The sequence below is a fragment of the Diprion similis genome, chromosome 12 (genome assembly GCF_021155765.1).
Source record: "Diprion similis isolate iyDipSimi1 chromosome 12, iyDipSimi1.1, whole genome shotgun sequence".
Classification (NCBI taxonomy): Eukaryota; Metazoa; Arthropoda; class Insecta; order Hymenoptera; family Diprionidae; genus Diprion; species Diprion similis.
This window is the reverse complement of record NC_060116.1, coordinates 1,865,380-1,937,468: the sequence shown is the minus strand read 5'-3', so window position 1 is coordinate 1,937,468 and position 72,089 is coordinate 1,865,380. Positions and strand designations below refer to the sequence as shown.

The window sequence follows — 72,089 nt, the reverse complement described above, 5'->3', positions numbered from 1 at the left end:
TTTGAAAATATAGTGGATCATTTTGCGCACCGTGCTCCATTCTAGTTTGTCGAGTCCGCAGCCTATTAACGGGATTGAGACAGATGTTACACCATCTTCTTCCAAGGTTTTCCTAAAGTTGACCAAGGTATCAAAAAAAACGTGTGGTAAGGGTTTGTCATTGTACTTTGGCTTTGTCACTAGGTTATAAATTTTTCGGTGTCCGTGAGTGGTAGAAATAACGTCAGTCACAGTCGGATTGAATTCTCTAAGTTGTTCGCGATTTATGAATTTACGTTCTCTTAGCTGTGACGCGATTCCTTTTGACATTTGGCAATCAGCCGATATGCAGTGAGCCAAATTATCTTTTTGCTGTAGTAGGTCGGCTTTTATTTCTTTAATATATTTATTACGCATAAGAGGGAACGTGTCGCATTCTATAAGGAAATCGCTATAGGAGGGGTTGTGAATGTGAGGGGAGCTAGGTAAATCGGTAGACGAATTAATGTCATCAACTTCTGAGTTCGTCTCTGGGGTTTGTAGGTCATCTGAGCTAGTTGAAGTGTCCGAAAAGTAGCTCAGGTGTGGTCTCTTACGTGGTCCAGGGTTTGTAGAGGAATTCGTTTCTCGATGGCGTTTCGGGTAGGGATGAACCGGGTGCGGAGGTGGGATGGAGGGGGGAGGTTTAAAAGGCATTGCGGTTTCTTTGTCACTGGATTCGTCATCTGAGAGATCAGAAGAATCAGAGGGGTATATCATTTGGTAGGTGGGTTGTGAGATTTTTGGGCATTTTAGCGGGGCCGGGTTCGTAGATTCGTCTGTGGTCTGTCGAGGGCGTCGGGGGTACTGATGGGTCTCTTTGGTGCGTTTTTTCGGTTTGCTGTCAGAGGATTCGGTCGTGGGACGAGGGCGTTTTGCATCTATAGGAAGGATTTGTGCGACGTCAGGCGGCGTGTTTCTTGATAGAGCATCGGCGTTGACATTCGCTTTTCCCGATTTATGTTTGGTATCAAAATCGTATTCTGCTAGTTCTAGACTCCATCGTAATAAACGAGAATTAGGCTTCTTAACGCTTTTTACCCACTTGAGGGGCTCGTGGTCTGTAACTAAAGTAAATTTCTGACCGTAGATGTAGGGGCGAAAGTGGTTGATGCTCCAGTAGGCGGCTAAAAATTCTTTATCGGGCACCGAGTAATTTAATTCAGCGGATTTGAGTGCTCGGGATGCGTACGCTACTGGTAAGTCGGCACCGTTCTTATCTTGACTCAGAACCGCACCGATGGCGAATTTTGACGCGTCGGTAGTGAGCGTAAACGGCTTACTGAAGTCCGGGTATTGGAGAATTGGTTCTTTGCATAAACAATCACGTAAGGTTTCGAAGGCAGATTGGTGTTCGGAAGTCCAAATGAAAGGGGTATCCTTCTTGGTTAGGTTAGTGAGGCATTTTGCAATTTTTCCGAAATTTGGGACAAACCTGCGATAATAACCCAAAAGACCGAGGAACTGTTCAACATTTTTGGGATTTTTCGGGACGGGATATTCTTTCACGGCTACTAACTTCCCGGGGTCAGGTCTAACTCCTGACTCAGTGATAAGGTGACCAAGGTAAACGACTTCTTTGCGCAGGAATTGGCATTTGTCTGGCTGCAGAGTCAAGCCGGCTTCAGTTAGTCTTTTCATCAATTTTCTGAATTTAATTTCATGTTCTTGTAAATTTCGAGCGTAAATAACTATGTCATCCAAATATACGAACATCTCGTTGCCTTGTAAGCCTAGCAGGACTTGATCCATGAGCCTTTGGAACGTGGCAGGGGCGTTTTTTAGTCCGAAGGGCATTCGGGAGAATTCATAGTGACCCCGGGGCGTCGAAAACGCAGTTTTTGCACTGTGATCGGGGTGCATGGGAATTTGATGAAAGCCGGAAGCAAGGTCGAATGTAGAGAAATATTTAGCTGAGCCAAGTTGATCAAGAATTTCGGTGATGTCGGGCATTGGATAGGCGTCGCCGATTGTTTTTTCGTTGAGCTTTCGGTAGTCGATCACCATGCGCCATCGTTTATTACCGTCAATATCGGGTTTTTTGGGGACGATCCAAACCGGAGAATTATAAGGAGATGCGGAATGTTTAATAAGGTCTTGCCGAAGGAGTTTATTGACCTGGGATTCGATTTCATCTTTGTGGATTTTTGGAAAACGATATTGTTTGGTGTGAATTGGTGTGTCGTCTGTCGTGGGGATAGTGTGATGGGTTAGATTGGTATGGCCTAATTTATCTCCCGGGAGATAGAAAAGATGGTTAAATTCTGTTAGCAGGTCGAGTGTTGATTGTTTTTCGGTCTCATTTAGATGATCGAGGCACACACTATTCTTTAGGGTGTCCAATCTCTCTGACCTACTGTCAGTTAAGAGTACTGTTGCGGCGCCACGACGAGGTGCACTGTTATCAGGTATGCGGGGCTCAGGTTGCCGATGTGCGAGGTCAGTGAGCTGGCGGGGGTTGGAGGGGGGGTAATGGGGCGGACGGGATATGTGATTATTAGTGGAAAGAATTAATGAATTATTATGAGAAGTGGTTTGGGTAGGAAGGGGGGATTTTTGTCCATTATTTTTGTCAGAATTATTCGGCGGGGTAGACTTAATTTCGGGCATGGCTGTGCTCAGTGGTTCGTCGAATTCTTCCAGGGTTGCCGTTGGAGATGCTATCTCTACGACAGATTCGTTGCAATTGAACACGTAGGAATAAGCGATGCCGTTCTGATTTCGAACTATTGCTTCACCACAAAGAACATTGTTGCCTAAATTAATGTGTTTAAGGTAGCCTACTTTGATATCTGGGTTTGCAACTATTATCGGGATGACCTTCGCGGTGCGGGCCTGTATTGTGATAACACGTGCGGTTTCAGGAGGAGGTTGTTCGATTTTGTTGAAGTGGATTGGCAATGAGGATCCAAGCATTACCGAGTTTGAGTTGAATGAGATAGTTGCTTTCTCTTTTCGTAAAAAGGGTTGGCCTAAAATACCATCATGTGGGACTGGGAATGAATCAGGGACCAAGTGAAAGGTATGGGAGTTGTTATTAAAGCGTATTTCCGTTTTTGCGATGGTTTCCGTCTTTTCGTCCGTTATACCAGTCAATGTCAAACGTTCGTCTGTGGTGCGACGTACGAAGGGCTTAACACAACTTTCTTTGATTAAGTTTACGTCTGCACCGGTGTCGATAATAAATTTAGAGATCTTTGTCAATTCAGGGGTATCGATTGAAATTAAAGGGGGATCAGCTGAAGCTGTTATTAAGATGTGTCTTGTGGATCGGAACGCTAGTTGTTTGCATAGCTCGCGGGCGCGTTCTCCCCGCGGGCAGTGTTGCCGTTTAAATCTTGATTCGAACTTACATGGTTTTGGTTATCACGCGGGGGAGATCTACATTGGTCTGATGTGTGGCCTCTGCGCTTACAGTTATCGCAGTACAGTTTGTCGCTTCTGCTGGGTTGGTTGCACTCATTGTAAAAGTGGCCCATTCTGCGACATTTGGTACAGTATCTTGTATTTTGCAGGCGATGGCATTCCGTGATCAGGTGACCTCGGTGGTTGCAGAATTGGCAAATAGTCGGCGAGGTCCTCGTTCGATCTGCGGGAGGTGCGAGGGTGCTTGCACCGAGCGCTTGGGCGTAGGACATGGGTTCGATACCGGGCGCTTGCTGATGCGCGTAACCAGGTGTGGGCAATGACATTAGAGGGGGGATGAGGGAGGGGGTTATGGACACCTGAGGTGGAGGGGTATCGTTTTGGCAGGCAGAGACGGAAATTGGGGGATACATAGGTGTAAGAGGAGTACAATATTGTGCAAAGCGTTGCATTTGACGGTTATTTAACTCGGTCTCCTCGCTTTCGGCGACGCTGACGGCGATATCAAAGGTAGGGAGTGGTCTGATGGTAGCTATTCTCCACTCTAATTCTGGTCTAAGCCCTCTAATGAATGTTCTAGCAGTGTCTTTTCTTAAGTCATTTAGCAAAGCGCTTGCTATGTCTGGCGGGTATTTTTTTTCGATAGCTTTGCTTATTTCGTTTGATATTACTCTTATTCTGCATGAGTAATCGATGACACGCTCACGCGGTTGTTGGGTAATTCTATCTAATTGAATTGATAATTGACGTACGGGGATGTCTGGACGGTATGCTCGGCTGAGGGCCGTTATAAGGTCTTCGACGTCGTTGCAATTAATGCCTACTAAATATTGGGAAGCGGGGCCGGTAATTTTTGATTGTGCAAATTTAGCAAGGGTCATTTTGTCTGAAGCTCTAATGAGGGTTTACACGTGGCGCAATTGTTCCACAAATTGGTCAAAAGGCATGTTGTTGCCATCGAATGCAGGGATCGTCGGTAAGACGTCTTTTACTGACCAAAAAGATGGACCGGTCTCATTAGTTGGTGCCATATCGATTTTCGTAGATGGGCAATGGGTACGGGGATGAAATATCAACTTATTACTAAGGATTACAACAAACTTACAGAGCAAAGATGAACACAAACGCAAGGTACAGCATGGTTGTAGGCGGCTGAAGGCAGGTGAGACTTGAAGATGTGATGCACGTCGTCCGTCGGCAAGAGGAGGGTGTAGGCGGGGAAGTCCGTTGCGTGTTGAAGAGTCTCGGTTTGGTGTTCCAGGTATCTGAGTGATGCCAATCTTGGGTCCAAATTCTTGTTCCAGCGTCGCAGGCGTCCAGAAACGGGTGGGGGCTAATCACAATTTTGGGTTCCAAAAGGTGATGTGTGGTATAGATCGGCTTTCGTCCGTATATTTAGTTCGTTGCGGGTTCTGAATTTGTCAGGTTCACACTTGATTTGCCGGCGAACACTCTTGACGTGGCTATCACTTATTGATATGATATCGGGAGTTTTGCGTATTAACACTTTTCTTGCGTCGTATATTTCCACTCGTTGCACAGTTCGTTGCGGGTCCTGAATTTGTCAGGTACGCACTTGATTTGCCGGCGAACACTGTCTACGTGGCTATCACTTATTGATATGATATCGGAAGTTTTGCGTATTAATACTTTTCTTGCGTAGATTTTCCGAAGCACTGAACAAAGGGTAGGTCGACGGCAAAACCGCTGCCACCAGAATGTTACGGTACAGGGGGACGGCAGTCCATGTACCCACCCGATGATGTTGGTTCGGGTGATATTTTTGTAGGTTCTTAGTCGTCGCCGTTTTCGTTCAGGGAACGGAAAGGAAGGAACAGTAATTACAGAATGATTATAACTTTTATTTTAATGAAGTCGATGAGGAGTAGTTGAGACAATGGTTTTGGGGAACGGGAGTTGGAGTTGAATGCAAGAGGTAAGAGCGTTGGAATCAGAGTGAGTCTTTTGCATGAGAAAATGAGCGAGGATACAGGGTAGAGGGGGATCGAAATAGCAAGGTAAGGGCGATAGCGAGTGGTGTAAGCCAAGATGGAAATAGGATGACAAGATATGGAGTGTGGGAATGGTAGGTAAAGACAAGCGTCGAGGAAGGTGGGAGAAACGTGAGGCGGGACGTCGGACGTAACAGCCATTTAAAATTTCCCATTCAAATGACACGAAAAAAAAATTTTTTCATCACAAAAATTATAACTTTTGAACCGTTTGAGATAAAAAAGGCAACTTTCACAGCCCGTAAATATGCAAATTTTTCAGTCTAAAATATGAATTAGGGGGTCTTTTGTTGGAGAATTTAACGCCCTACAAGAATATGCCTCGAAAATTGTTTTCTCTCAAAGGGTTCAAAAGTTTTAATTTTTTGAAGGGAAAAATTTTTTTTGCGTGTTATTCGAATGGGAAATTTCGAATGGTCACTGACACGTTTTAAAATTCAACTAGAAGTTTTTCCAAATGGGAGAAATTTTTTCTCAGTAAATAGATCCTTTTAAGATTATGGATTCTATAGGTTAGTTTTTTTGGCTCACCCTAATATTTATACATGTATAATCAATAAATTTTATATATTTATTCGAAATTTAAAGTCAATTTTCATCATCAAAGTAAATTGTTATTAGTTTTCTTTTATATTTTTGTGCTAAGTAGGTCGATTGTATAAATTTGTATGAATAAAATTATATGTATTAACGATTAATCATTTATTCGCAACAAGATAAAATACGCCTTTTTTGTAAATATGTAATGTTCCCTTATATTTTTAATTTGGGAATTAGTTTGTCTGTCTATCTTTCATTTCAATGATATCAGTTTTACTTAGCTTTTACTATTTTTCGTAGTTGTTCAACAGGTTCCGTAACTTATTTATGACAGGAAATTTGATCTTTAAGGGGGTGCCCTGGTCGATTTTGGCCTGACGTATATATTTCCAAATATCGAATTGTCAACGACTACAAAGGTCAAGCTTTTACCTCTAGTTTACTAGCTCAGTCAAAGTATGCTATTTAAGGCCCCGCTGACCTGGCATGTCATATATATATTTCGTGACGTCAGAAGCGGGGAAATTGGGTGAAAAAGCCTTTACGAATCCTGCGATAACGAGAGTATGAATCTTACTTGGAAATATTTTAAATCGTAGCTTGAATAATAGTGTACGTGTGAATCTCAGTCACTGCTCAGGCAAATCGCTGATAATGTTTATAATAAAGAATGATGAAGTGAATAAAATCACGAGACAACAAACATGGCCGATCGGAGCTACCGCATGTAGAATATTCACTGATTGCACTGTTCCACAATTTCTTTCACCCTCGCCATGGAGATTCACACGTACAAAAGCACACGCGTTATCCGGGAAAACTTATACTATCAGTTATTTTTTTGTGAACATGGCTCGATTCGTATACGCGTTTTTCATGTGACAGCAGCCCGTTTATGGTCCACAAGAAGTATGTTTCGATCTGTAACTGACATCATTGGTTGGATCTAACAGAACAAGCCAATGAAATCAGCGGCCTTAGTTCACCGTTCAACGTTCAGAGGCGCTGCGCGTATTTATGACGTCACGATTTGATATTTTCAAGTCAGGTCAGCGGCACCTTAAGTTAGGCGGGCTTATTCAAACTGTTACATATTGCATAAGAACAAACGGTGGATTTTTTCATCCAAGTTAGCATGGGGAAAATGCAATTTACAACTAAACTAGAATTTCAGTGATCTCGTACAAATGGAGCATTTTTGAGCTTTTTTCCGAATCGCTCCCACGGCTAAACTATAATAGAAAGAATGGTGGCCTTGCTGACTATTTTATAGGAAATTTTGTGCTCTACAATATTGGTTGTATACATTTTTGCTCTAACTGCTACCATTTGGGCAGCGTAAGGCCACGAAAGTGTCCAAAAGGCGGAAAGTTGTGTGTTTTGATTGTTTTATTTGTTAAATTTTTTTTTGCAAAAACGTGCGGTGCTACAATCTGCAGTTCCGAACATAATCCGTATTCTTGAACTTTTGCCTATGTACTTGGTTTTCAAGCCTATTTTTGCTCTTATTCGACTGGACTATAACGAAGCTCGCCGAATCTTTGCTAATGCAACTATGTTGCTAGCTTGTGTACGGCTGGCGCATGGCGGTGCCTTTTAAATTGCCGAAGCTTCTTGGAATACAGTATAGTTGCATGTATTGGGTCATTCGATTCCTTTGACTCAATCATAACTACCTCCGTAACGTCAGTCTTGAATTGAATTTCTACGGAGCTGGTTAGTTTACTTGTTCCTGAAATGGGGCCTATACGTGGAAGACCGCGCAAGATAAATCAAGACGATATTGTAGCTGTCGTAGTTAATCACAAAGAAGAGGTACTTGTGGCCGATCATGCAATAGTGACAAAAACACACGAAGTTTGGAGGACAATCGCCAAAGAATGAAACAATGTGATTTTACCAAATTCTTTGTACACCTTCGTCACTTGTAATAAGTACGGAATCAGAGACAAACTTGGCGGCAACAGCACGCTCATTGACCGTAACGAATCATACCAGACGATTGGTGAAGGCGATAAGGGTGGTACATCAAACAATTCTACGATAGCCGATGAGGACAGTTTTTTGATATTTTTAACGAGATCGGAATACGAAGGTTTGCTTACAAACCAAAGCTACAAGCGGACCGAACCAGATAGGCGCAAACCATACACGCGCGAATGTAATGTACTGCAGCCTGGCAAATGGCAAAGCTCATGACCCAAAAAATTTGGGATAGCGAACGGCGAAAATGTGGGTAGAATTTTAAAAATCATAAAATCACAGCGGATGCAAGGTCAGGATACATGAATGGCAAATGTAAATGTGGTTCCGTGATCAAATGAAAAATCGACGATTCTGACGTTGAAAATGATTTCATAAATGTGACATGCACAGTTACGGCAGGGAGCGGCCGCGGTGTGTGTGGTAAGACTTACTTGAGAGCTCCGGACCGACAAGAAATCGCCAAAAAACTTGACGGAAAGTCAGCTTCCGTTTATCGTGCGGAAATGGCGAACGAGCTTATGCTACCAGGTGAGCCTGAACCGCCGCACTTATATAAAACATCGGTTTTAAATACGACCAAAAATGAATACCTCAGCTCTCAACATCTTGACCGAGACCCCCTGAAAGCTCTAGCCATCATGCAATTAGGCTCGATGAAGAACATGATCCATAGCCTAGGAACGAACCCATTTTTTGCCCATTACTGGACGAACCACCAATTGCATGTTTATCGGACGTACTCTAGCCGTGAACCATCATGTATATGCATCAACGCCACTGGCAGCATAGTCAAGAAAATCATACAACCTGATAAATCTCAATCGCAACACATATTTTTATACGAATGTGTGGTCAATTGCAGTGTAGGGGGTCAATTTTCTGTTGCCCAGATGATAACAAAAAGTCACCATACAAATTCAATTCATTTCTGGCTGATGGAATGGATTCGCACAGGTATGTACATACATTGGAGTATCATTCCCTGGGTCATTTCAGAGTAACATTTCTGTCTCCGTACTCCTACCACTCAAATAGTAACGTTTTTTGAAAACATTCTTCTCGCGGAGAGGGTATGTAGCTCAAGTCCACGAGTGGCATAGACTAGTGTTCAATTTCCCATTTAATTACTAAGATGTAATGTTTTTTTACTTATACGTGTACTATTTGGACGCAAACTTTCTCACGGGATGTCGGATCGTGCACAAAATTCGATATTCGAGATATTGATACAATGAGACTATTTTTGGATTGAAGTTCGTACGACTCGTTTCAAAAAATTGTATGTGCAACGCATGCGAAGTAGGTGATTTTTGTAATATTTCCCCCAGTTTTGTAACCGAAAAAACGTGGTCTAAATTTTAGCCGGGTATTGTTTTAAATATTATGTGCAAGCTAAAAAGTAAAGAAAAAACGGGTTGTCTGTAAAGTCGGTTTACGGACGATAATTTTACGTGATAACGTCATAAGAAAACATTGATGAAAAATTGCATACTTTTATGAATTGAATTGAATTATTATCACTGAATTATCATTATTTTGTATAATACAAAGAAGGAGTTGATTGAAAATTACAATTTTTCCTATAAATTAACATTTATTTGCACTTTTTTTCGTGCCTCGCTCTCGCTTGCACGCTCGGCTCAGGCGGAACGTTACTATGAGTCATGCTTTTTCGTGAGTGCAGCCGGCGTTCATCGATTTATAAGACGTTATCACGTCAAAAGTACTTCAAGAAGTTCACATTCTTGTATCCATCCGCGAAACCGTTATTTTACGCGCATTCGGTTTTAAGTTCGAAGCCCGCGTATATTAAATCCACAAAAAAGCTTAAGGAGGTTCGACCGTTACTAATGTTAAATAAATTTTCCAAGTTTAAGTTTTGAAACTTGGTATACATATAAATGAGTACTTATTGATGTATCGTCCAAATTTAAAAACGATCCACCGTTCAGTTTCTTAGCAAAAAAGTTTAAAAAATGACAATTTTCAGTTTTATCAGTTTTTAAGTCTTATAAACGGGCTCTTATGGCTGACATGCTTTTATTACGTCTTTTTTCATTTATTTTTATATTATCCTCCCAACATTAAGAAATAACAAACCATATGCAATAAGCTTGAATAAATTGAAAACATGATAACATTCAAACAATATACCGTTATCGATTTAATTATCAAAATAATTGAAGTTGAATTTTAGTTTTTTATCCTGTTCATCGATAGCAATTCACGTTGCCCAAGATTCTATAACGTCACAAGAACAGCTGGGAAAAAAGACAGAGATAGAAACTTAGTTCCAAAGAAAGTGAAGGCACAACAACGCGCTGTAGCCAAATTTTTTTACTTGACCGGAAGAGTCAACAATAGCAAAGTCATTGTACTACTTTGTTTTATTAAATGAAGGAGAATTATCGATTATTAAGCTTGGTATATGGTTATAAATTGAAATGATGATTTTTAATGAGTATCAAAAGAATTGAAAATGAAGAAAAATTCATATACTATTTTGACTTATTGGTAACGGACGAACCTTCATAACAGCCACGTATTTCAAAAATAAAGAAAGGCTTAATAGCACCATTCCATACGCAATTCTGAACAAAAGGACTCCAACACATTTTTAGTTGATGCAGAAATAAAGATATGGCACGAAAACCACGAAATCGTAATAGTAAATTCCTATTTTTCGTGCCATTTCTTGATTTATGCATCAAATAAAAATCCGTCGGAGTCTTTTCGTCTAGAATTGCGAGATTTTTGTACTTTTTCACTAGAAAATAGCTAACGCGAAAAGATTGGGTTGAAAAAAAAATGTTATTACTGCCTAAACGAGGTTGAAGTTTACAAATATGCTATTTCCGGCAATTTCGAAATTGAGGTATCAAAAGACCCTTGAGTGGGTATCTTGTGGATGATGACTCAAACGTTCAATGCGAACCATTCGATTCATGTCTGTTTCGTAATTTTAGTATCGTAAATGTGTTTTTAACCAGCCTCCAAAGTCAAAAACAAAAGTTGTTACGAACCGTGGGCTTACACGAGGGGGAAATAACTCAAGATCCGAGTGACACATTAATTCCGAAGGTTGAAATAATTCAGAATAATTCATTTAATTCAATATAATTCTTTTAAATCAGATGAATTCTTTAAATTCAGATTAATTCCTTTAATTCAGATTAATACTTTCAATTCCGAGTTTAATCCACATCAATTCAATAGTGTTGCCATCAATTCTTGATAATTCACTTCAATTCAACATAATTCTTTTAATTCAGATTAATTTTTTTAATTCAGAATAATTCCTTCAATTCAGATTAATTCATTTAATTCAGATTAATTTTTTAAATTTCGAGTCTAATTCACATTAATTCAATAGTTTTGCGATCAATTCTCGATAATTCACTTTAATTCAATATAATTCTGGTACAAATTGAAATCATTTGAAATTAATTCTCTGTTAATCCTCATTAATTCTCCGTTAATTCGCTTAGTTCTCATTAATTTAAGTAATTCACTGTTAATTCAGTTAATTCTCATGAATACACTTAATTCCCTTTAATTCAGGTAATTCGATATTGACGAATTTTTTTTCATAGTACATTTATGCACATTCTTCAGCTTTTGTGCAAAAAAATAAAAGTCGGAAATATTTACAAATGGCGGAGATATATTATAATGAAGAAATGTCTTTTTCTTGCGCGCGCGTTCGTGGAGCAGGTTTTCGGTATCGATGTGGGTGTCTAAAAAAAAAAACGAACATATTTGTAATTGCATAATGAATGTATTTCTCGTGTGAACAAAAAATATTACTAAAAAAAAATTATTGTAATAAAAATTCGAAACTTCAAATTTTTTTACTCAATTTCCCGTCGGTATTTTATTGTTTATATTTTTTTGTGTGATTGAAATTTTTGCTCCTGTGGTTTACACGGTAGATACTAAGAATATGTGATGAAAATTTCAAAGCAATCTGAACCTCCGTTCGAGAGTTAGAACCTGCACTAGGTTCAAAAAAGTGAATCGTGGAAAAACGGCTTCGAAGTTGGCGGTCGGGCGCGCCGCGCGGTATCTATTATAAATGCAATCTTAGCCTATTTAGGGATTTTTTGGAATCTTACGATTCTGCGAAGCTTAAGATATTCCTAAAAGTTCAGGCTAATAGAATTAAATATTTCTACATCAAGAGCAACCGACAAGATAGGTCATTTCGCTAATCACAAAATTAAAGCGTGATCAGCTTAGAAAATTGTAGTACTCATAATTTTCAACCCTTTCCGCTCACTGTTAATTCAAAAAACCTTTTAGTCCAGAGTTTTTGTACACTTCAAAAAATATGTCAATTCAAATATCGTAAGCATTTCTTCATCCACGTTATTCAAGCCGTATTAGTACAAAGTAATAATGGCAAACGGAACCGAGTCTGCGCCATTTATAGATAAGCTACAATACGTTGATCCAACAATAAGTTGATCTATCAATCGATTTCTATCAATCTGAAATAATTATTTATGTGACTACTCATTACGCTTATTGACGGATCGTTTTACACAATATGTTTAATGAACTTAATAAACACAGGTGCCCCTGCTCCAAAAGAGGTAGTCTGTGACTCGTCTAAAGCATTATTAACTGCTGTGGTAAGGGCATTCACAAAATATTCTACGATTGACGATTACGCTGCTGGATGCAAACATGTAGCACTACCAAAATGCTATATACGGATTGATGTGGCACATTTTATAAAGATGTACGCACGATTTATGAAGGACGTTAATGCCAGAGTTAAGAGGTTTTTTTTCACCGCTCTTGGACAATTAATTTTGACTTGTAATCTCGATACCGCAACTGAGATTCTCACATCTATTCTTATCATAGCGCGTTGCGAAACGGAAGGCGAGACAGAATATGGAGAAAAAACACACTGTGAAATTCACAAACTGAAATTACGCGATATATTCACTGGCACGAAAGATATAGAGGATCTGATCGAAGAAGCGAATAGCGAGCCATTGGAAGGCAATGAATCCCCGGAAGTTGATGATTCTCATGTATCAAACTCATGGGCCACATAGGCAATGAACATCGACAATCGCGTTGAATCTATGGTGCAAATGACAGAAGGTGATCGTGACAACGCTCACTATTTCCCTCAATTGGCGGACAGACTTCTAAAAGATGTGAAATGGCTGCCTCTATGGTCGTGTGTATCTCGAAACCAATTTGGATACGGCCGCGTTCCTGCGTCTAGTGCCCCAGTAGAGGGAGATTTCAACAACATAAAAAATCGGGTATTACAAAATGTCCGTTTACCAATGCGGGCTGATGATTTTATTGAAAAGCACGCTGACTTCATCAATGGTAGAACAAAAATTGTTGATGCACAATCTGAGGTAATCATTCCGCCATCCTCACCAATTGTTGAAATTAAGTACGAGCACAGACCAATTGTGCAAATCGAGTCCCAACCACCCATAAATGTAGTTCAATCACGGACTTATGGACGGAGCATTCCGTTGCGGGGGTATCCCAAAAGACGGAAGGGGAATCGGCTCGATCAGCCATCTTAATAGGAGCCAATTGCGCGCCACGTTCAAACCGATCACCCCACATAATAATTACTATCGATGGAGTTTGCTGATAAATATAAGCTTAAATTCAGTGTCTTATTTTCTTGAATAATAATTTATATTGTTTTATTCAGAAGTAGTAATTTTTTTAATGATTATATGAATATTGACTAAAGTTAAATGTTTAACTATACATAGTAATGGCTTGTTGAAGTATTTTTTCGGGGTATAGAAATTAGGATTTTGGTGGGGTAAATTTACATTATTTAAGATACATTCTGTGATTGAATTTGCTGAAAACAGCGCCAAACTCATTTCTCTTTTCAAAATAAAAGTGAGGTACGATATTTATATAGAAATTGGTTTCGGCTCAGGGGTACGACACCTTATCTTGTCCACAGTAAATATTACCTTGGATCTAAATGAAGTCTCCTAGTCACAGGTAACGCCAAATCAACTCCGGTGTAAAATATCTGCAAAAAAACGTGGCTGTAGGTAATCTTCGCAATATGAAATGATGAAATAGACGTATGTACGGAATTTTAATTTTTTGTTGCAAAGACTAACAATATAACACCACCACATTATGCGGTTAAAAAAAACATATAACAGAATTAGGAAAGATGTGAAAAACATCTTGTAGTCTATCCCAGTAGAAACGAATGTAGTACGTATCAAAAAAATAAGTAGAAGATGACTGAATGTTGATATCAAATAACATGCGGTTACGTTCGATCCATATTTTTCTCCTGTCACTACTTGTTTTTTGCTAGATTAGATTAGGTGAGGATGGGAGTAAAATACGAATCACAGTTTTTCTTAACAAGAAACCAAAATTAACAATTCATTCAATAGGATAGAAATTGCTTGACGAGGTTCGAAGTTTACATCCTCGCTCAAGCTCTACAAGAGTGTAACTGAGGTAAACAAGGCATTTGCTGCCTTGAGAGTGTACGTAGTGAATGTGTTTGTGTGGTTGTGTGTGTGAGTCTGTTTTGATAATCTTAGGAAACAGTTCACGTGTGATTTCGAGCTTTCTCTCATGAATTCGGTGAGAATGCTGAACATTCCGCCCGCCTCGTCGGAAGACGAAATTGAGTGTCGAGTGCTCAGCGTACTATGAAATGGTTTTTTTTTGTTTATTGGGCTTCGTCACTTTTGAGTAAAGGGCAAAGCTTCACAACTGGGCGAGTTAACGATGATGTTGCTGTCTTAACAGTAGCAACGCGGATTTTTTTTTCTTCTCCCGAATGAACGTTAGTGACACTAGCTAAAGGCCACTTAGTCGGTGGTAATTGTTCGTTTTTTATAAGAACGAGGTCACCGATTTGCAGAGAAGGCTGAGGTTGTTGCCACTTGTGCCGGGACTGCAGAGTATGCAGATACTCAGATGACCATCGATTCCAGAAGTGACGTTGCATTTGCTGAATGAGCTGAAATCTTGATAGGCGTGAGTGAGGTAAGTTGACGAGAGACGGTTCCGGGACGGCAGTGAGGGGTTCACCTATTAAAAAATGAGCTGGCGTGAGCGCTGACAGATCGTCAGGATCGTCTGTGAGAGCTTGGAGTGGACGAGAGTTGAGACAAGCTTCCACTTGTGTCAGTAGTGTAGTCATTTCCTCGAAAGTCAAGGTGTTCTCGCCTAGCACTCGTCGAAGATGATGTTTTGTCGATTTCACCGCTGCTTCCCAGAGTCCGCCGAAGTGCGGAGCCGCTGGGGGGTTAAACTTCCACAACGTTCCATCGTTGGCGAGAATATTCGCGATTTTCTCGGATTCAGCAGAAGTTGTGACGGGAGGTGAATCCCGCACTTATTTGGGGGGGGGGGGGGGGGGGGGGGGAAGGAGGGAGACGAGAGACGGGGAAGAGTAACTTTACGAGCCGGCGTCGTGGAAAATCAAGGGTATCTTATATTTGACAGTTAACGAATCTTAAGAGCTAATTTGACAAAATGGGTCGGTCCCGCGTGGCGGCTGGTCACGCCCCAGCCGGTTAGCGTGTTTCTTAAATCTAAATTCTTAAAACTAGTGAATTAGTGCTAATGAACGTGTGAGTGAAAGGGGGTGGATGTGTGTGTGAGCGTGTGGATGTGTAGGGGGAATGGGGGGGCGTGTGGGTGTGGATCGGAGGGGTATGCAGTGTGTGGATGCAGTGATTGGCAGTGGCGGTGCGGAGCGTGGTTGGTGCACGGTAGAAGGGATGTATTTCAGCTGACCTTTTCGTTCGTAACTGGAGCTTCTGGGCATCCGGCGTCGTACGTCGTTGGCACAAGAGTGCCTTCTCCGGCCGGCCCGGCGCGTCTTCGGGTGCGCCCGGGCCGGTTCGGCATTGTTCGGCCCCGCTCCGCGGGTTTGGGGCTTATTGTGACGTGCACGCGGGGTGCAACGTCACAAAGTAGTAGCAAGGAGAGCTCGTAGTTCAGCGTCTGCTCCTACAAAATTTGTTCCGCAATCACTTGTAAGTGTAGCGCACTTTCCTCTGCGCGAAACAAATCGCCGGAATGCCGCCAAGAAGCTATCAGTGGTGTAGTCGGATACGGCTTCAAGGTGTACCGCTCTTGTCGAAAAGCAAACGAACACGGCAATGTAAGCCTTGTACGATTTGTGTCCCCTTCCTTTCGCAGTTCGAAGGTAGATTGGACCAGCGTAATCTACTCCAGAGTGGAGGAAGGGTCGAGCTCGGGTGACTCGAGCCTTCGGAAGATTTCCCATGATTTGAGTCGCTGTCGTAGCTCGGTGTCGCACGCAAATAAGACATCTGTGTATGACCGCTTTCACTGCAGTGCGACCACCAATCACCCAGTATCGTTGTCGGAGGGTGGCGAGAGTGAGCTGCACTCCGCCGTGAAGAGTTTCCTTATGATAATGTTCGATGAGTAACTTAGTCAATGGAGATCGGCTTGGTAGAATGTAAGGGTGTTTCTCATCAGGATCGAGAAGTGAGTTTTTTAGCCGTCCGCCCACGCGGAGATGACCTTTGTCGTCGAGAAGGGGGCTCAGTTTGAGAAGTTGCCCTTTCGAAGGCGTTTGTCCGGATTCGAGAAGACGAATTTCAGTTTTAAAATTGCGGTTTTGTTCAACTCGAATGAGACGCAGGAGGGCGGCAGCGATTTCAGATGGCGTGAGTGCTGGAGTTAGATTGCGTTTACCATTTTTTGTGAGATTGACACGACAACACCAAGCAGTGATTCTTGATAACCTTGTCAAGTTCGAGTACTTGGTGAGGAGATGGTATGGCTCGTCAATTTGTTCGGCGACGGCGTGAGACGTCAAACGAGTTTCTGGAAGATCATTCGGAGGTTTACGAGGACTGGACGGCCAGTTGTTAGCATCTTCGTGCAACCATTCAGGGCCTCTCCACCAGAGAGAGTGGTCTTGAAGGTCCGATGCGAGAACTCCTCGAGATGCGCAATCTGCCGGATTGCTTGCTGATTCAACGTGGTGCCAAATAGCATTCGGGAGAGAAAGTTGAATGTCAGCTACACGATTAGCTACGTAGGTTGTCCACTTGGTCGGGTGTGCACGTATCCACGCAAGTGTTATCGTCGAGTCTGACCAAAGGTGAACCGGACGATCGAGTTTGAGCATAGCAAGGATAGTTTTAGCTAGTCGCGTGACGAGGTTAGCAGCACAAAGTTCTAATCGCGGCAGGGAAACTTGTTTGACCGGAGCGACTTTCGTTTTGGACGATACGAGAGTAACCGAAGATTGTCCATCACGAATGATGCGCAAATACACTACAGCAGCATAAGCAAGCTGTGACGCGTCCCCGAAACCATGAAGCTCGACAGTCTGTTGCGATGAGTTTAATCCGAGCCATCGAGGAATGCGGAAATTCGAGATTGCTGGTAGATCTGAATGAATTTCGATCCAACGGTTGACTTGTTCGTCAGGTAAGGCGTCATCCCATTCGAGTTTAAGCAGCCACAGGGATTGCATGAATATTTTTGCGAGTATAACAACTGGTGCTAGCCATCCAAGCGGGTCGAAGAGTTGAGCAATACGCGACAACACATTTCTTTTTGTTAGAGGATGCTGAAGCTTGGTAGTGTTTAACTGGAAAAGAAAAGAGTCACTGCTCGATTGCCATGATAGCCCCAGCATGTGGAAGGTTTCCGGTTGCCAGACGATCGACGTTGTCGTGGCTCTGACTTCAGGCGTTAGATGTTCAAGAAGTTCTGGAGTATTTGAGGTCCATTTCCGTAGAGTGAAACCGCCCGCCTTGAGCAACTCGATTAATTCGTTTTGCTTGATCAAGGCACTGGTGATGTCGTCAGCACCAGATAAAACGTCATCGACGTAGACGTCGCTCGAAAGTGCTGAGGCTCCAATTGGGAAGCGATCCCTTTCATCATGAGCGAGTTGACGGAGCACTCTTATTGCGAGGAAGGGAGCACACGTGAGGCCGTACGTTACCGTGCGAAGACGGTAAGTATTAATTTCCAATGAGGAGTCCTTTCTCCAGCAAATTCGTTGAAGATCACGATCCTCTTCATGCACCAATACTTGTCTATACATTTTTTCCATATCGGCGGAGAACACGACTGCGTGCGCTCTCCATCGAAGTAAGATGCTGACGAGTTCAGGCAAAATCTTTGGGCCCACGTGAAGATGATCATTTAGAGAATGTCCGGCGTTAGTTTTCTGCGATCCGTTGAAAACGACTCGAAGCTTTGTAGTAGTACTTGACTCTCGCATTACACCGTGATGCGGTAGATAGTAGGACGTTTTTGGTATTCAGCTCGTTGACGAAATGACTTCCATGTGGTTTAGAGTTTCATACTCTGTCATGAAGGCAGAGTAGGCTTCGAAGAATTTGGTGTCCTGTGAGAAGCGATGTTCCATTCGGTGTAGCATTTTCGTTGCCGGAATGTAGGAGTCACCGAGAGAGTCAAGAGGTTTCTTTAGAGGTACGTACCGAGAGACGTACGACGACGAGAGACGAAACAGAGACGTACTGTGTATCTACCATCTTGCTCACGAGAGTGTGTTTGATACGTGAGATTTGACTCCCTGATGAGGCGACGAGCTGGATGGTTTTTTCGAGTTACGAACAGCGCTTGAGGGTGCGGTTTTCGTAGATGCTGAGCTTTCGCGAGGTTTTGTCGCTCCTTCGAGGGCCTCGATGGAGCAAATGCGATTCTCGAGAAAGGATTGCAGTTCCTTGAAAGTAGATGGTTCCTTTTTTGCTCCGACAGAGGCTTCCCACTCGCGCCGAGATTGCTTATCTAACTTTTGCACTGTCATATACACGATAAAATCGTCGCAATTGTCAACGGGGCGTCCTAATGCCCTCAATGCACCGAGTGCATTGGAGGTTCCGTTGTAGAGGACCTTCAGATCCGAGGAGGACTCCGAGGTCATAGCTGGGAGTGAGAAAAGGCTAGCAATTTGAGCATTGGTTAATAAGCGAGTTTTGTCATATCTAGAGGAAAGAAGCTGCCACGCGACTTCAAAATTGTCAGCAAGGGAAGGCACTGAAGCAATTAGGGAAGAGGCTTCCTTTGTTAGATTAGTTTTTAGATAGTGCATTCGCTCTATTGGCGACAACGGTGCGTCAATCACCATAGACTTGAAGAGATCGCGAAAGTTTAGCCATTCGGTAAAGTCTCCCGAGAATTTTGGGATATTGATTTTTGGCAGTGATTGTCGTACTATTGGAATGGGGTCATCTCTTGCAACTTCGGGAGGTCTGTCAACAAATACACGAAGATAGTCCAATAACTTTCCTTTTTGCGTGAGATAAATTTCTTCCGTTGTTGAGAAAAAATCTTCTGTAAAGTACCTCATTTTCATGTCGTCGCTTGATGCTCCATTTTCAATTTTATCGTGATCATTTTGGAATTGTCTCCATTTTTCTTCGAGTGCCTGAAGTCGGGCTTCAAGTACTCCTTGAGTTATATTTGCTTGACCGAGCTTTTTGATATTGTCGTGAGTACGAGAAATTTGCCCAGAGAGTCTGGCTTGCTTCTCCATGCGTGACTGCATAATTTGAGAGAAGGAAAGAAACTGCGACCGGAATTCTAATCGTGATAACAGTCTGAGATCGCGAAATGTGAAAAAAAACCGAGATAGCTGCGACGTCAGCAGAGCGCGCGAGTAAGAGAAGGAGACGGGTAATAGTAGTAGTGGGAGCGATGGCACACCGCGTGGCGAGGGTCTATAGTCTCTTGCCACACAAGGCCACAGCGACACGAGCACGAAGAGCGCTTCACTTGTATTAGTTTCGTAGCGACGCGCACACACGTAACCGATACACTTCGTTGGAACAACGATACAGGACCCCAATACCAGCGATACTGGGGGGAGCACGCACTACACGCGGACACTGATAGATACGATAGCGATGAGACACGAGACACGAACACACTCGCACAACTATATCACCACGCACCAACACTACCGCGACCCGTATGTGTGAGAGCGACCGAGAGTGTCGATGAGGTTGACGAGATTTTCGTTTCGAAATAATCGACACTTTTCCGAGTTTCTGTTCGTGTATTCACTCCAATCCGGCTCGAAGGACCAAATGTTTTTTGCTAGATTAGATTAGGTGAGGATGGGAGTAAAATACGAATCACAGTTTTTCTTAACAAGAAACCAAAATTAACAATTTATTCAATAGGATAGAAATTGCTTGACGAGGTTCGAAGTTTACATCCTCGCTCAAGCTCTACAAGAGTGTAACTGAGGTAAACAAGGCATTTGCTGCCTTGAGAGTGTACGTAGTGAATGTGTTTGTGTGGTTGTGTGTGTGGGTCTGTTTTGATAATCTTAGGAAACAGTTCACGTGTGATTTCGAGCTTTCTCTCATGAATTCGGTGAGAATGCTGAACACTACTTTTTGGAAAACTAAAATACATATAGAAATGAAATATAATACTGAGCCCTTCACTACGATATTTGTAATTTTCACACGTATCTTACGCATGAAATGTGATTTTGTTGTCTTTTTCAAGCTCCAACTGAGCCCTGCTTTTTCTGTTGGATCGATGAGTACAACCTTTTGCCAGACAGTGAGGCATGTTGTCCAGAGCTCAAAACTAAATTAATAAGCATACGAATCGACCATGTATTATTTATAGTTTACAAATAATGCTACCACGCAAATGAAATTAAATTTGGATGCGGTTACACACGCGGTTACATATAAATATATCTGATATTCTAATAAGTAAATTTCTACATAGATGCACATACTTACCAAGTACATAAATTTATATTATTTCACCAATATACTTCACTGTCACGGCCTTCCGATTTCTTTTTGGACTGTTGTAAAACGAACAAGCGGCATGAATTTATAACACGGATTCAGAATCAATTTTCAACTGGTATGAGAACCGCGTTGAATTTTGCGCGCAAATGGCTCCTGACAATATGGCTGCCGTTCTGATTCCCCTTCCGTCTTGTGGGATAGCCCCCCGTGTCTATAATGTCACTTTGCGCTCCGTCCATAAGTCCGTGAGTTCAATCTTGTCCTGCCTGCAATAATGGTGATCACCCATCTGGAGCACACGTGTGTGCCGTCTGTTCTCAACCTGTACATGCTTTAGATCTATGTTCCACAGCGATGGAAGATGAATCTGAAGGCTATGGTCAACGTAGGATTTGCTTGGCCTGTAAAAGTTTTAGCAACGTTCCAGTTATACTTGCAAGCAGGGAAGTCGAAGATTGGCGCGGGTTAGCAGCACCTGTAGAAAAGAAAAAGGGTCGATACCTACAGCAAAGCTACACAGCAAACGAATTTATCCTTCATGAGAAGTTGAAAAAAATGCCCATAATGAAGAATGGTAGCACTCTTACCCTACAGTCAGTGAAATTCGGTAAAGAGAGAATTTCACTACGAAATACTTGTGCGTTCGACAGCTTGCTACAAATTTTTTTAACCGCCGTGCAAGATCGGTCGTTACTGAAAGAAGCTGCGTTGATTATAAAGAAAATAAATTCTTTCAATTAATCTTGGATATTTTGTCTAAGGGGTTGACCAATGGTTCTTATCGTCAACGAACCCAGATCCTACGAGAAATTTTTCCGACCATTCCACGACCTAGCAACTCCACCCTCGTCGAGTGTGACGTTACCATAGCTGATTTGGCTAGGGAACTATTTCAATCAACACCTGCTCTGTCAGAGATATCCGTGTGTGATAAAGGGTGTGCACCAAGATCCAAATTTTTGCCCATTTTCCAAGCGCTGCCTTCTTCATTGACAGAGGGAAATTTTCATAAAATCATTGCGGGAAAGCTGATCATCCAAGGACCTAAGGCTTGCTGTACACGAGGTTGCACGGGTGTAGAATCAACGACTGTCACTGAAACGGGTAACAACTGTTTCCATAATCGTACAGTATCAAGCTGAAGCTAGCAGACAGAGTTAGCAGCCAAACGTTTCCAAGTTTTTCGGAAATAGAATAATGCAGTTCGGTTTGATCCTCATAATTCTATAAAAGTATTGTTGGATCAAGATATTTCCCAAAATTTTCACTCTCGGATTTTACTACCTTATTCGAATGAACATTCAAACGTTTGGCTGCTAATTTTAGTTGCTAGCTTCAGCCTCGTTCGTACAGATATTCTCATTTAATAAGTACTTCAATTCGGAGTTAGAGTTACACCTACGAGTGGATTTATTTCAGGGACAGATTTACTTCCCTTTTAGATCACCCAGTCACTTATGTGCATCACATCTCAGATCTCGTCCAATTTTGGATGTTTTCAACAGTTCCTGTAGGTTTGCATTCATGCAGCCATATGTTGCACTGATTGTTATCTCCAAGGCCTTCAAATTAAACTTTCAAGTTCAATAACCGGTGCAATACCTCGATGAAAATGATGAATTTTTCAAATTTTAGGGTCGTTATTTTGCAGCTATCAAATGTTTTTTCCCAAAAATATGGCCATTTTTCAGTTTGCGTCTTTTTCACCCTAACTCGAGGATGAATACATTATTTGAAATAGTTCATTGATTGTTGTTGAAAATGCTGAAACATTTCAGTTGATTGGCTTGGAGAGAACCAACGGCACGGACGTGGCGAGATTTTAGTCTCCCCCTTTTTTTAAATTTTTTTTCTCAAATAAGTTTATTTATTTTCCCCACTTCTTTCGGGAATATACTCTAGTTTTAGAGAAAATGAAATACAGCATAAGCTAGCACGAACAACTTAACACAACTTGATAGCTCAAACTACAAAATATAAAACCATATTAAATTGAACGAATTGGATCAACTCAGGATTGTAAATAATGCATTGAATTTGTGATGCATGAGCATTTATTTTCATCATTAATTTAAATTTTCTCATGCAATAGCATTTCCATTAATCATTAATTTCAATTTTTTAATCGAAAGAATTTCCATTCCCCATTGAATGTAGAGTTTCAATGGAAAAGATTTTCGTTTACCATTACATTTAGTCTTCTAATAGCAATAGTATTTATTGACCAATAAATTTGATTTCTTAAAATGGCAAATTTCCATTAATCATAAATAAATAGTTCTGAATGATAATTTCCCATTTCTTAAAGTGAAGTTAAAAAACTATTATGTGTGATACAATGGTACGCGCTATGTATGCCACATACTGCAGCAACTAAGAACTCACTTAATGACTGATTTTGCGTTGAAACAATTACAGAGTTCTGAATAATTTCCGTTAATCATTGATTTTATTTTTTCAATGAAAAGAATTGCCATCAACCATTAAATTGATTATTTAATTAAACAAAGTTGTATTAGCCATTAGATTCATTTGTTTCATGTAAAATGATTCCATTAGCCGTTGAATTTATTTTTTTAATGGTAAATATTTCCATTGAAAAATAAATTGAATGGTTAAAAATATTTCCATTGAAAAAATAAAAATGGTGAACGTAATATTTTTTTATTAATAATTTTACAACTCTGATTCAACTTACCTTATTGCACTTCGTAAAAGCCGGCTTTTCAAGTACAAAGATTCTTGTAGAGCACAAATAAAATTTAGCGAATAAAATTTGTACCTGTTACCCCACATCTTTATCTATTTTTGATTCGCCCATTTTTGTATTACCCATTGTTCTATACTTATTCCCGTATGTTCGGCACCTGCTCGTCATCTAGGCATTATTGCGTTTTGCAGGTCACTTTGTCGCATTTGACGTTTTCCCTATTATCGGGGATCCTGACCGAACAGAGATTCAACTATCCGCCATTCCGACTGAAATTGAAATACCAGATACACAAAACTACCACCTCGTTGGTGTTGTAAACTTCAAACCACCCACTACAAAAGTGAAAACGAGATCAATTGATGAACTCGGCCATTACACGGCAATCTGCCGCAGACCTGGAAACACCTTGATTGAATATGATGATACAAGAGAAAAAGAACGACCAATGTCTTAAACAGAGATGGTTAACGTCCATATGATTATTTATGCAACCTGAGTTGTACTTTGATAGCACAAACTTATCATAGTACAAACTTTTTATAGTACAAACTTTTTATAGTACGAAGCATCATGTATTATTACTATTATTATATTATAATCATTATTACTGTAATCATTATTATTTAAATTTTTAATCTTATAAATGTTATTGACGGTATTTCAACATTGTACCCCCTGCATGACTTGGACCACGAATTACCTGTCTGACTGCCGTGCACTTTGCTCATGATCTACCCACCATGAATGAATTCATATCAGTATATAGAATATTGAAGATCAAATCGGACCATGAAGAGCTTTTCATATTTTTTACGTAATACATACGCAAGAAGAGCCAACAGGTCTTTTCTTGTTCAGTCAAGATATTTATTTGGTTGAAGTTCAAACACATTCAGTTTCATGCAGAGATATCTTCAGTTCTACCGGGACCATCTCTAGAAACTAAACAGGAACTGCGCATGCGCGAATTTAAATCCGCCGTCCGTGCAGTCTGGCCACCCCGAGACCCTGCTGTCAAACTCTGTTTCTGTCGGCGATGTAGTTCACATGCATTTTTGAGGTTAGAATCTCAAGTCATTCACATAGTCACTCGGAAAGGCTTGGGAAGCATTTGTTATTGAAAATTGATTGTTCAAAGAAAGGTCGGAATTTAATGCTGATGCTCTTTGAAAATTCGTCCTATGCGATTGAAACAAGAAATCTGTTCAAATGTTGGGTGCTTGGAAGAACCGAAGCAGGTAGGTGGGGACAATTTATTCAATCATTTTCATTACTTCATACATTAAGAATAACAATGAAATTTTTTTCTTTCAACAGAAAATACAGCCAAAATAATAGCATCTCTGCTGTTCGCTGATGTCTTCTCTTCCCATTCAATTCATGACACATGCAGAGATCATCGGCCACTTTTGTTGGTTGAAAAAGGAAGTTGTAGATCTTAGGGTTTCTTTCAATTTCAAATCTAATCTGAAAAAATCTAATCCGAAGAGTAAAACTCAGAAACATTCTGTGACACAAGTTAAAAATCAACATTTTCAAAATGTGCCTCAGTGTCACAATTAACTTTATGGATAATCATGTTTTAGAGTAATGTTCAGAACATTCATATGAAAATATTGACTTATCGGGTTCAACATTGTACCCCTTGTTCCTTTGAAACAAATGAATATCTAATTTTCACTGAAGTTCATGAAAATATTTACTTAAACCTAAATCCAATACAATATCTTGTTCATAGTGCTCCGAACATCATCCAGTAACATGAATATCCGGAAGGAATCCCTCTGTCGCAGAAACCGTTATAAGGTTCTTTGTTTTTAACTTGTGCTACTAGATAACTTTTGCATTGCAGATTCCATTTCCAATCTTAGGATGAGATTTTTTGTTTCGAACAGTGTTAACATGGGATGCAGAATTATTTGTAATAAATGGAGATTCACAAACTCTCAGTTTCAATGAAGGACCATTGTAAGAGTATAAAATTGAATCTGGTTTCAAGCTTTCAATAAGTTACCGGATGACTCCCTGATAAAGATTCATCATAAAAAAGTTAGCCAGCAAGTAAGTCCTATTGTAGACAAAGTGATCATTTGTAACGTGTACTAGTAAGTGAATGCATTCCTTAAACCTTGCCGGGGTTGAACGAGGCTCAAGCACGGATGATAGCTGCAACTAGCTAGTCAGATGATACTGTCGATTAATATTGACTTTAGAGACATTTTCAACTGAAGTTATCCAACATTTTTAGATTGAGATTGGTACAGTTTACACATCAAAATTCATCCTTGGAATCTGATTTAACACTTGAAACACCATTCATCTGAATTGAATACCAAGAGAGTGAAAAATAAAATATCAAAACTGCCGAAAATAAAATTTGAAAAATAATGCGGGCCAATAATACTGCTTGGATTACAATGGTGCACGGAATGATTGCTCTGTAAAATTAGTTAGCAGCAATTGTTGAATAACAAACTTATTACTATTGGCTCGATAGATCTAAAATAATGGAATATTCAAACACCATGATCTGTAGCGTGTCGTGCTCTTCAATTTTGCCACGACTGATGTTCAGAAGATGGCGATGACCAGAAGAAATTCCTTCGGATACCTGTTGTCTAATGGAACAACGGAACAACCAGGTTCGATGGTTGGAACGGTGGCACCAATCGAGAAACTAGGGTCCTAGCCACCAAAACGTTTTGACCATCAGGTAAGGTATGATTTTCATCCTATTATCCGACTTGAAACTTCAAGTCTGTCAGAACGAACGAATTTTATCATTGAATACATGTGAAAATATTGTAATATGCAAATATCATAGTATCAGAAATTTACTTACACGCTTCAACGCCTGACAACTTTAGTCTCGCTTCGATGATGTTTGTTTTCCACCTGAAAATATTAAAAGATATTATCATCAGACAAGAGCTTCTAATTGTTTTGAATACCACTAATTTTCAATAAATTGCGACAGAAAAACGAATTGCTACTTTTTGTACTCCTAAGCTTTGTGTTTCAAGATACACTATTTCTTTTATTCCTTGTTACTGATTTTATTTTAATATTTCATGTTCATTGGCACTGATTACTGGCTTCCGGAGCACTGCACTGTAACAAATCTACTCTGGAGCAACCTTCTACTGGGTTTCAACAATCCATTTATTTGTAATTTTATGTAAATAAAGAATCTGTTTGAAATAAACAATATTTTTACTTACCTGCCTCAGTTTGTCTAGACTCCCACTCGTTGATGACGTTCCACATTTAATTTCAGATTTCTTCTTTCAATAAATAACTGATCCAATTTCTGTGGCTTTTGATATTTGTTTCTCCATTGACGCCTTTATTGTGTCGATTAAATATCTTCTAATATCAACTACGGTATTGCTGAATGCCACTTTTCGTAGAAAATTCACGATAAGTAGGAATAAATATCAACATAACCTCAATACGCTACTTTACGCGCGAGATATTCAGAGCCTTGTCACATTTCGTGTACGTTGGTCGCCTTGGTTAGCTGACGAAAATTACTCCGCGGGGCAATTTCGCTGACCAATGAAATTGAATCATTTGGCGCATGCGCAGTTCCTGTTTAGTTTCTAGAGATGGTCCCGGTATAAGAAACATGTACCATATAGCGTAGGTTATTATTTTAAATGTAGTCACGATGAGTCGCTATCATACTACAATTCCTATCGAGGTGTCGATTGTCAGAAATGGTTAGCCCATCAATTACACGGAATCGCAGTCAGGGTAGCTGAATACTTCAATCAAAAGAAACCTATGTATCAATTGTCTGGTCAACAACAGACTGAGTTCGAAAACGCTGAAGTATGTCACATTTGCGAGCTAAAATTTGTGCATCTAAATGATCGCGTGAAGGATCATTGTCATGTTACAGGACTATATCGCGGGCCTGCACATTCAAATTGTAATCTGAATTACAAACTCAATCGCACCGTACCCGTTGTATTCCACAACTTGAGTGGTTACGATGCGCACTTCATAATCGGTGAATTGGCTGATAATAAATCATCCTCGCTCAGTGTTCTACCAATTACCAAAGAAAAGTACATAGCATTCACCCAGACGTTTCACAGCCTCGCCGTAAGACTTCAATTCATCGATTCCTATTGGCATATGAATTCAAGTTTAGGCGAACTAAGTTCTTACCTGCGGCACAATGATTTAACGAATTTGAAATGTCAATTCCCCAACGCCACAGATTCGCAATTCAATCTTCTAACCTGCAAAGGGATATTTCCGTATGATTACGTGACCGAAGCTGACCGACTGAACGAACGCTCATTACCCTCGAAAGAATCATTTTACAACGTATTCAACGACCAAAATATTGAGGACGAAGACTATGCTCATGCACAGAACGTTTGGCGCAGTTTTAATATCACAACACTGGGCGAGTATAGTGATTTGTATCTGAAAATTGACGTAATGCTCCTCGCAGACGTCTTTCAAAATTTCCGCGATAATTGCCTCCGAATATATAAGCTAGATCCAGCAAACTACTGTACCTTACCCGGTTTCACTTGGGATTGCATGCTTTTCAACACCGAAATTCAGCTTGAATTGCTCACGGACGTTGATATGCTGCTGTTCATTGAAGGAGGCTTGCGTGGAGGATTGAGTCAATGCTCGAATCGATACAGTAATGGCAAATAATAAATATATGATAGATTACAATCCGCAGTTGGAAACCAAATCATTGCTCTACTTAGACGTAAATAATTTATATGGTTGGGCGATGTCTCAGTACCTGCCTTGTAGAAATTTTGAATGGGTGCATCGAGTACATGATTTTGATTTCATGCACGTTGGCGAAGAGTCTGATGATGTATACTGTGACGTGGCGGGTCTACCAGCCCGTCACCGACCCGCACCTCTACTCCCAGGCGGCCGCGTCAAGCGCTCTTAAAGAGCAAGGGAGAGTCCTGCCGTGCCGCCAATGAACAACCAGAGTTAGCTTCAAGATTCATGTATTGTTGCTAATGCTCTTTGATACTCCCCCAACCCATTCTCTGAGATGACCGCCACTGCCGCGACCACTGCCGCCGCCAATGCCGACGCCATCCAACGACCACCCTGCGCTGCCTCGCGGGAAACGCAGAGGGACCACAGGACGACCGGCGCGGAGTTCGAAGCCCCGGACCCAGTAGTCGCGCTGTGGCTTGCTCGGACCTCGATGTCGCCAAGGACATGCTGCCGCTGCCGCCCAGGGGTCGAGTTGCCTCCACCTGAGCCTCCGATAAGACCATTGAATAAAGAAACTCAGGAAGGAGCATGCCAGTGGAAGGGGCGATGCGGGAATGGCCTAGTTTTATGACGTCACGTATGACGTCACCGGAAGTTGCGCGTGGCGGTAGATTTAAACTACATTAAAAAAGCCATACGATACACGTAGTTCAGTAAAGTAAAATGGTATTATAAATAATGATTTACGTCCCTTCAGCGTTAGAAAAATATTGTTAGTCAACAATATTTAAAACCACATAGTTATGATAATAATACTCAGAATGAACATCAGTTTATTACAATTTTTATTATTCTCTGGTGGCGAAAAATCGTTTCAGATTACCCAGGAGTACAAAAAAATTGGCAATTCAATATATTTACAATTTAAATTCATTGTGAAGCATCTGAAAAATCTAGAATTCAAAAAGAGGTCCTAAATTTTGTATAATTAATACTGTTACCCTTTCTCCACTGCTGTTTTGATGTCGTCCTTAGACTTTGAGAAGTTGTTGTGATGAGCCTCAAAAGATTTTTGTAATCAATGAGATGACGTAAGCGGCTTGGGGAAATGCTAAAAATAATTAAAACATTAATTGTTTATTGTTTTAATCAATTGGGGGTAGAGGTTATGATCCAGAAATATAGAGAGAGTGGAAAAAAAGATGAAGGAATATGTAAATACTTCAGAGAAATAGAGAAAATAGTCAAAAAAAAGGGTTGTGAAAAGGAAGAGGTGTGAAGAGCATAGAAGAAGAGAGAAATATGAGAAAGAGCTAAATGTACAGAGTAGAGAAAGTTTGTTATTGTCTTATAAATAAACGCAAATGCATCGTGCAAATGAAACTGATATGATTATTATTATTATTGGCCTTTGAACAATATTAATTTGGTATAAGACCTCCGAATGTATTCTTTCTTTTCATTATTCATAGCCTCCCTACAAATATGATACATCCTTAACTTATAATATTTTTCCACAATTGACTTAATTAAAGAAACGACATGTTCTTCAACAGTTGTTTGATCATGCGTAACAAACTCGGCAAATACTTTTCCTTCTACATATTTGTCTAATATTTGATTTTCAATCTTTTCTCTCAAATCGACACTCGGTAATTCCCCGTCAAAGATTGAACGTATTGTTATTTCTGCTTCCATACATATATTTATCAGAGTATCGCTAGGATAAACAAGATGTCCCTGATCTTTAAACGCTACGAACGTATTTTCGAGATTTTCTTTGGCAGCGACTAGAGAATTAGTACAGTTTTGACAGTTAATCCGTTCCAATAACTGCTTAGCAACAAACCCTGAGATATAAATAACAATTTCTCTAACAAAACGAGATAAATAACAATTAGGAAAGTAATCGTGATCCGGTATTTCGACTTGAAATGATTTTTCTTTAATATTATCGCTTAACGATGGAGTAGCAACAGTAGTAGCGCACGTATTCTCGTTCTTTTTTTTATAAGAGCTACATTTCAATATATTTATTTCATCCAATGGAACACAGTTGCCTGCGCCATGATCACGAATTTCTGCATGAATCAAAATTCTTTTATAGGCCGCTGTGAATTGAGAGCAAGTAGGATTGTTGTTATAACCCCCACGTGATCTAATTGATCCGAAAAATAATTCCAAATGGTCTTGGCAGAGTTTATAGCTTGGAATATACTTTAAACTGTTTGACTCCCTTACGAATTTATCGTAGATATTTATCAAGCTTTTCATTGCTATTAAAAGACATACAAATCCAGTTTTACTGTTAGATTTTACCACCAATGTTCCATCTTGGAATTTTAATTTTTTTAATAAAAGAAAATAAACAAAAATGAATTATATTACAATTAATATTAAATCTGTCGTGTAATGAATTGTCATCCTACCTGAAGAATTGATATCATCAATTATGATAGAATTTTCTTCAGTGATATCTTTGCCGGCAAACGATGTGCAAGCTTGATTATTTTCGTTCAAACTTGGCATGTAATCGGAACTATGTGCAACCTGTAAGTAATACAAACATAATTATTTAGACCGGTTTTATTATTATTTTATTGCTAAATATCATGAACAATTAGTTTACTCTATATACCATAGATGTATATTTCGAAAAATCTGTTTGGGGTACTGGAATTTGAACTTCCACTGGCATATTGCGAACATATTTGAATCGCTCAATTCGTATAGTCGGAATAGCAGCATCGACCAAGCGAACGATTTTTCCAGATCGATCGAAACAATTTTCAGCAAAATGTTTAGAACACAGTCTAGTGTTATCATTTGGTTCCCAATTCGGAATATCGACAAACTTGATCCATGCCTGCCTTGACAATAAGTTTTTAGGAAATCTGAAACAATTTTTTTTAATACGGGAAAATGACAAAATAAAATTAGCAACAAAAAATTAAAAAACAACTGATGTACATTAAACTATAATCATTCTTCGAGAATCAATTGTAAATAGAATGTCATACCTAACCTCTTATTTGAAATATCGAATTTACTGCATTCTTCTAGTTATCTGTATACCGGGACCATCTCTAGAAACTAAACAGCAACTGCGCATGCGCGAGTTTGAATCCGCCGTCCGTGCAGTCTGGCCACCCCGAATTTCAGCTGTCAACCTTTGTTTTTGTCGGCCATGTAGTTCATACGCTATTTTGAGGTTAGAGTGTCAAATAATCGAGGTAGTGACTCGCAAAGGCTTGGGAAGTATTTGTCATTGCGCCAGAAAGTTGATTCTTGAAAGAACGGTCGGAATTTAATGCTAATGCTCTTTTACAATTCGTCTTAATCGAGTGAAACAAGAAATCTGTTTAAATGTTTGGTGCTTGGAAGAAACAAAGCAGGTAAGTAGGGACAATTTATTCAATCATTTTCATTACTTCATACATTAAGAATAAAAATGACATTTTTTTCTATCAACAGACAATACAGTAAAAATAATTGCATCTCTGCTATTCGCTGATATCTGCTCCCCCTATTCAATTCATGACACATGCAAACATTATCACTTCTTTTGTTGGTTGTTGGAAGAAGTTGTGGGTCTTACAGTTTCTTTTAATTTCATATCGCGTGCAACATATCTTTTAATCAACTTTGTCACTCTCTGGTAATTTCAGAAGGTAACATTAGATTTGATGATTCTTGATTGTTCAAGAAATTGGAATATCTTACCGTTAATAACACAACTGTGAATCTCTTTTTCTAGAATTTAGTTCAACAAAATTGTTGTTACGACTACAGAAAATTACCCAATAATTATTCGAGTTCATTTTGTGAATTTTCAGCAATGTTCGATGAAATAAATGAAAGGAACCTAATACTAAAATCAAAATATTTCATTTACTGGAATAATTTCTGAATTTCATGTTGGTGCAGTTCGAAACAAAGAAAATCTATTCCGAAGAGTAAAACTGAGGAACATTCTGTGACCAATTTGAAAATAGACATTTTCAAAATGTACCTCAGTATCACAATTACCTTTCAGGATAACCATGTTTTAGAGAAATGTTCAGATCAATAATATGAAGATATTAACTTATCAAATTCAAGATTCTAGCCCTTGTTCCTTTGAAACAAATGAATACCTAATTTTGAACGAAGTTCATGAAAACATTTTCTCAAATAATCTCCTACTTGCTGTTATTTAAGAACAATAGACTCAAACCTAAATCCAATAAAGTATCTTCTTCATAGTGCTCGGAACATCATCCGGTAACATGAATATGCGGAAGGAATTCCTATGTCGCTGAAACCGTTATAAAATTCCTTGTTTTCAACTTGTGCCACTAGATAACTTTTGCGTTGCGAGTTCCATTTCCAATCTCAGGATGAGATTTTTTTGTTTCGGACAGTGTTAATATGGGATGCAGAAGTAATTGTAATAAATGTAGATTCACAAACTTTCAGTCTAAGTGAAGGACCATGGTAAGAGTGTAAAATTGAATCTGGTTTCAAGCTATCGAGAAGTTACCGGATAACTCCCTGATAGAGATTCATAATAAAAAAGTTAGCCAGCAAGTAAATCCTACTGTAGACCAAGTGATCATTTGTAACGTGTACTAGTAAGTGAATGCATTCTGTAGACGTTGCTGGAGTTGAACGAGACTGAAGCATGGATGATAGCTGCAACTAGCTAGTCAGATGATACCGTCAATTAATATTGGCTTCAAAGATATTTTCTACTGAAGTTATCCAACATTGTTAGATTGAGATTGGTTCAATTTACCTATCAAAACTCATTCGTAGAATCTGATTCAAGACTTGAAACACTATTCATCTGAATTGAATACCAAGAGAGTAAGAAATAAAATATCAAAACTAAAAAGAATAAAATTTGAAAAGAAATGCGAGCTAATAATACCGCTTGGATTACAATGGTGCACGGAATGATTCCTCGGCAAAATTAATTAGTAGCAACTGTTGAAAAACAAACTTATTACTATTGGCTCGATCAATCTAAAATGATCGAATATTTAGAAATCATGATCTGTGGCGTGTCGTGCTCTTTAGTTTTGTCTCAACTGATGTTCAGAAGGTGGCGACGACCTGAAGAAATTCCCTTGGGTATCTGTTGCCTGATGAAACAACGGAACAATCAGGGTCGATGGTTGGAATGGTGGCACCAATCGAGAAATCAGGGTCCTTGCCATCAACGTTTGGACCATTAGGTAAGGTATGATTTTCCTCCCATTAACCACACTTGAAACTTTGAGCCTACCAAAAAAGACGAATTTTATCATTAAATACACGTGAAAATATTGTCATATGCAAAGATCACAGAATCAGAAATTTACTTACACGCTTCGATGCCTGACAACTTTAGTCCCACTTCGATGATGGATTGTTTCCTATCTGAAAATATTAGAAGGTATCATGATCAGTTAGGAGCTTCTAATATTTTTGGACACAACTGATTTGTAAAAAATTGCATGAAAAATGAACGTTATTGTAACTCATTGCCATGTGACATCAACTGACTCCACGTTCGAAAATTACAATCACGAGTTACCGATCGTTGGATATCGTTTCAGGTGATGCGTTTGTAAGTTCCATTTATTGACTTTGAATTGTTAATTTTTCTTATAGTCCATATTTTCCCGAAATCAACAAAATTCATCGAATCGCGAATGTCACATCATGCTCGCGAGGTTATCAAAATTTGTTTACCCGAACCGCTGAACACGCGGTAATTAAACGTCGCCGTTCTCATCGCGGAACCATTTCCATGTTTTCCCACGTAATGATAAGGAAGGATATCGATTTCTTAAACTGAAAGTCAGAAACAGATCACCACGTGGTATTTAGCCAGACAATAGTACGTATCATAATTCTGTGCATACTGAAAAACACCCGCGAGGGCGCGAAAATCACGCAGCTACCACAATCTGATTGGATGAGACCAACGTCGCGACCGATATCAGCCAATCAAATCATCTATCTGTAAAGTTTCCCAACTTCTCCACCCGCGAATATAAACTCTCCCGCGCGCGTAAACTGGCCACTTGGCAAAAAGATTGCACGTGGTGAACCTCGTGTTTGATAAGTATCGTAATCCTTTTGTGAAGTTTTTTTACAGGTTGAAAATGCCTAATTACAAGTTTTCTGTTCAAGAAAAAGTGGAGCTGGTGAAGCATCACCATCAAGGACTGACGTACCGGGAAAACAGAGATCATTTCGCGGCTGCCCACCCGGATCGACCGATACCGTCCATCACGACAATCAGGAACATGGTCCTGAAGTTTGAGCAAACTGGGAGTGTCGACGAGAGGACGAAGAAAGTGGTCCAGCCAAACCGGCAACTAAGTTGGGATACCAAGCTGGACATCTGCTTGACCATCGAAGAGGATCCCTTCAAGCCAACCAGCCATGTTGCACAGGAGCTTGAGATTTCCAAGGCGTCGGTCAGAAGAGTGCTGCGTGAAGCTAAGTACAAATCGTACAAGTTTCAAGTACATCACGAACTCTTGGTTGGTGATGGCGATAATCGTCTTCGCTTCAGCCAAGAGATGATGGAACGTCTGAATGCAGATGAGGGCTTGTTGAGTCGCATTTGTTTCTCCGATGAAAGTACGGTGATACTTCTCGGAAAACCCAACAGGCAGAACACCAGAGCCTGGTGCCGAAGCAACCCTCGTCTGTTCATTCAGGCCGGCACGCAGTACCCGTTGAAGCTCAACGTCTGGCTCGGCGCCATTGGTAATCGGCTGATCGGGCCATTTTTCATCGATGGGAACCTCAACGGTGAAAAGTATCTTCGGTTACTTAGGGACCACATCGTACCAGCTCTTAGGCTGATTGAAGAAGAAATCGTGAGTGTACCTTATCGTGTGAGGGGGGCCTTTTTATTAGCAGACTCCCTGTGATTTTGAAATAAATACTTGTTATGCTTACTAAAAGTAACGTGTCTTTTTCTGTATTTTAGGGCAAACCTGTTTGGTTTCAGCAGGATGGAGCCCCGGCTCACTTTACACGAGCCGTCCGGGATTACCTCGACCAAGAGTTCCCTGGACGTTGGATCGGTAGAGGAAGCCCGGAGGTGGCATGGCCAGCTCGTTCCCCTGATCTCGCCCCTCTGGACTATGGCTTGTGGGGCCATTTGAAAAATGTTCTCTATGCACAAGGTAGAATTGAAGGCCTTGCAGCACTGCAAGCCAGAATTTTGGACATTCTGCAGAACCTGTCGCCAGATGTTATATCGAACACGACAAATGCATTTTACGATCGGCTCGGTTACTGCGCTGCAGCTGCTGGAGGGCATTTTGAGCATTTATTGAAAGGGAACCAGTGGCCAGATGATCATGTGTGATCAGTAGGGAAGTTGAGATTGGTCTCCTTGAGTTGTAGGACGATTGTCCGGTAAGTTATCGTTTTGTTTACTTTTTCCTTCAATAATACGAGTTAGACTGTAAAATTGACTGCTGTTCTTTTTCTGTTTTTGGATGTCTGGTCAACCCTTCTTTGTTAACTGAACATCGACTGTGGTACATTGGAGTTGCGTAAACTTTGTCAACTATTCAACGGAGTCAGCGAGGGTTTTTTTAGGGTATTGCATCAGGTACGTCTACTGTGACTTGCTACTTTTTGTACTCCTAAGCTTTGTGTTCAAGATACCCAATTTTTTTTTATTTCTCGTTACTGATTTTATTTATTTATTTCATGTTTATCGGTACGGATTACTGGCTTCGGGACCACTGCACTGTAACAAATCTACTCCGGAGGCACCTTCTACTGAGATTCAACGATCCATTTATTTTTATCACGGAAGTGAAGATTGGTCTCCTTGAGCTATGGGATGATTGTCCTGTACGTTATTGCGTTGTTTCCTAATTTTTCTTTAGTAACATGAGTTACACTGTGAAATTAACTGTTGTCCTTTTTATCTTCTCGTACTTGGATGTCTGGTGAACTCTTCTTTGTTAACGGAACATCGACTGTTGTACAATGGACTTGCATAAACTTTGTCAACTATTCAACGGAGTCTTTGAGGGTTTTTGAGGGTATTAGGACATTTGTCAAGTACGTTTGCTGTGATCGCTAACTTTTTGTGCTCCTAAACTTTGTGTTTACAATCAATAATTAATTTTTATTCCTTGTTACTGATTTAATTACTCATTTCATGTTCATCGGCACTGATAACTGGTTTCTGGAGTACTGCACTGTAAGAAATCTACTCCGGAGCTACCTTCTACTGGGTTTCAACAATGTACTTATTATTAATTTTATGTGAATAAAGAATCTTTTTGAGATAAACAATATTTTCACTTACCTGCCTCAGTTTGTCTAGACTCCCACTCGTTGATGACGTTTCACATTTTATTTCAGATTTCTTCAATAAATAACTAACCCAATTTCTGCAGCTTTTGATATTTGTTTCTCCATTCGAGCCTTTATTATGTCGATTGAATATCTTCGAATATCGACGACGGTATTGTTGAATGACACTATTCTTAGACAATTCTCGCGAAATAGGAATAAATATTAACATAACCTCAATCCGCTACTTTAGGCGCGAGAGATTCACAGCCTTGTCATATTTTTTGTATGTTGGTCCCCTTGGTTTGCTGACGAAAATTACGCCGTGGGGCAATTTCGCTGACCAATGAGATTGAATTATTTGGCGCATGCGCAGTTGCTGTTTACTTTCTAGAGATGGTCCCGGTATAATAAAGTTTGTCATAAATATGATTGTACTTACGCATGATATGATACTGCGTCATTTTTATGGCCTTTTGTTCGTGAATAACCACAAGAACAACAACTAACCATGATTATTTACATATGCAGCACGATCTTATGCGTAACCGCTATTGAGGTTATGTTTTGACTGTGATGCCGGAGTTCAGGTGAGTACATTGAATAAAGAAACTCGGTGAGTATGGGCACTTTCATAATAGCCCGCCAAAAGGAGAATGGTTCAGTTTTATGACGTCACTACCGCTTTACCCCCACCATTGAAATTTAGACTCTATGCTTCTTCCTGAGTTTCTTTATTCAATGGATAAGACCGGCCTTGCCACCCGGCACCCACAAACAACCGGACTCAGCCCCCCTGTTACGTTCTGAGAGGAACGCCACGAGTTGATTATGATTCACTGCGTGATTTTGGTTAATCTCTTGACTTACGTAGTTGATGTTCGAAAATCTGCTGATCAGCTCCTCAACTCTTCTCGTTCAGCTCAATTAATTCTGAGAGTTTGTAAGGTAATTAGGCTCGTGCCAACCATCACTATGCGTGATTGAAATAATTCTCTTTACACAACACTTTAATTTAGAATAAACATTTATTAATAATCAACAATGTTCTTTACATTCTCAATTGTCGAATTTACAATTGTTTATAAACTGCTGTTTTGCTTATTACAATCGCAACTGTTATTAAATCTTCGAGGTTCTGAGTTTGACTTTATTCACTGAGTCTAAACTTTTCTATGATTTGTGGATTAAACTCTGTTCTAAAGTTGTTCTGCTTTCTATGGCGTCTAAAACTGTTCTCTCTGATGTCTGGATTTATTCTGCTCTGATCTCTCTGATATCTAAGACTGTTCTCGCTGATGTCTGGATTTATTCTGCTCTGATCTCTCTGATATCTAAGACTGTTCTCGCTGATGTCTGGATTTATTCTGCTCTGATCTCTCTGATATCTAAGACTGTTCTCGCTGATGTCTGGATTTATTCTGCTCTGATCTCTCTGATGTCTAAAACTGTTCTCCCTGATTTGAATTAAGGTTGAGAAAAGAGGTGGAAAAAATAGGAGGAGTTCGAAAGGGTTACAGTTTCTCGCGGGTCTAGGATGATTGGATGAGGATATTAATTAGTATGGGGGTAAGGTTTCTGATTAGTGCGTAGGATCTTGGCGGGGAATTAGCGTGAGGTGGTTGGTTTAGAAAGCAAGCGGCGATACGCTAATTGGCCGCGTGATCATTAAATAAGGGCGCTATTCCTAATTCTGAGAATAAGGCTTCTTTATCTGAGAGCTATTCATGACTTCTCTTCCCACGTTTCCTCTGTTTAGTCTACTCGACTATCTTTATTGAGTGATAATTGCAAGTGATTATTGACTTGAATTATCGCAGGTGTTTATTACTCTGAGTTATTGCAAGTGTTTATTGCCCTGAATTATTGCAAGTGTTTATTACTTTGAAGCACTGCAGCTGCGATCGTAAATTAAGGGATTTATTTAAAAGCTAGTGTTGAAAAATATAACGGTCAAATGTGAGAAAAATATAAGTACCATATATGTATATAAGTTTAGCTGATGAAATAACGGTTAATGTAGCGTAGAGAACTGTCGATATAAGAATATTGCACGTTATGATTATAATTGTGCATGTCGGTATTAGTTTAAGAACTACGGGTAAGAGCTCCTAAAGTTCTCCTATGGTAACTGCACATCGGTAATGTAGGATACAGAGAGGGTGCCCCCGTGGATACCGGCTGGCACGTAACACCCCCCTGGGATCGCCGATGCCGACAGGACATTTCCGCCTTCGCCAGACCACCCTCGCAACACGCAGCACAGCGCGGCGAACAGACCGGCTGCCTAGGCTCCCGCCGGTCTCTCGCCAATCTACCTATCATCCCCTCCCGTAGCGCCACCGCGGGATCGCGATCGCCGAGGGCCGGCGGCCACCTCACTCTCCCTTGTGCTGCGCTATTGAACGTATTGTAGCTCATCGTAGTGCCTAATCGTGTTCAATAATTATATTGAGAAATCGAAGTCGAGTTCTGTTGTGGCCCTTGCTCTGTATCTCTGCCGAGGAGGAACCGTTGCCGCTGTTTTTCTTTGGGAAGAACCGGGAGCTGTTTGCCGTAACAAGGTAGGCTGTCGCTATCCCGAATCTCGCTGGCTATAGATTCTCAACGGCCTGAGGCCATTTTTCCCTCTGTAACAGGTTGCCGGCCGGCTTTGGTCGGCCATTTTGTGTGAAAGCCCGCGAGCCTCGTGGTAGCTGAGCTTTTCTACTCGATTGTATTTCTGATTTTAATTGCTACCTTGATTTGTTATAATTACGATAAGATATTCTGATTGTTCATCCGGTAATCTTTTGCCGCTTTATTGTATCGTATACTTGATAATAGATCATGTACCGTGCCGCTTCCCGGCCGCGTACCGAGTACGTGAGTGTGAGAGAGAGAGAGAATCTGTGAGTGAGTGTGTGCGCCCGTGCCGTCGTTGCCGAGCGTAACTACCACCGTCAAGCAGCGACAGGCGACCGTGCCGAGAATATAGAAAAAGCGAAGAAGGATTATCTCGTGTTTGTGAAACTGTTAGATTGTTAGCAAGCTTGTTTTTTTTAGAATTGTTCTGCCCTGTTTCGAGTTTTGAAATTGTTAACGAACTTGCCTTACCACGAGTCTGTAGCCGCATGAGTTATTGAACTGTTACTGATTTTATGCCGTTTATTATTCGCTTATCCTGGTCGCTTGCCGCTAGTCGCTTCTAGCTTATACTGCTTGATTTTGCCGTGTTCTACTGACTTGTTTAATTTTGTTGCTGTGTTATATTTTATGCTATTTTGTTTTATTTTCATTTATTTTTGAATTGTATCGAAGCGTACCGCCACCGATAAGACCGCTTGCCCTGTAAATAGTTTATTGCCTGTTGCCTTCTGCCTTGCCGCACAGTAGGAGAAAAGCCCAAAAACCTGGCCAAAACCTCAAATGACCTTTGACGGGAATGAAAATTGGCTTACAGGGGTTTTCAAGGTCGCTGATTACGAATCTGAAAGCCAAATTATCGTAAACAAAATGGCCGATCCAATATGGCTGACATGAATGTTAAAAAGTTGCCAGATGTCGACAAAAATTGGTATTTACGGGTTTTCAAGGTCGCTGATTACGAATCCGCAAGCCAAATTATCGTAAAAAAAATGGCCGATCCAATATGGCCGACATGAACGTTAAAAAGTTACCAGATGTTGACAAAAATTGGTATATACGGGTTTTCAAGGTCGCTGATTACCAATCCGATATCTATTGTCTATAACTTGCAACAAAGAGCTTACAGCAAATTGTTATAAACAAAATGGCCGAGTATCCTGCTAAATAGATAAATTAATATATTGAAAAAAATCATCATGATAAAATAAACGTGAACAGTGTATTCTACGCAATTATTATTTTTATTTCCAAAATACATACGGAACGTTTCAAAAATAGAAAATTTTATTCCTAATCAAAATCGTAATCGGAGTCGGAGTCGGAGTCAGAATCATTATCCGAGTTTGTATCTATTACAACTCCCGGCACGGCTTCAATCTCTGCACAAAATTCGTCTGCTGCAGCAGTCACTTTAGGAGCGATCAACATCGCTACAGCTTCCGGCGACAAACTCTTCAGCTTCTTCTGTGGTAGTCTTCTGACACTTCCTTGTCAGCACCAATTCTTTGTAACCGGATCCTGTAATAAAGACATAAAATTGTAGAAAATTGGTGTTAAAGGAAAAGATAAAATTTTCAATTAATACAAAAACTTGAACAATGTACATTATTTTACCAAATAAATAACCGCAATAATTGAAATAATTTTAAAAAAATTAGACAGAAAATATTGACATGGATTTGGTTAAAAGAAAGCTTTGCTTACTATATAATATATGTATATTCAAATATTTTATTTGAATGTTATAACATTTCATTCATATTTAAGAAATTTTTATGTGGTTGATTTTAATATGTATATATATATATATGCATACGTATATATCACAATTAAATCACAGAAAATTTATATATATATATATACACATACATATATATTAAAATAATTTATTTCAAGCGTATAACAGCCGACTTGTCCGTTATGATGCTACTTCACCCATTCTCAGGTAGAGGCGCAGAGGCTGCTCAATAGTGCCGCGTGCACGCTCGGCTACCGCACGATGCGAAAAAAATCATAACGGACAAGACGCACGTTTTCCGCAGGTAACTCTTGTAAATTTCGAAAGCTTATACATTAAACTAAAGGCCGAGACTAGGAGCTTTGCAAAATGTGACAAAATATATAACTTTTCGGACCGTTGAAAATATAAGTTTTCAAAATTATTCAATTTTATTTATGCCGAAGGCTATACTACATTTCAATCATTTATACATAAACTTTAGATTCAACCGATGTAAAAACATGTTCTACATACCTCCAGAAGTCATATCCATGTTGCAGAATTGAAATTAAACCCGTCACTTTAAAGTTATGGGTTTTTGAAGTCAGCGTTATTTTCGTCTGTTCAGCGCGTGACACGTACACTCTTCACGAACACTAGCTGCCAATTGACGCTGCGGCGCAGGTATACACTTAGAGGGCTTCCCCTTCCACAATAGAATTCAGTTACTAGTCCTCTACCTGAATGACTACTCAACTGACCCTATTTCGAAAATTTATTTTTTGGGGTTTTGGCCAGGTTTTTGGGCTTTTCTCCTACTGTGTGCCGTAACGGCACTGATTGTTAATAAACGCTGGTAATTACATCTATAATCATTCGATTATCATCTATACTATTTCACCTTCGCGCCCACGGTCCCCTCACCGCTAGCTAGTCGGCTGTTTTTGTGTGTGCTTGCCCCTGCTATAGTTTCGGTTTGAGATTTGGTGGTGTGAGTTTGGTTCGCCGTTCGAGTCGGCGAACGAATGCTATTGGACGGTAAATTTCGAATCTGGTAAGAGTGTATTCTCTCACGGCTCTCTCGAGCCTGGCGCCCAACACCTGTTCTGCAGTGCCGTCAATCTTTATTTTTTTCATCTTTCTATTGCCGTGTTGGTCAACGCCATTCTTGTAAACGAGCCTCTGTGCCGACCCCGCTTTCCCCCGGGTGAAGTAAAAAGCCCGTTACAATACATATTGGAGGTAGATTTAGAATACTCCACCAATGTTCGTATTACATCAAGACTTACCCTTTTGTCCAAATCATCAAAAACCCCCCGGTGGGAAAACTCCGAAACTTTTAGCTACGTTGCAGAACAAGACACGTTATGTTATACATTATTGTAATTTACAACAGTAGGTAAAAACGGTTTGATATCGCGTAAAATTCATAGAATATTGAAATTCAAACAATCAGCATGGTTGAAGAGTTATATTGATTTGAACACGGCGTTAAGAGCCAAAAGTGCCAACGAATTCGCCCAGAATCTATACACACTGATGAACAACGTGGTATTTGGTAAAACGATGGAAAATGTTCGAAAATATTCAGACGTCAAGTTAGCGCAAAAATGGCATGGACGTTGCGGTGCCAAAGCACTGATATCGCGACCAAATTTCCACAGTCGAAGTATACTCGATGAAAATTTCGTTGCGATACAGCTGAACAGGCTCGAAGTGATATTTAACAAGCCAATTTACACCGGAATGGCCATTCTAGATTTATCCAAAATTTGCGTCCACGACTTTCATTATTCTTTTATGTTACCAAAGATGAAATCAAATTGTAAGTTAATGTATACCGATACGGACAGTCTTATTTATGGAATAAAATCTTGCGACGTTTATGAATTCATTCGCAACAATATTGACAGATTCGACACCAGCGATTATCCTGCGGATAATATTTATAAAATCCCTCAGGTTAACAAAAAAGTTGTAGGACTAATGAAGGATGAGAGAAATGGCGAAATAATGACTGAATTTGTCGGATTGCGATCCAAAATGTATGCGACGCGAATGGATGACAATAAGATCGTGAAGAAAGCAAAAGGTGTGAAAAATAATGTATTGAACAATCAAATAACTTTCGAAAATTATCTCGACTGCCTTGACCAACACGAGAGTATTTCAGAAACGCAGCGAACCATTCGTTCGAATCTGCATAAAGTGTATTCAATTCGACAATTGAAGCTTGCTTTGAGCCATCACGATGATAAGCGGTATTTACTACCCGATAGTACAGACACGTTACCCTGGGGACATGTAAAAATTACACCATCTGAATAGAAATAATATTTATTTAACAAAAAATATAAACACGATGTGAATAAAACGACTACAATGCATTGTCTTTATTTATCCAAGAATTGTGTGATTTATCCAGACCCAACCACTTCACAAACACCTTATCACCTTTCCTCTGCAAAACTCTCTCCACTAAATATTGTTACGTGACCGGTGACTGGTCACATCACAATGATGGTCACCGGGTGAGAACCCCTGAGTAGGAGCCACGGACTGACCACCTTCAACGACAGAGACAGATTATGTGACAACAAAGACCGCCGACAGTACCGACCAGACGCCGACAGATGGACGACGCGACAATCGGGGCTCGAAGCAACGGTAACACTGGCTACTAAATATCTGACCGGCAAACCACGGACCAAGCAGCAGACCTGAGGCAACCAAGCCGGCTGGCTCACTGCATTCTTGGAAATTATTAATATCAGACCAGCATCAGAGCCGGCTGATATCGTAGAAAATCAAGCACAAGTTATTAGAGAAAACTTTGTACCGGGACCATCTCTAGAAACTCAACAGGAACTGCGCATGCGCGAATTTAAATCCGCCGTCCGTGCAGTCTGGCCACCCCGAGACCCTGCTGTCAAACTCTGTTTTTGTCGGCGATGTAGTTCACATGCATTTTTGAGGTTAGAATCCCAAGTCATTCAGATAGTCACTCGAAAAGGCTTGGAAAGCATTCGTTATTGAAAATTGATTGTTCAAAGAACGGTCGGAATTTGATGCTGATGCTCTTTGGAAATTCGTCCTATGCGATTGAAACAAGAAATCTGTTTAAATGTTGGGTGCTTGGAAGAACCGAAGCAGGTAGGTGGGGACAATTTATTCAATCATTTTCATTACTTCATACATTAAGAATAACAATGAAATTTTTTTCTTTCAACAGAAAATACAGCCAAAATAATAGCGTCTCTGCTGTTCGCTGATGGCTTCTCTTCCCATTCAATTCATGACACATGCAGAGATCATCGGCCACTTTTGTTGGTTGGAAAAGGAAGTTGTAGATCTTACGGTTTCTTTCAATTTCAAATCTAATCTAAAAAAATCTAATCCGAAGAGTAAAACTCAGAAACATTCTGTGACACAAGTTAAAAATCAACATTTTCAAAATGTGCCTCAGTGTCACAATTAACTTTATGGATAATCATGTTTTAGAGTAATGTTCAGAACATTCATATGAAAATATTGACTTATCCGGTTCAACATTGTACCCCTTGTTCCTTTGAAACAAATAAATATCTAATTTTCACTGAAGTTCATGAAAATATTTACTTAAACCTGAATCCAATACAATATCTTGTTCATAGTGCTCCGAACATCATCCAGTAACATGAATATCCGAAAGTAATCCCTCTGTCGCAGAAACCGTTATAGGGTTCTTTGTTTTTAACTTGTGCCACTAGATAACTTGTGCATTGCAGACTCCATTTCCAATCTTAGGATAAGTTTTTTGGTTTCGAACAGTGTTAACATGGGATGCAGAATTAATTGTAATAAATGGAGATTCACAAACTCTCAGTTTCAATGAAGGACCATTGTAAGAGTATAGAATTGAATCTGGTTTCAAGCTTTCAATAAGTTACCGGATGACTCCCTGATAAAGATTCATCATAAAAAAGTTAGCCAGCAAGTAAGTCCTATTGTAGACAAAGTGATCATTTGTAACGTGTACTAGTAAGTGAATGCATTCCTTAGACCTTGCCGGGGTTGAACGAGGCTCAAGCACGGATGATAGCTGCAACTAGCTAGTCAGATGATACTGTCGATTAATATTGACTTTAGAGACATTTTCAACTGAAGTTATCCAACATTTTTAGATTGAGATTGGTTCAGTTTACACATCAAAATTCATCCTTGGAATCTGATTTAACACTTGAAACACTATTCATTTGAATTGAATACCAAAATAGTGAAAAATAAAATATCAAAACTGCCGAAAATAAAATTTCAAAAATAATGCGGGCCAATAATACTGCTTGGATTACAATGGTGCATGGAATGATTGCTCTGTAAAATTAGTTAGCAGCAATTGTTGAATAACAAACTTATTACTATTGGCTCGATAGATCTAAAATAATGGAATATTCAAACACCATGATCTGTAGCGTGTCGTGCTCTTCAATTTTGCCACGACTGATGTTCAGAAGATGGCGATGACCAGAAGAAATTCCTTCGGATACCTGTTGTCTAATGGAACAACGGAACAACCAGGTTCGATGGTTGGAACGGTGGCACCAATCGAGAAACTAGGGTCCTAGCCACCAAAACGTTTTGACCATCAGGTAAGGTATGATTTTCATCCTATTATCCAAACTTGAAACTTTAAGTATGTCAGAACAAACGAATTTTATCATTGAATACATGTGAAAATATTGCAATATGCAAATATCACAGCATCAGAAATTTACTTACACGCTTCAACGCCTGACAACTTCAGTCTCGCTTCGATGATGGTTGTTTCCCACCTGAAAATATTAAAAGATATTATCATCAGACAAGAGCTTCTAATCGTTTTGGATACCACTAATTTTCAATAAATTGCGACAGAAAAACGAATTGCTACTTTTTGTACTCCTAAGCTTTGTGTTTCAAGATACACTATTTCTTTTATTCCTTGTTACTGATTTTATTTTAATATTTCATGTTCATCGGCACTGATTACTGGCTTCCGGAGCACTGCACTGTAACAAATCTACTCTGGAGCAACCTTCTACTGGGTTTCAACAATCCATTTATTTTCAATTTTATGTCAATAAAGAATCTGTTTGAAATAAACAATATTTTTACTTACCTGCCTCAGTTTGTCTAGACTCCCACTCGTTGATGACGTTCCACATTTAATTTCAGATTTCTTCTTTCAATAAATAACTGATCCAATTTCTGTAGCTTTTGATATTTGTTTCCCCATTGACGTCTTTATTGTGTCGATTAAATATCTTCTAATATCAACTACGGTATTGCTGAATGACACTTTTCTTAGAAAATTCACGATAAGTAGGAATAAATATCAACATAACCTCAATACGCTACTTTACGCGCGAGATATTCAGAGCCTTGTCACATTTCGTGTACGTTGGTCGCCTTGGTTAGCTGACGAAAATTACTCCGCGGGGCAATTTCGCTGACCAATGAAATTGAATCATTCAGCGCATGCGCAGTTCCTGTTTAGTTTCTAGAGATGGTCCCGGTATGCACCTTAAATAAAAGAGTTTAAACGTTAAATTTTAGATCAAGTGTTTCAGCTTATTATCCCGTACCCGAGTGATCCGAACCTCTTCGCTATAAAACCAATGTTAATTTCTGAAGTTTCTATGTGCATGTGTGTTGCGAAGGCGCGTGTACAAGGGTTGACGGTAAGTATTTCCGTTGTGAACGTGTGATTTCTGTTTTCTTCTTTGAGCCGCTGCTTATCTTTCGTTTGTTTTCTTGTGGATTTTTAGATTTTCCGGACAATGGAACCGGTGATCCTCGGATTGAGTAGCAGCGCCGACTTCGGCAAGGAGGTGAGTGCGCGTTCGGATGCACGATAAGTGCTTCCGTCGCGCTGGATGGTGCGCGAATGCGTGAAACTGATTAGGTTGTTTTTCTCCGCAGGGGTTGGGATTTCGCCGGGAGGACCTTGTCGACGCGGTGTCTTGGGTTGATCCCCGGTTCAACCTGGTCGATCCGTCGCCGGACGTCGCGAATCTTACGCGGCAGTTTGACGATGCGGTTTTCGGCGGGGAGATCCTGCGACGCAGTCCCGGCCGCAGACCGGTCGAGGTCGTGTGGGGGCCGTGTATGTATAGGTGGGCATGATAGGCGCAAAATCCGGAAATACGTTATACGGCGGTACTGATGTTTTTCACGCTTTTGCAGTGAGGCGGGGGCAACTGAGATCACGCGTTCCGGCAAACTGAAGAGCCATTAGTCGGTACCGCTGCTCCGGAGCGCGAGTCGCGAGTACCTGGTCACCGTCCTCCTGATAAGTACGCGGGTCGTGACGCACGGCGACCGACGCGATTGTCGATTATTGTTGACGGTCAATCTTGTTTCAGCACGGATTGATACATGCGTATCATTTCCAAACGGAAAACGAGGACGGCGGCGAGGACCACGGCGTCGATTTTATGCGCCACAAGCGACGCCTGAAAGGGTTGTCCGACATTGGCGGGATACCCGTGAGTTCGGATACGATGGTCTAACGATGTCGTCGGGTTGAGACGGTTGATTTGTGATTTTCTGCATGATTTTGATTTTTTTTTTGTCTGCTCCACAGGTGCAGCATTACTTGGTCGCGACGGTGCCGGACGCGGAAGCCCACGTGTGGGAGTGTTCGTCGAAGGCGTGCCGGAACACCCCTCCGTTCTGCAGAGGCGCTTACTGCACGTGGCGCGACCGCGGTCCGTTGGTCGAGCTGGCCAAGAAGACGGCACACGGGGGAGTCTGCACCAGAACCTGGACGAAAGTTCAGTGGCCGGTCGGGTTTACGCCGAGGAGAAGCGGCAACGCTCGGCCCAAATAAGCCGATGGTGCGTGAATTAGGCCTACTGGGGATACCACGTAAAAAATAATGCGTCGAGAACTCTACCCCTGTGGTGGTGCGGAAACGAGTTCACTGCCGGTCTGCTCCTTCTCCGTACCTCGATCCTACGTTAACCGATGACTGTAAATAACTAAGGATTTGCCTCATTTTCTTGTTCTGTTTGATCGCGTCGACTGTGGGTTGATCCTGGCACACTTTCTCTCGCCCCCAAGATTGTATGGATTGGGCCCGAATTGTCTGCAACACCAGGATAACCTGACTCTGGGTGACTCTATTAACTTCGAAATCGTTGACACCTCGTTTCGCCCGTTATGCGACGTACGCGACAAAAAAATTAGGGAAAAAAAGAGAGAAAAGGAGAAACCTTCGTTTATCATGCGGATCCGACTATATATCGTCTGAAACGTCTGTGAAGCTGGACACTGCGTGACCGAATTTTTTTAAGATGACGCAACGGATGAGTGAATATTCGAACGCGTCATAGGAGGGTGTTCCGGAAGATCTCGCGGGTTACGGTCAACCGGTATGAGGACTAGGCGTACTCGATTGTGGAATTTTTCTCGGAACGACATGTTGTGACGAGGGGTGAACCTCGCACCTAGTTGGGGAGAGCGGAGGGAGACGACAGACGAGGGAGAAAGAGTGCACGCGTCTGAGTCGTGGAGAACAATTATCGGGCGTATATTTTCTTGTCCCCGAGGGGCCTCAAAAACTAAATTACAGAGCGTGGTCCCACGTGGCGGCCGGTCACGCCCCAGCCGATTAGCGTGTACTTAAATCTAATTCCTTAAAACTACGGATGATGTATAAATGATGGTGTGGTTGAGAGGGTGTGTGTGAGTGTGTGGGTATGTGGGGTGTGTGTGTGTGGAAGGGGGAGATCTGAGGAGGATGTCGTGGTGCGATGCGGTGAAGGGAGGAGTGGGTGATTAGCGTGGGGTTGCACAGAGGAGCAGATGCGGATCAGCTGACCTTGTCTCTGACGTGGCGGTGGCGTCGTCGATGCGTCCGTCTCGGCCGGCGGTTGTCACAAGAGTGACTTCTCCGGCCGGCATTGTTCGGCCCCGCTCCGCGGGTTTGGGGCTTATTGTGACGTGCACGCGGGGTGCAACGTCACAATGTATATGTCTTGAAAACTTGAATCATATAAACTCTTCTAATTTTGAACTGTTTATTTTCTTAATCTATACTATCCTAAGCTTAACGTACTATGTGCTTATCCTACTTTTGAACTGTTTATTTTCCTAATCTATACTATCCTAAACTTAACGTACTATGTCCTTGTTCTACTTTTAATTATGATAGTGTTATTATAAGTATTGCCTACGTGCGGCCTTAAAAAAGTTTTCAAGGGCGTTCCTACGCCCTGGTTAGAGCCGTTCAACTACCGGTTTTCGAGTTCTGACGAGCAGCCGGAGCCGGCTGAGCAGGGAGCACGGGGACGTCCGCAGTACGACCAGGCCGCCCGGGACCCTGACCGCCTGCGCCCAGAACTCCTGGCTGTACAAGCAGCGGAGCGACGGCCTCCGCACGGCGTACGCCAGGAGTAATTCGTCCTCTTCCGGCTCGTATCGGCGTCTTGGGGGCGCGGGCTGGTCCATCGCCCCCCCCCCCCCCCCCCTTTGAAGCGCTCCCTTAATACTTCATACGGCGGCAACGCCAGTGCTGGGGGCGGTGACGGCGTGTTTGGCCGCTCGACCATTGGCGGGGTCCCCTGCAATAACATCACAATGTTAGTTGCGAAAACGTGCAACGCACTGATGAGCTTGATCAATGCACAGATGTCGCGTGACAAGGCGGCACGCGGTCTACCCGATGTGCCTTCGGCGCGACCTTCGAATTGCGCTCATACTTACGTTTTCCTCCAGCCGCTCCGGTGACGGTGGCGGTGGCGGTGGCGGTGGCGGTGGCGGTGGCGAAGATGCCGGCGTTGGTGGTGTCAGCCGTTGTCGGTCGGCTGCCGGCTGCTCGTCTTCGGAATCCACGATCCAAATCTCTATCGGCGACGACGACTGCAACAACGTGTAACACCATGAAACGCTTTATTATCGGGAAGACGACGCTCTGCAGGATGGCGCGGCTTACCGCCCATGAAAAAATGTTCAAACGGCCCAAGCTCGGCACAGTATTGCGCCAACGCTGTCCGCCGGATGCCCGACAGTTAGTGTCACTACTAGGCCGATGCTTGAACCAAGGTTGGAGTGATAGGAACGGTCCTACGGTAAGCTAGGACTGATAGATAGCATTGGGCCAGTACTGGTTGGGAAAATAACCCGATACTCCGCCAACGTTGGCCTGACGATTGGACCAATACTGGCGTAGAGTTGGAATCACTACTGTGCGAACCCTGGGGGTGAAAGTTGGCCATTCATCAACCAACATTCGACCAAAGCTGATACCAATGCTGGCCCAATTTTCTTGGCAGTGTCGGGCCAGTGTTGGGTGCGAAAACAACCCAACGCTCCGCCAATTTCGACCTAACGATTGGGCCAATACCGGCGTAGAGTTGGCATAAGTACTGTGCCAATCTTTTTGCTCAAAGGCGATTCAATAAAAACAGGTAAAAAAAACTGATTTTTTAATATATTTTTAATGTATTTTTCGTATCGTACATAATCGTACGTAATACTAATATCGTACGTAATACTAATATCACACGTAATACTGATATCGTACATAATACTCGTATCGTACATATCGTACGTAATACATAATCTCATCATTAAATGATGTAATGTCGTTTTTTTTTTAATTTTTGTTTCAATTCGTATTCGTATACTTATACTGTAATGAAAATTAAGATTATAATTATGAAGAGATCAAGATACTATGAAATAATATCACATCGAGAGGATATCACATGAAGTTAAAGATAGTAAGTCACAAAGATAATAAATCATCACGCTCTATTTGTTATTATTGTTGTCGTTAGGACCGATTGTCATCCGTGCCGCACGGCCACCCTCGCGATCTCCAGCCCCCGCTAGCCAACGGCTCAAATGTGGCAGTAGAGCGGTGGATTCCTCGGTGGGAAATTTTATCTGGAAAACATCTGCAAAGAGAGAAAAATATTAAATTGTTTTCCAGATATTGTTACGCAGACCAATTATTTTTGATGGTAAAATACATATAAACATACCTCGAATGCACTTGAAAGTGTTCGTCGCTGCAAAAGAAAGTTTGCCTGGGTTGTTTTTAGTCTTCCGTCCACATCCGCTATATTGCAGTTGCACGTCTATAGCGATGAGAGCTGGCATTGTACGATTGAACGCACTTTTGATGTTGCAAGATCCAAAAATCAATGACGTGATCACGTTTTTCTGAAATGTAAAATATTAGTAGAAATTAGAAAAGTAAAAACACATTACATTATTTTCAGAAAATATATACGTACCAGAGCATTACGCTTGTCATCAGACACTGCAATTGTTCGGTCGAATTCGATAAAAGCTTCCTGAGAAGCGAATGGTAGCACATCATTTAGTTGTGCCCTCGTTGAGTTAGTTCCATCATCGGTTTCGGGTTGTACTTGAAGAGTCATCGCGATCATATTTTTGAGCTCGTCAATTTTTTTGTTCATATCATACAATATCGATCGTTTGGCTCCAGTGATGTTTTTTGAAATTCTTGTCTCCATTGCAGAAAGCGCTTGGAGAAAATAATCTTTCGATAAACCTGAAAAACATAATAAAAATATTACAAATGAAAATGGTAATTTATAAAAATGTTATATTATAAATTGTGTTTAACAATTGTAGAAAGCCAATAACTATTTACTTTTCTTTAGTTTATTTGACTCAAAATGTTTCGACTTGTTATATCTATTTAAAAAAAACTTTCTTGATTTTTTTCAGAATTTTCAACACACTAACCAATAAGATATGATTTTTTTTCAACCGTGTACAACTTGTGAAAAATAGACCAATTGTTGCTTCTCAATTGTTTTTTTTTTTTTCTTATATTTTTCCAAGATATTTTCAAAAAGAAAAATATCAATTATTTTTTTTTAAATACCTTGAAAAAATACGAAAATAAAAAATTGAGAATCATAATTTGGTCTATTTTTCGACAATTTATAGACGGCTGAAAAAAATCATATCTTATTGGTTAATGGGTAGAACATTCGGAAAAAATCAAGAGTTCTTTTGAATGGATATAATAACTAAAAGAATTTTGAATCAAATAAACTAAAGAAAAGTAAATAGTTGTTGGCTTTCTACAATTGCTAACCAAAATGTTAGCGCTGAGCAACGCTGAGCAGCGGTCGTGGTTAAAAAAATAAAATTTTGGTTAGCAATTGTAGAAAGCCAATAACTATTTACTTTTCTTTAGTTTATTTGATTCAAAATTTTTTCGGTTGTTATATCCATTAAAAAAAAAACTCTTGATTTTTTCCGAATGTTCTACCCATTAACCTATAAGATATGATTTTTTTTCAGCCGTTTATAAACTTGTCGAAAAATAGACCAAATTATGCTTCTTAAATTTTTATTTTTGTATTCTTTTAAGGTATTTTATCAAAAATAATTGATGTTATTCTTTTTGAAAATATCTTGGAAAAATACGGAAAAAAAAACAATTGAGAAGCATCATTTGGTCTTTTTCACAAGTTATACACGGCTGAAAAATAGACTAACTGACGCTTCTCAATCGTTCTTTTTTTGGTATTTTTCCAAGATATTTTCAAAAAGAAAAACATCAATTATTTCTTATAAAATACCTTGAAAAAATACGAAAATAAAAAATTGAGAAGCATAATTTGGTCTATTTTTCGATAATTTATAGACGGCACAAAAAAATCATATCTTATTGGTTAATGGGTGGAACATTCTGAAAAAATCGAAGAGTTTTTTTAAATAGATATAACAACCGAAAGAATGTCGAATCAAATAAACTAAAGAAAAGTAAATAGTTATTGGCTTTCTACAATTGCTAACCAAAATTTAGCGCTGAGCAACGCTGAGCAGCGGTTGTGGTAAAAAAAATTAAATTGTGGTTAGCAATTGTAGAAAGCCAATAACTATTTACTTTTCTTTTGTTTATTTGATTCAAAGATTTTTCGGTTGTTATATCTATTAAAAAAAACTCTTGGTTTTTTCAGAATATTCTATCCTTTAACCAATAAGATATGATTTTTTTTTAGCTGTCTATAAATTGTCGAAAAATAGACCAAATTGCGCTTCTCGATTGAATTGTTTTTTTCCTATTTTTTCAAGGTATTTTCTACAAAATAATTGTTCCATGCAGCGGAGGAGAATATTATACCTGCATCGTTGTTTGAATTTTGTATCGGCCCAAGTTGCTCTGCGGGCAAACTTTCATTGACCAGCGTCATTGTTGGCAATCTTCCATCTAAACAAATTTAAAAAATCTTTCATTAACAAAAGAACTCAAATTTTTATTTAAGAAATATCGAAATATACATACCAAAAAGATTTACTGCAAGCGAAACATCGCCGATCTCAGGCAAAAGCGTATTATCGGATAAAGTATTTGACAGCTGCTGCATCGATAATATTTCGATGTTATCGCCTGGCTCGCTGTCCCCATCTGTAGTATGCTCTTCACAGCAATTGAGCGCTCGTTCCAGGCGACGGGTCCCTTGCTCGAAATTACCTGGCATAAATGAAATGCAATTTATTTAAAAATACTAAAGAAAAAAAAAGAGTGATAGACGTAGCAGCGTCTTGACGCTGGTAGGTATTAAAAAAAAAATGAAAAGTTCTTACATAAAGAGAAGGGTTTTCTTTCAATTAGGATTAAACTTTATAAACTTACGTGCACGGCTGATTATTTTTGTAATCGAATATTTCTTCCAATTTGATGCCGGCTCCTTCTCCTGCTCAACCCACTTGCGAATTTTCTTCGCGGTGACATTCTCAGGATACCAGCACCCCTGATCTTCGTCATCTGTATCGACCCACGATGTAGGAACCAAATCTACGACGGGCTGGTCACCAACATTTTCGTTGAATTCTACGATGAGAAATCTTGCGCCTGTTTCCCGTGTACATGCCATGCTAAAAATGAATAGGTTATGTTTGGAGGTTAGAAACGTTATATCTTGAAAGATAATAACGCACAATTATCCAAAAAGCAATCGAATATTTACTTTCAAAAAGTAAAAACACGAGACACAGTAAATAAATAGAAACTTACCTTGTTTTTTTCCTTTTACTTTGAAAAGCGATATAATATATAACGATGAACGACCATGTGGCGCGACAAAAAATGAGACGAGAAGAACGTGAGAGCGTGCTACGGTTACCGGTATATGTACCTCGTATTGAGACGTTGAGGTTGAGAGTTTGCGCATTAATATTTTACGCTCGGGCGCACATTGGTTAACTGACAATGCCGGCTAGCCGCCAATAATCGTCATATAATTATTTTTTACAAATAAGTAAGTATACCAATATTGCATTATTTATTAAAATATATTATCGTTCTCATTTTAACTCTACTTTTTTCTTGAATTGATTTTTCATTGATAGTTCTATACTTTATTTCTTTTGAAATTGATTTCACTCATATTGAAATATCGGAGAAATTTCCATTCATCATGCGACATTTCATTTTTTCAAAAATATTCAAATTCCTTTTTGTCAAATATCCTTCAATTTTTTTTTTTTTTTTTGTTTTAACGATTATTATATTATTTTTCTACAAAAAATGTTGTATTTTATACTTTCAATTACAGTGAAAAATAAAACAGCAGAAAAATATATAAAACAGTAATATCACTGGTTAAGAATTTTTTTATTTTACAGATGCACTGCGGATAACATTTTTTCACTATTTTATACATGAAGTAAAGTGACTACATAAAATGTATGGTTAATATCGAAGAGAATACATTTAAATTCTACTGCCTCGAAAGGAAGTGTAATTGTTTCTTCAGATTTTTCGAGAATTTGAAATAAACCAAACTTATTCGAGAAATCCGGTTCTGAGAAAAAATGTGTTACTCTTGTCATTAATGACCCGATCAAGAAAAATTCTCCTGCACTGCAGTCTTTTGCATCTTTTTTTTCATTTGCAGTCAATACGTTTCTCACAAACAAAATGTCACCATTTTTCAACTGAACTACATTGTTCGGAGGCATGGATGAAATGATCATACCCCTCGCTTGTATTGATATCACGTGATTGTTTTTAACAATGACATTTTGAATATTTTTTTTTTTGTTGAATTTTTGTTGTAGAAAGAGAATCGAGCTCGGATAATCTATTTACCACTTGCGCTAATGGATTTTTTGGAGTGCGGACAAGATTTTTCAATTTGCCAAGATAACTTTCTGCCCAGAATGCCGAAATGATCGTTAACGGCAATTGAAAATGCTTTACATCGTCAGCTATATGAAGAAGATTATGAAAATTTAAAGTCTGCGAATCACGTCCATATAGTGAAGGCATGAGTCGAAAGAACTTTCTTAATAGACCGTTAGCATAGTCGGCATGTGTTAAAACATGTTTCGAACTGCAGAGGATACGACATGACATCGAGAGAAGTAAAAAATGTTTGTATTGATTTTTAGACAATACGTGTGGTAAAATGACAGGACCGCAATACAAGAGAATGAATCGATATTGAGTCGCTTTCCATCTGGCTATTTCTTGCACATCGAAGACTTTTCGCTGAAATTCTGCTGGAACCATCGATTCCAGCGAAGCCATCAACTCAGTGAAAATACGCAGCTTTGATTTTTTCATCCGGGAAGGACTACTGCGAGCTGTCCATTTTTCGAGCAGTAATTTCATTACTCCTAAAAATAGGAGGTGCATCGAATCGAGCGGAACGGACTTGATAATGTTGAATTCTGGTAATTGAAGAAGCGCTGTCAGCTGATTAGGCAAATGATGATTTTTATCTGTTTTTAGGTGGAATGATTCCTCCGTTCTTTTTGGGCAATCAAGATTTGGATACACTCGCTTCCGGTTGATGGTGACACCTTTCACAGTACAACGTTCACACGCATGGAAACCTCCTGGGCTTTTGATGCACTTGAGGTATGATCGAGCCGGTGAATCACATATTAATGCAGTGATCCGAAACGTGAATTTTTTTCCAGCAACGACGACACCACCTGTGATCAATGCCTCTGCTTCGAAAACGAAGTCTTTTAAAAACTCAGACACAGTGTGTGGCTTTGAATCGCCGAAGTAAATTGCAATCACGAACGGTCGACATTCGAAATTATCGTGATGAATTTTCATCAAGATGGGCCAGAATTGTTTGTTCGAACTGCGGTACACTTGGACACCATCTATATTTACAAATACATTGATTTGAGTATCAGTGTAAATATCAGGAGAGATTTTTTTATTTCATTGGGTTTCTATCCCAATGTACGCATATTTCCCTAGAGTCCCTTTTTTACTGAGCATTGGCTGCACATTCTTGTACTGACGAGTACCCAAAAGTGTCTGCGCTGTTTTCGGTAAGTTTACATATCCTTCAGAGCGAAGTAATGTCAGAAGATCTGTGAGGATGTTATGTGGCAGCGTTTCGGCATGTTTTAGTGCAAAAGCGACCAGCTTTTCTTTTAATGTCGGAACTTCGACAGGACAAGGCTCAGATTCTTCATCGGATTTCTCATTTTCGCCACCCGTTGACAAATCACTCAATAGCTCCGAAAATTCTTCGATAGATTGTTCATCAGATTCTTCATCGAATACGCCATCCGATTGCTTATTATTCAGAATATCTGAGCACTTTTCTGTTGATAATTGTTTATTTTCAACAATGTGCTCGAGTTCTTCTTTATATTGGTACGCCACCTCCTCTTCTGTATTTTGATTTTTTGTTATTTTATTTAATTCTCGACCTTTCTTCACACTATAATATCTTTTCGACATGACTGGTGACTTATTATTTACACTGTTATATATTATCTTTACATATTTACACACTGCGTGCACTATAAAGTTTTTTTTAAAAAAATGCAAAAGTTAATAATGACAATCAATCGTTTCCGAAGAATGAAGAAACCTTTCCAATAAAAAATCTTAACAATAGAAATTCACAAACTTATGAAAAATATTTTTATAATGTATCCACAAACGAATAATAAATGAAAATTCAAAATAGCTTAATCGTTTTGTTGTTTGATTATATGACGCCAAATATGCTCAAACTGAGCATGGGTTCAGCAATAGCAAATAACATTGGCCCAAGGTCGGGGCAATGTTGATTACCAGCGGTCGTTTGCCATCGTCACAACGATACCGGCTTAGAGTTGGCAATTCATTGCCTGCCAATGCTCGAATTGAGCATGGGTTCGACAATGGCAAATAACGTTGGCCCAAGGTAGGGGCAACGTTAATCACCAACGGTCGTTTGCCATCGTCAAAACGATATCGGCCTAGAGTTGGCAATTCGTTGTATTCCAATGCTTGAATTGAGCATGGGTTCGGCAATGGCAAATAACATTGGCCCAAGGTTGGAGCAACGTTGATCACCAACGGTCGTTTGCCATCGTCAAAACAATATCAGCCCATAATTGGCCATTCGTTATATGCCAATGCTTGAACTGAGCATAGGTTCAGCAATGGTGAATAGATTGACCCAGGTTTGGGCCCAACGTTGACCATCAACGATTAGTTGCCCAGTGCCGCGCCATCACTGGCCATATTGTAAGGGTTGGCAATTTTTTCCTGGGCGGACGTGCCTGTACTGCTAGTTTTGAAAGATTTTCATACTTACGGGAAGTCGCCACTCTGCAGAGTTTGCCTCTTCTTTGACAGGCCGGTCGGCGGTCCGCGCAACCTGCGAAACGATACGGAATGCAAAATTAACAGCTTTTCGATTTCACTTGTGCTGCTGCTTTGCAACAACGCTACTTACCAGTGTTCTCCTGGCCTAGGATAGGGGTATATCCCAGCTGCTTTCAGAATCGGCCGATTTGACTCTGTACGTTTCGTTAGTTTCGCTCATAATGCGGCTGTAAAGAGACAATACGACTCGTGAGATTGATATGTGTTGGCGTGAAGGTCTTATCTCGATTGAAATAAAGGTACGGCGTAGTGAAAATTAGTTCGATACCGATAATGTTCGCGTAGGTTTGGATTTCGAAAATATTTGCGTGTCGTGGGATGATTGTATATAGGCTTTTTTCGACTGTCACGGAAAACATGACGGTAGTTCAGAAGAAATAATCCGTACGTCAAGACGATTCCGTGGTGAAATTAGGTACGCCTAATAATTCACATTTGAAGCGAACGACGCGACAAAGCGTCGAAGTTACAACTATGTACCGGACGCGTATTAGGGAATCAACGATATCACGTAGATCGCGACGACAGTGGATGAAAAATGCGTACGTAACTGAAATTCAATACAGGACACAAGAAGATCAAAAGAGAAACAGCGGAGGCAAATAATTTTACAGAACAATAACGCAAGACAAGCGAATGGAAATGGCAAAATCGAAATAAAGTGAAAAGTGAAAGTAGACAACAATATATAGCGCAACGGCGGGTTAAAGCAAACAGAAAAGTGACTTGAAGCGGATATAAAAACAAAAAACAAGATTAATGGAAGAAAATTGAAATAAATTACATGTAGCCTGAATTTTGGTGGAAACGGAAGGAAAAATAACTTGAAATTGAATAAAATTGAACTGAAACGAAGTGACTTGAATCGGAAGGTGAAAATATGGGGAGGAAAATACATGCATTTGTATAGGAATAATATTAACGAAAAGTTTGGGTTTGACGCGGGCGTTTATATTGTAATATTCGTGGAATATCGCCAATATAGTCGGCGGTGCGCTCTATTGTGGTTATTCTATTTTGTGGTTACTTTATGACCGGCTCGAGAGCCGAGCGAGCCATGGGTAATCCCACTCCGTCGCTTGTTTATGGCCGGCTCGGGCGCCGAGCGTATTGTGGAAATTCGACTTGGTTGTTTGTTTACGTCGGATCGAGCACCGAGCGAGCTGTGGATATTCGACTTTGGCATTTGTTTACGTCGTATCGAGCGCCGAGTGAGCCGTGATTATTCTGCTTTGCCGTTTGTTCACGTTGGCTCGAGCGCCGAGTGAGCCGTGGACGTGCTACTTTGTGGTTTGTTGACATCGGCTCGAGCACCGAGTGAGCCGTGAATATTCTGCTTTGCCGTTTGTTGACGTTAGCTCGAATGCCGAGAGAGCTGCGAATATTCGACTTGGTCGTTTGTTTACGTCGGCTCGATCGCCGGGTGACCTGTGAATATTCTGCTTTGCGGTTTGTTTACGTTGGCTCGAGCGCCGAGCGAGCTGTGGATATTCGACTTGGTCGTTTGTTTACGTTGGATCGAGCACCTTGTGAGCCGTGAATATTGTGCTTTGCCGTTTGCTTACGTTGGCTTGAACGCCGAGAGAGCTGTGGATATTCGACTTGGTCGTTTGTTTACGTTGGCTCGAGCGCCGGGTGAGCCGTGAACGTGCTACTTTGTCGTTTGTTGACGTCAGGGGCGGATTAAGCCTAACCGCCGCCCTAGGCTTGCGAGCAAATGCCGCCCTTTTCACCAGACGTAGGATAAGTAAAGTGAAACAAGATACCTGACAGTTCGAAAATGATTATTATTATATTATTATATTATAATGATTATTATCAGTTAATAAAGCAGGGTTGTAGGTTACGGCTATCTAGTTTCCACACGCCTAGCTTTTCTATTTGCAAAGGTATCAATTATATCATCACAATGCAATGATCCCAATAGTTGTGCCTCGATGCTGAGGATAGCAAGTGCATTCAGTCGATCTCCAGTCATTGTTGAACGCAAATAATTTTTTACTCGCCGTAACCACGAAAAGCTACGTTCGCCAGAACAGTTTGTAATAGGAGTACAAACGCAGATCCGTAGCGCTATATCAACATTTGGATATTCGGTATATAAGTCTTCCTCTTGCAGCCACTTCAATAATGTCAAGGCAGTATCCTGGTTCTTCCGAGTCGCAGATAAATGAAACTGGAGTTGCAGACATTCTTCGACAAAATTCTGCTCGAGATCAGCAACGTAGAAATTTTTCAACGCACTTGCTTTATCTCTCACTTCTTCTTCGCTAAGGTTCCTTAAATTTGTGAGAAATGCAAACTTTTCGTGAAACCGATGATACGCCTCTCGTCGCTTTCGAAGCTCGCACAGAAGCCTATCAATGATTACGAAAAATGTGGAGACTCGTAGTTTTTCTCGGCCAGTTATATGCACTCGTTCTTCAGACTCGTCCGGTTGAAGCTTTCGCTTCTTTTTTCTTTTTGTTTCGTCTTCGAACTCCTGAGCCACGGATATCTTCATTGCCTTCTCTTCTATTTCATCAAATGTTTCACGAGTGTCAGAAACTAGAGTGATCAATGAATCGTAGAGCTGGACAACGTTGTGTATATCAACATTCACAGCTTGTAAAGCTTTATTCACTACGTTGAAAGGCCTGAGCAGAGAACTCCAAAAAACTGTCATGAAAGCGGTTTCCAAACGCTCAAGCTTCAGTCGGATACCTTTAGCTTCGCATCTAACTGTTGCTTTCTGTTGTTCTTCGTGTTCAATGTGAAGAAGTGCGTTAAGAATTTCTTCCCATGATTCGTATAGACTTCTGCAAGCATCTGAGCGAGCTGACCAGCGAGTCGCCGACAAGCTCTTGACTGTAACTGTTTGCTTTGAACATTGCTTAGATCGACATTCAGATGATAAAATTTCCCATCGATGTGTTGACGCGGTGAAAAAATTGTACAGTTCCTGCAACAGTGCAAAGAATCTACAACCCTCTTCTGAACTCTCTGCAGCAGACTCCCCCACCAGATTTAGCGAGTGAGCTGCACACGGAACGTATTCTGCTTGTGGTGTGATTTTTTTAATTTGGGCTTGCAGTCCGTTATATATGCCTGACATGTTCGAAGCGTTGTCGTATGATTGACCTCTGCAGTTCGTGATGTCAATTCGAAGCTTGGTCAATGTTGATGTAATAGCGTTGGCCATGTCTTGCGCCTTATGTCCCGTGTTCGGTATGAATTTGAGGAAACGCTCAACCGGTGAACCATTGCCTTGTACGTACCGAACCACAAGCACGAGTTGATCCACATGTGTTATATCAGGTGTCGAATCAACAATGATTGAGAAGTATTTGGCTGACTTAATTTCTTCTAAAATGGTTCTTGTGACTTTATCGGCGATAAGTCTGATGAACTCCTCACAGATCGTGGACGACAGATACGACGTCTGCCCCCTACCTGGATTACCGTATCGTGAAATGTGCTCAGCTAAAAAGGGATCGAATTCAGCGATGAGTTCTAATGCCATCATATAATTCCCATTTTGATGCGATGCAAATTTTTCGTCATGACCTCTGAAAGGTAACCCCCGTGAAGCCAGAGCTTTCACGGTAGCTACTACTCGTGTCAGAACTTTCTTCCAATACGAAATCTCTTCATCAAGCTGTGCCGTTAGTTGTTTATCAATACGGCCAAGAAGTTGTCCTCTCTTTTTCATATCTAAGATGGCCAATTTATGGGAGGATGAGTTTTCATGATTTGCCACCCGAGCAGCAGCATTTTTCCAATCATCATATCCTTGTTCGCCAAACTGAGTTCCGCCATTGAATACACGACATGGTCCGCAATAGACTCGCCCCTTACTTTCCGAATAAATTAACCATTTTCGAGGAGCTTTTTGCCCATTTAACAACTGACGTTCAACCAAAGATTTTGAAAAATAGCGAGTTTGGTCACCATAGTCACGTTTGCTACGTGAAAAGTCCGCGTCCATATTCTGTTGTATGCCGTTTATGGCCATGTAATCCTTAATTATGTTATCAATCGTCCATTCAGCTGGATCCTTACTCACTAGGGATTGCAGCTTAGTTTGAGTATTCTGTGATTCTGACAGGAGATCAGCCCTAGTAGTATAACCATCTTTTTTTGTCAAAGGTATAATATGGCTATCGTCAATACTTGTACTCAGAGACCCGACGTTGTTTCCATTGCAACAGGAGTTCTCAGTTGAATTTTCCACCTGTCCTTCAGCAACACTGACCGTGGTTTCACTCGAAACTTCGGTAGGTTGATGACTGGTATTTGCACTTGGCAGAGAAGTGGGACCATCATTTGCCGGATGGCTTCCACTGGCCACAGAACTATTGAAAAATTGGTCCAATTTTCTCGTCTTCTCGAGCACATCCTCTTGTTTTTCTGCCTTTACCTTGGCTCGTTTTCGGTATTCGGAACCACTTAATTTTTGCCGCCCATCACTCATTTTTCCAATAAAAAATCGCAAGCAGACTGCGTCCTGGCTGCACTGTAAACACTGGAATTCTATCGGATAAGGTAGAAAATAAAATTATCACCCACTTTTTATTTAAGTCACTGTCCATATCAGGTGGTTCACTTTCGACTCTTGTTTTTTAAGTTTGCGGGGAAATCGGACATATTATTCCAAATTGCGTGAAAAAATCTGTATAAAACGTGGATACGACCAAAAAATATTCAAAGGGTGCTACTTTACATCGAAAAGTAAAAATGAAAGAAAAATTTATATACTTGAGCTTGGCTTTGTGTTTCATGTTGCAAAAATTGAATGAAAAACGAAATTGTTTCAAACATAGTAAAAATACTACCGTCTAATCTTTCATCAAAAGTGTTGATAGCAATAACACAGATTTCCGTTTTTCTCTGAGAGTTCTTTTACTGGAGTGTTATCATAGTTGACTAAAAAAAGCAATATTTGGATGTGAAATTCGAAATTTTTGAACATCTAAAGTTTATCACAATAATACTTCACAGCACTACAAAAAAACATTTTCCTGCCCTGATTTTTTCTGTGAATTTTGGTATTTGGGAACGTAGAATTTATGAATACAATCAACATGATATTAGAAACCATCCTCATTCTTACAATACTACAATAACATGAAAAACTACCGCCAATTTAAGATAAAGTGAGCTTTTAGAGTCATATTACATCGTAAGTTTTTTTAGTCACTTGATATATCTTGGACAATATGTTCATAATCAGGATCTTTTACGTTGCTGAAAGTTCAGAAACAAGTTTTGCAGGAATTACGGGTACTTTTTGCTGAGCTTGTCATAGCAAAGTATATACATTCTCAAAATCTGCATCTTCATACCAACGATGAAAACATGAATTCACTAGATTGCTCTTTTGAAACTGTTAGAAAAGCATCTCTCCAAGTATGTATGAATAACAAGAAATAACGACGTGACACGCAAAAACAGAGTTCATATTCTGAATCAGCAGACCGAAATCCATATGCCCATATGTATCATATACAATATGTACATGTATGTACAATATATAAGTTAATAAGTTATGAAGAGTTACTAAAATTAGTAACTGATGTTAACAATTATAAGAAAAAATATTGAATAATACTTCTTTCGGTACTTTGTAATATTTTTATACGTGATTCAATCTTTTCAGAATTCATTTTCAATCACAGAAATACAATGCTGAAGTAACTAAGATTAATTTATCATTTTTCTAGGTACTGTAGCTGCATCTCAGTATTTTCTGAACGGAACCACATTTCACGCACATTTCTTTTCATCCGATTTGGAACAAAATTTTCGGATGCTCCGTGAAATTGAAAGAAAAGATGGAACATACAATCCAATATTACATATCAACCTACTTTATTGTTTAATTACGCTGTCAATTTTTGATTAGAAACTACAAATAAACTCTCGACTTCTCGTAGGTAATAATTTTATCATCTACTTTACCTACAATATAACGAACAATACCTCGATCACAGCATTCACAACCCACTGAAAAAACAATAATGATTCACTACACGAATAGGTAACCACGCACTTGCTACGATTTAATCACGTCTAGTGTCATCGACCAAATGAGCGCTTCAACTTTTTATACGATTTGCGAAACGTAACAGTCAAGCCTTGCTCCTTGCACATGATGCAAGTTCGAGCAGGCTCAGGCAGGCTGTGACGATCAGCGCATGCCTACATTGTATTAAATATCGAGTTCATTCGAAAGACAATCTGGAGGCAAGGGCTCGAAAGCAGCTGGAAATATTTTTAATACATACACGAATATGTTCAGTCGATGAATCTCATTATTTTTAAAGAATATCCTTATGACATTGACTATATAAATTCTGTTACTGAAAGAAAATTTTTTGTTAAATGCATTTCCATTCGTATGGCGCTCAGCTATTTTCGTGTACCACATTTACTTACTATTTTGAAAAAATATCACTTTTGAATTTTGCCGCCCCCTGATTTCTGCCGCCCTAGGCTATAGCCTACTCAGCCTATTGGGAAATCCGCCCCTGGTTGACGTCGGCTCGAGCGCCGAGCGAGCCGTGGGTTTTCCCGTTTGTCACTCGCCTGCGTCGGCTCGAGTGCCGAGTGAGCCGTGATTATTTTACTTTGTCGTTTGTTTACGTCGGCCCGAAAGCCGTGAAAATTCTGCGTTGTCGTTTGTTTACGTAGGCTCGGTGCATGGTTTTTCCCGTTTATCGCACACTATGTTATATTGGACTTGTCCCGCGTATATGCCCGTTTGACTGTTCGTACCGTATGCCAATGCGTTTCGCAATCTTCGTAAAAAAGGATCTTCACCGGAGTTTTATTTACGATGCGAGAAATTGTGAAAAAAGACGAGTATCGATGCATGATTGTCGCACAACTATTTGATTTTCGACATGCTATGTAGGCACGAGAACTTCGAAAATAAATAAAGACTCAAAGACACACCTCTCGGAATTGTACTGTTCGATGCGTGCTTCTCTTTGCAGGGTGGATGGCGTACTGACTAGTGTTGCCAACACTCTGAATTCTCTCCCACTAAGACGACCAATCAATTCCACTGAAAAACCACTAAACTTTCCCCTTGTGGACTGTATTAAAAATTTTATTTCCATTTAGCGCGCAAATATTTGCCTCAAAATAATTATCTTATTTGTATGTATTAAATGAACATCTATGATAAAATTTGCATCTTTTTATCATTTTATAATACATAGTAACATAACATTAACATTGGACGTCAATATACCGTTAATAAAATCGAGTAAAAAAAGAAAAAAACAAATAAACTTTACTGTTATGTGAAAATTGATATTTATCATTAATATAAGTTCTAACAATGAATAAATATTTTTTTATTTATCAATAAGTAAAAAGATTAAATAAAAATCTTTAAATAGTAACTATTAAATCATTTAAAAATATTGAAATATTTGACTCATTGAATATTTCAATGATTGACTATTTGAATATTTTAACATTGGACTAATTCAATATTTCAATATTTGACTATTTTAATATACATATAAGTATAAACGTATATTGAGCAGATCTAATTTATAATTTATATGTAATTTAGTCATTCATTAATAAAATATATAAATATTCTACTTGGTCCGTGTTTAGAAACTAGTTATCCCACTTTTTTTTTGTTGTATTATGATTAATAAATTCTACATGTATGGATCTATGCTATCAAACTCACTCCTATAACAATAAATGAATGCTCACGTAAAAGTACATCTCGGCAAGGGAGAACATAAGTTTTCAATCGGTACTTCTATATCGGTGACGTCACCGAGCGACTGTTGAGCGCTTGATGATCCGACCAACCGCCTCTTATAAAAGCGCCACCACGGAGCGAGAAGCACTTCTCATCTGACCAGCGCCGAGGAAACTACAGCTTCGCGCCCCGGACTAATCTACAGGTTGACAACGAAATCCTTCTTCTAGTAAAACTGCACCTAGTTTGTGCAACCTATTTCAAGGCCCCTAGTTCGTGCACTTTTCATGAGAGCATTTAATTCATGCATTGTACTTACTTGCACCGAGTTCGTGCACCTGGTCCGGAGCGCCTAGTTCGCGCTATTTTCCCTAAACGACTTGATCGTTTACTATATTGAAAGCATTTTCTGCATCCCTGCTTTATTCTGAATACGACATCTACTCACCTATAAAAATTTGACTTGCGATTACATTACCAGTCTATCCTCTTCAATCAACAACAAATTAATACTGTTTCTTTACTTTCCAGATAGTTCCGTCGTCCAAGGCATTTTCATTGTGAAAACCCGAATATTCATTCTCTATTTCTATACCAACCTTTAGTTCTGCTGTAAATCTTATAATTGTTTTCAAAAATATATTTTAATTTTCAAAGATAGGTCTTGTCCTTGGACGGCTCATCCGAGCCTATCCCCAATTTATACAGTCCGATAAGCAATAAAATATAATTTTTCAACCCAACAAAAGAGAACATAAGTAAAAAAGCTATTTATCTTCGTGTGATAAAACATCAATAGAGTAATCGAGATCTGTAGACCCTACGTAAACTTCATTTGTACCGATTTTTTTTATCACATCAGCAGGCAGTTCATAGTCGTTGCAGCATTTGGATTCCCTTGTCAATCCTCCGCGAATAGTTAAAGTAGCTTTTAACATTTCTGGCTTCATACAATTACGTTGTTTTGTTCTAGTAAGATTCATTGTGCGCAATAATCTTTCTACATCCGCATTGGAGTTAGGAAGTATCAATAATGAAATGGCCAAACTGGCTAATTCATCAATTCTAGAATTTCCTAATGAATCTTTGAAGCCAAGAACCTCATACCAAAATTTGTTGGTGTTTTTTGTTTCTGACCACTTTAAAAGATGAATTCGACGCCACTGATCATCAGTTTTTGCTACAAAATCTTCGTCTTTGCCAAAAGAACGGAACAAATCAATAATTGGTTCATTGTTATGGTTTAAAGCGTGATCAATACTATTTCTATTTACTTTTTTCATAATACGTAAGTTGTCGTCAGGCAATCTTTCTTTTATTTCATAAATTAAATCCAGAACAAATTGAATACACCTTTCACGTATCCATAATTCTTGATTTTTTGGAAATCCATTTGCAACCATACCTGAGATAAATGTTTCAAACTTATATCCTAGATAAAACGTTTTGTCAACAAAATCTTCAATCTTTTGCGAAAAAATATTTACTTTGTTTGCTGGTAACGTAATTTTACTAACCAAGATTTTAATTAAACCAGTCAACTCGTCGCATAATTTCGTATGGTCTGCTTCTTTCTTTCAAACATTTTGTTGACTCTATTAACCTTCACTAAGATAGGACACAAAAATGCAATATCAGCATAATTTGTATCATCTGCATCGTTTGCATAAAATAGCTCTGCTTTATAGCATTTATCTTTGTGAGGAGTAACGGAAAAAAGAGTTTTTGATTCTAGCCGTTGAGAAAATATTCGTAAAACAGCAGATTCGATTGACAGCCACCGCGTTTGACACGACCGCACCATTTTTAACGGATTTTGGTCGTCGTTAATCGTACCAGCGTGTGTGTTGTGGTTTCGCGGAGCCGAACTCATTCTAGCCTTCCGGGTGCCAACGTCGCGGTACAGCCGAACTCGTTCCAACTTTATAACGGAGCCAACATTTCTATAATTTTCGGTTCAGTTTTCGATAAATCGTTCGATTTGTTGCGTATAATTCGTTCGTCGAATTGTCACGGATTGTGCAATTTCGTATGACCGACTGGGATACTAGTGTACGACGGGTTATCCGACCCGGTCGTCTGGTAACTTTCGTTCTCGGACCGCTCTCTCGTGCTATCGCGGAGTCCTTGGGGTGAGATTTCATGAGCGGCAGAGAGGTGCGGCAGTTTAGTGACTTGCTAGGTGTTAGTAACGTTGGTCTGGTAATTTGACGCGGCGGCAGTGTAACATCCGACCGGAACGTCCGTACGTTTTATTGTTTATGATTATTCCCTAACATTAGTTACCAACTAACCAAAACCCTAAATGTGAGAACTCTGTAAGAAAGTCATTCAAGGGAACTGCTTAACCATCTGAAAGCCCCTAGATGAGGCATAACAACCATTATCATTAATCAAGAGTCCAGAAACCATATTACAGGATCGTCACATTACAGGAGACTATGATATTATTATTTTATTATCACAATTTACTAACACCATTATATCGAAATATTATACAATACCTAGTTGCAAACACGGAGTTTAGAGCCACATTATAGGCAACCTACGCTACAGCCTACAGCCCACGAGATAGATAAGACTATAACATGAAGATATATAATCAATATATTATAGAATTAATAACATTAGAGAAATAACCTGTAAAGGCCAGGGACTGCGATACCTCCAAATACGTAAATACAAATTGTTCAACATTCCCTTCCAAAACGCCGTATTGTAGGTAACGCGCCCAAACTTTGGAGGTAACGTAGACCTCCTATTGCAGAACCGTACAGAACGCCACCTGAAGAGTGTATCAGTAACATAATAACAAAATCACCGAAGGTAAACTAACTCACGGGATGATTCTGTAGGGCGAAGCAATCAAAAGGTAACTCAGGAAAATAATAATGAATTGACTATTATTAAATCATCAAAATCAAAACATCCACAGTATTTTTGGAGACGAAGTATAATAGTGTTCCAGGATTAATTATCTTCTATAAAATATATCAAATATTATATTAGAGAACGCTCTTGTATCGCAGCTAAACATTAAGCAAGCAAATTAATCAATTATCTTCTATATAACCCTTCATTATATTCCCTAGCATACTAGAACATTCTAGAAATAAAAGTACGCTTGTAATATAACGCCCCGTACGCTCGAGAACGCCGACATTGTATAAAATCAAAACCAATATAATGATGTAGGTAAAGCTCACACGGATTCAACCCTAGGAAGCGACGATCTCGAGCATACGCGCGTTACGCGCCCGAAGGCCACCTCGTAAAGTTGTGTTAGACCCCCTACTCCTTCAGTACAACTACCAAGGGACCGCGCGCCCATCGACGAATACACTAGCGCGTTGCACCAACACACATATACATGAAACTCATACCCATAACATACACTAATTCAAATCCTAAAAAACGAATACCACTCTAGTTCTCAATCTTAGAGAGGGGGTATGGAGCAAAGAGTTGGGGGCACAGTCCAAAGTCCAACTTTGCACCCAACTCCAATAAATCCCATAGCATAGCATATCAGCCTAGTTTTAATTCTTAGAATAAGGGAAAGAAATGCGTTGTGTGGGGCAATGCTCGAGGAGAGGATTTCACACCCCTATCGTTGCCGCTCTGAATAAATACGAGCACCCAGCGATCATTCGCTCTCTTGGTTTTTATCTCCAGTAGCTACAATTACTCAGTAGATCCTCGCGGTAAAATCCTCTAGCATTTGCATTCCGACAACGAATCTCTGTCCGATTCATTATCCAATTTTATATTATTAAAATTTGTTCATTCTTATTCTGTGTGTTCAATCAAAATATATTCTACTTTAAACCAATTCCAAATCTAAATTCTGTGTTCATTTAAAACAAGTTCCTTCATCACGCCTATACCACAGTTCCGGAAGAAGCCGTCTCATAAAAGGTAAGGTAAATGTTATTCTAATAATTTATAACAATTTCCAACTCTCCGTTAATATCCAATTACGCGAATTCGATCAAGTTGTGTTCATTTCACTCTAGTGATTAATCGATATTGGCGACCCACAACTACTGATGTGAAGTCTAGCTAATCATGCGCGATAATCTCTAGTGGCAGTTTTGGGGAATTTTCCTGGAGTGCCGCTCCGACGTCACAGCAGCGTCGAGGTAAGTTTCCATGGACGGTGAAAAGCAGCCGCAGTCTAGTAACTTATTTGATGTAAGGCTTCCGCAGCGGCCATGGTGGTTTCGTTTTACGTCAAGTTCGGCACGGTTCCGCTTCGTCTGGAACAAAAAACGCTGTTCGATCCCGTTTGTCTGACAGGTACGGTGAGTTCTTTCGATATAATAGTCTGGCTGATCGCGTTCGGCCGTCCGACGCGTTGGCTAAGATCACGATCGCTGTCGATACGTTTGTATACATCGATCGCGAGACACAACCCCAAAGCTAATGCGTGTTTCTGTTTTGGTAGGTGGAACGCCATCCCTTCGTAACAACTTGTGACGAGATGTAACAATCGCATCTCCATATCTGGACCGAATATCCCATACCTGCGGCACGTGCTTCCTTGTAAGCGTGATGCGGCCAGATATTGTAAGACATATACAGGACACTATTTGATGCTTGTACCACTTCTGCTGGTAGGATAGGATGTCCAACGGCCTGGATCGCGCTGGTCCGAGTAGACGTGCTTCTCTCGTGGGCAAGGCCAACCTGCCACGTTTGCTGCGCCGACCTGTGCTACGGCGGGCGATGCTCCGATGAATAACTGTGGTTTGCCGACAGTTTGATTACCGAAAGTGCATCTGAAGATATCGGTGTCCTCCCGGTGGTTCTTCGATTACCCAACTTTATTTTCGATGAAAAGTCTACCGAAGAATACTTTCACGATGCGTCGTATGACGTGATTACTCTGCGAAAATTAGTTTGTAAGAATATATCGATTGACGACGTTAGCAAAAATTCTGTGTTGTTCATAGCAGAATGAGAAGAATTTGCTGTAAAACGTTCACCATTTCTCAAATGCTATAACCGTACATGTACCGCTGGTCGCGATGAGTTGGGTCAGTATTAAACAATGATGCTTTTTGTATGGTTATGTGATGAGAATATTTTATAACATATAATTTACGTACAAGAGATATTGTTGTATTAAATCACTAGTTTTCATCCGATTTATGTATATGTGTTCATGTTTTTCTTAATGAACTATTTGTCTTACATAACTTTCTTCATTGATTATTTCGTTATCCTCTGTTCGTGACATGCCAAACGTGCTCCTCGATCCTACGGATAAAATGCTAATCTGGTCGAATTTTAAACTCGCGTATCTCTGAAACTGGATGGTCGATTGATCTCGAATTGAAAATAAATAAGCATTACTGCTCGGATTAGTTTTCGACCAAGTTTTGATTTGAGACGTCAACTTACCTTCGTTGCTCGAGCTGACGAGGACTGCGACTGGGGTAGGAGTGTGTAATTCGTGTACGTTTGGTTTAAAGTAAAAGTTTTGAATTTTTATCAGACTTGAACGTTTATTAATTCGCTTCGGTTAATGATACCATAGTAAAATGTTCGGAGTAATAGTACAAGAAATGCTCTCTGGCGGACTGACAAAAATACTGTTACAGCTTGTGAGATGTAATGCTCGAAATGACGGAGTAACCGGGTGGTTCGAAATTGTGGAAAGTCGTGCTCCAATTGGATTATAATATTATTTACAATCAAATTTGTTTCATCAACTCGGGCTCGGCTTATGGTATCTATTTGATATGCGAATAAGCGTAATGATTTCTCGGCTGCTCGGGTGTTGCGATGGTATTGGATTGTTGGTGATAATTCGCATATGGAGATGTTAGTGAGAACATGTGGCGGATTGTCAAGAACGCAGGTAAGATAATACGTAAACAATTAGCAATGATATTCTAGTCTGAATCCTTTGGGAGGTTAAAATATGAGTTCGTAGTGTCTGATTATTGATATATTGATCTTATGATATAAGGGAAGTGCGTATGTATGTATCCGTATATGTTGTAGCGTGACAGTTCTTTTGAAGAGAGAAAAGAGGTTAGGTGATAAATTCGTATTTATAATCAAGTATATTTGTTATGTACAAACCCCGCAATCGTACAATGCGCGCATTGTACGGGGCCGTTTGTACAATCCTGGTTTATACGGGGTTTGTACAAGTTATTCTGTACAGTGCGCGCAATGTACGTTTCATGCCGTACACTGCGCGCATTGTACGAGAGTCTTTGTACAATCCTGCACTAATCACATGTATTACATATGTGTGTTGGCCAGCGAATAAATATTTACGTTTCACATTAATGAAAATTGATAATTATTCTTTTTGTCTGCTGCAAGAACATAATACATGAAAATGAATGTATCGAGTCTTATACTATACATTTACTTATTACTTATTGCAACACGAACTAGAATTGTGACAACGCGAGTTACATAAAACATTGTTCTTTCTACAGATGCATCGGTTATTTTTACATTTAGTAGTACAAGAGCATCGGAGGAAACCTTGCCCTCCCACCAACGAAGACTTGTTATTGGCTGCTCTAACAGAAGTAGTTTGTTCAGGGACATCCTTCCCCTGAAGAAATTCGGCCGTAGCTGGGGCTATTCGATTCCTACTAAATAATTCAGAAATAATTCCGCTCTGGGTTCCGATCTTATAAAATCCATCTTTAGTTACATTCATGATGACCCCTGTATCATAATACTAGCTTTAATAATGATAATCATAGTAAGAGAAAAATAAATAGAATCAGCAAGTTACCTATTAAATTCCTTGAATCGGCCTTGCTCTTGTCAACATCGGGGACCGGTAATAATACAGACATTCCCCTCTCTAGCGGTTTGAATTTAGCATCACTAGCAAGTCTCATTCTTTTTGTTTGATTTTCCAGGCCTTGAAATGCAACCTCATGACTTCGCTTAATACTCTCGTGAGTCTCG

The 72,089-nt window shown here is 39.9% G+C and overlaps 2 protein-coding genes and 1 long non-coding RNA gene across 3 annotated transcripts; all 3 read right to left on the bottom strand.

Annotated features, from left to right (window-relative positions):
- Positions 1 to 15,873: 15,873 nt before the first annotated feature.
- On the bottom strand, positions 15,874 to 18,183 carry LOC124413605. The gene has a single exon (XM_046894326.1). It carries the CDS (start codon positions 18,181 to 18,183, stop codon positions 15,874 to 15,876), a length of 2,310 nt encoding a protein of 769 aa, XP_046750282.1.
- Positions 18,184 to 18,462: 279 nt separating this feature from the next.
- LOC124413604 lies at positions 18,463 to 19,461 on the bottom strand. The gene has a single exon (XM_046894325.1). The coding sequence runs from the start codon at positions 19,459 to 19,461 to the stop codon at positions 18,463 to 18,465; it is 999 nt and encodes a 332-aa protein (XP_046750281.1).
- Positions 19,462 to 22,009: 2,548 nt separating this feature from the next.
- On the bottom strand, positions 22,010 to 47,142 carry LOC124413117. The gene is made up of 3 exons (XR_006929847.1): positions 47,025 to 47,142; positions 29,623 to 29,625; positions 22,010 to 22,020 (listed from the first exon to the last, which is right to left on the bottom strand). It is a non-coding gene; the product is annotated as an uncharacterized LOC124413117 (long non-coding RNA).
- Between the last annotated feature and the right edge of the window lie 24,947 nt (positions 47,143 to 72,089).

Excerpts from the sequence above, each read along its gene's own strand:
- LOC124413605 (XM_046894326.1), bottom strand. The coding sequence starts at position 18,183 with ATGCGAGAGTCAAGTACTACTACAAAGCTTCGAGTCGTTTTCAACGGA.
- LOC124413604 (XM_046894325.1), bottom strand. The coding sequence starts at position 19,461 with ATGGAGAAGCAAGCCAGACTCTCTGGGCAAATTTCTCGTACTCACGAC.